Genomic DNA, 70111 nt, shown 5'->3' on the forward strand with positions numbered 1-70111 from the left:
CCCCTCGGGCGCTCCTGCACCGTCAGCCCCTACCTGCCGTGGGATGTGGGGTCCACCACCCCCCCAGCACATACCCCTTGCACCAACTCAGGAACGATCAAAGAGAGGGGAACTGTTGCTGTTAGTTTGTATTTAGCCCCAAAAGAGACATTTCCCAAGCCTCCACCTGCTCTATCCATTCAAGGTGCGGGTTTGGGGCTGAAACACTGGTTTTTCATTGTTACTGCACCTGGTGTGGGTTGAGATGGGGCTCCTGGGTGTCTCACTGGTGGGGAAGAGGACAAGAACTAATGGACAAGGGTACTGCTGAGAGCGGAGCACATGAGCTCGGTAGGCTACGGCAGAGCTGTTGTTGGGTTGTAGGTGCTAAATAAAGCAGATCCTGATTTGGCACAGCATTTGAAGCCTTTAGGATGCAAAGCAAAAGCACCGTCAGAGGCACGGTGTTGTGCTGCAGCACAGATATCTGCAGGGCCCTCACCTCCCTTGTGGGGTGTCACCACAGGCCCCCCAAACCTGCAAAACCCTGAGTGCTGAGCAGGCTGGAGCCAGGGAGGCTCATACCCCATTGCCTTCTCCGTGGAGGACACCCCGTCACGGGGTCTGGTGGGGTTTTGCATGTTGCAGAGGAAGGATTCCCCTCCCAGGTCCCTCCCTGTGAAACCACTTTGATGTCAGGAGGATAAAAGTATTTTTGTGTACCCGTCTAGCCAGGCGCAGAGGTGCTACGCTGCAGATAATGACTGGGAAGGTAGAAGTCATTTCAGTTGGTGCATTTTGAGGCCCCAAGTCACCCTTCTGAAACAGGTTGTGGGACCTATCTTTGATGGTACATCATTTTTCCATGCTCAAAAAAAAAATAAAAATCTCTTCCTTTCCCTTAAGCAGCCATTTAAATTGAACAACATACCATCTTCCCTCATGCCATAAATCAGCGTCTGCCATCTGCAAAACAGCCATTTGCTCGTCCTAAGCTCAGCCACACTGTTGGCTTCAGCAGTTCCCACTTTCCTGGGAAAAGGCCAGCGTGGAGCTTGGTGTGCAGTGGCGTGATGCTGGCTCCCGGTGGACTAATTCCCAGTGGCTCAGCTGCAGAAACCCAACTTCTGAGGACATGTCCTCACCTGGGGGCTGGTTCCTCCTACCATCAATATGCATAGCACTATGTCCTCATGCGAGGGCTGGTTCCTCCTACCATCCCTATCCATAGCACTACATCGTCCAGAAGGTCCGGGAAGTTCAGTACGGTGTCTGAAGCAGCTGTGGGAGGGTGGATGGCACCTAATCAGCCTTGTGTTGCTGCTGATGCTGTTGCACATGGTCAAGCGGTGTCATGACCTCAACGGGAACTCTCATCTCCTTACCTTTGTGCTGCAGATGTCCCAGCCTGGCTGAAGAGCCTCCGGCTGCACAAGTACGCCGCCCTTTTCTCGCAGATGACGTACGAGGAGATGATGGCCCTCACCGAATGCCAACTCGAGGCACAAGTATGTCCCACATCGGTCGTGAAGGGATCAGCCGTGGTCCCAACTCTTGTGCAGTCAGTAGACGAGACGCCTCCAACGCGTCTTTTTGTGTCTTCATGTGGAAGGCGTTTTGGTCGCAGGTGGTTGGGAAGCAAGCAGAGAAAGGAAAATGGGGTCTTGGGGAGTGAAAAAAAAACACATTATACCTGAAAAAGGCCTTGTCATGGGTTTCTTACTGGAGTCCCAGCATGAAAGTCTCATCACTGGGAGCTCCGCTTGGGTTTTTTTCCAGTTGGGATTACGTTCAGGAGTTTCAGGGGCACAGACCACAGTACCCAACTCCTTTAAAGTCAGTGGGACTTTGGTGGCCGATTGCCTTGTTAACCTTTGAAAATGTCCCCGCTTTCACCTTTACCTCTGTGTTATCCTGGGGATGAAGAGGGACGGTCCACACTTTGCTGGACTGGCTGGAAATCTCTATCTGCAGCAAGTCTCTAAGTGATTTTCTATGTATGTCCCCCACTAGTTCCTGCACTCAGAAACTGGATTAATTTATAGCAGCCCATTTTGTTAGGGGGAGGAAGGATTTGGGCTGACCAGGCTGTCCTGTAGAAATGTTAACACCAGGTTTTTGTGCTGTTTTTTTGCAGAACGTTACCAAAGGCGCAAGACACAAAATAGTCATCAGTATCCAAAAGCTAAAAGAAAGACAAAACCTGCTCAAATCTTTAGAAAGGGTAAGTAATCACAACCACTTGTGTATTTCCTCCTTTTCAAGAAGCCAGGAATTAATTCTGGGGTGAAGCACTCTTTGGCTGCACATTCTGTTTTGGGATCTTTTGCAGAGAAATCTGTTGCTGGCTTTGCCGCATCTGAGTGGTGTCTCGAACACTTCTGTACCAGATGCAGATTTTATCCGCGGCTATATTTTGGGTCCTAACCCGTTGCCAGCACTCTGGCAGCTGGGGTGGAAAAGCCCTGCCCAGCTCCGGGCTGCTTGGAAACACCTGAGCTCCAGGGGATGGAGGGTATCATCGCAGCGACATTGATGGGGAGGTGGTCACCCATCCGCTGAACCAGGGTGCAGGACCAGCTCTAGCAGCACCAGCTGCCATGGTCCTCTCCCGCTGGAGAACCAGATGGGCCTTTAACCCCTAATTATCCCTTGGCGACTCGTTTAACTGTCCCAGCTCAATGTCACTGTCCTTCTCAAGAGACCCCTCCATGCGCAGCAGTCCTCACGGGGACCCCCGAGCCCTGCCCCTACCTCTCCATCCCCAAAACCAGATGTGATTTCTCAGTGTCCATCAGGTCAAGGACCACCGCGCTTTTCTGGAGCATCATATGGGCAATCTGTCCCCAGATAGAAAGCCAGACACCCACCTCAGTGCCTGAACAACAGCTTGAATTTCCAAGGAGAACAACTAGAAACTTCTTTGTCCCTTCAACAAAAGCTTAAACTCTGCAAAAATGGCTGTTAGGGAAGCACCAGCGCCACAGACTGGCTGGGAGCAGCTCACCCAGCCTCTCACTATTTATTATCGCAATATTATATTATATTTAATTGCACCGTCTTCCAGCAGTAGCTTGCAGAGCCTCCCGCTAGGGGCTTTTAAATACTTATGTGGTGTGTTGCTATTTATTGGTGTTTTCGTTAGCTCACTGCTTCACTATTTATTTATAATATGGGATTGTACTCAGAGTATGGCAGGAGCTAATAAAGCCGTATTTACCTCCGTATATTAATAATAACTGTTAAATCCAAGAGACAGCCCGCTGGATGGAGCTGGCTTCGGCGATATGTTTTCCAGGTGATTGCCCAGCCTCTTCCCCGGCTTCTCTGCCTGGGTTTTGAAATATGGTATTGACTGAGGGTGGCGGTGCAGGAGGGTGAGCCGGGTTCAGCTGAGACAAGCAGCCCCGCGTGCTCTAAAACAGGGGGAGAGAAGTGGCGGGGGCTGGTTTGGAGCCCTCCCGGGGCAGGGGTTGGGCTGTGGGGCTGCAACCACCTCATGCTTTGCCGGGACTCTGAGCTGCCTGTGAGCTGCTCCACTTGGGAGGGGATGTCTCTGGTTTTCCAAGCTTCCCATCCAATTTTATATATATTTTTTTAACTAAACAAGAGCGTGTTGTGTGGGACTTGATTTATGTGTTTTTTTTTTTTTTTGTGGGGCAGTATCTCGCTGCTAAAGATTGCTGCTTTCTTGGAAAGAGCAGCTCCACCCCTCTCTGCCAGGTAGCAGAGCAGGATTCCGCCCCCCCCCCCCGAAAATACCGTCCAGCAGAGTGACACCAGGTCTTCGAGAAAAGTGGAGCTAAGACAACCCAAGAGTGAGCTGGGGGTGCAGCAGGAATGAGGGTGAACAACCGTTTCGGGGCTTTGGCTGGCTGGCTGGCAGCCTGGGCGCCCACTTTGTGTCTCTTCCCTAGGGCTCACCCCAAAAGTTGCATCTTTCCAAGCGCCGTCCCACCGGCCAGACCCTGCAGGAGCCTGCGATGAGCTGCTCTGGTCCAGGCTACATTAAAACCAAAATGCAATTATTTCCCATCAGTGGGAGGTGGATATGACCGTGGAAAGGGAGTTCTTGATACACGCTATAACCGAGAGCAAGGCTGGGGGTGTACCCAAATCCTCTCCCTCCCAGGTGGACCTCCCCTAGGATCTCCAAGCTGAATATTTTCGCTATAGGGATATAAATTCACCCGCAGCCTCGTGGTCTCCCCTTCTGCGTCTGACCGCAGCCCACCCTGATCCCCTTGAAACCTTCCCTTCTCCTCTCCATCTGCTCCCCCAGCCCATCCCAGTGTGGATGGGGATGTCCCAGCTTCGCTCCTGCAGGATGGGCTCCTGCATCCCAGCATGGTCCTGGGCTCTGCCGTGGTCCCAGGGCATAAGGATGCTCTGGCAAGCTCTTTGGGGCAGCGCGGTTAATGGGGAGCCAGGCTGGAAGGCCGTGCTGGAAACCAGAGACAAGCCCACGTTAAAAAATATAATTCCAATTAAGAAGGGCTGAAGTGTCGCAATTGTGGGATTGCTGGGGAAGGAGCAAGATGCCCGCTGGTCTGGGCATTGAAATCTCACAGGATGAGTCACTCTCACGGGATTTGCATCTTCCTGGTGGAAATTTAGAAAGGCTGAAGCTGGGTTGTTGCTGGTTTTGGGTCCCAGCGGTTGACGGGGCACGTTTATCTCTGGGGATTCGGGTCTGAGCACATCCGTGGATGCAGTGCAGTCCCTGCAGCAGCTCCACACTCCCCTGCTCTGAGCAAAGACCTCCTGGAGCAGGAGGGAGGCTGTCGGCTTTGCTGGGGATTTTCTGTGGGGGTGACAGCAGGGGTCTGGTTCGTAGCCAATGTCCTGTTGTCCTAGCAGAGACAAACCCTCTTCTCTCCACTTGAATCTGCAGGACATCCTGGAAGGTGGCAACTTGCGTGTCCCGCTGCAGGAACTACACCAAATGATCCTCACCCCCATCAAAGCCTACTCTTCCCAAAACTCCAGCACGGAGGAGCACAGCCGGGATGCAGACTCGCATCACCCCTCCTCGCTGCTCGGCTCGGACAGCCAAGGCTCTGACTGCAAGGACTCTGCAGCGGGGGGGATGCAGCAGCACCATTTGCCAGGATGCGAGGGCGAGTCGGGGGGGGCCCCTTTGCCCGAAGGTGACCTTCCCGGACAGTTCACCAGAGTGATGGGCAAAGGTGAGCGGCTGTCACTTGTTCTTGGCGTCCTCGCTAGGGAGACACCTCGCTTGGTGTCCTGCTCCGGGACAGGGTGCGTGCGGTGGCGGGCCTGGCAGCAGCCTTTCCCCACGTCCCTGCAAGCCACTGTCCTAAGGGTGATGATTTTTTGAGGCCCCGTCATGCCGTGGTAAGAGGTAAGAGTGTGAGCAGGGCGGTGGGCAGTGATTTTTGGGAGGGGCAGCAATGGGACAGGCTGCCTGCCCCAGCTCAGGGACGGATAGCATCCTCGCCCTGCCGCAGGTCAGGGACGGATAGCAGGATAGCGTCCTCTCCCTACCCCAGGTCGCGGAGGGATAGCATCCTCTCCCTGCCCCAGGTCCGGGGTGGATAGCATCCTTTCCTTGCCCCAGGTTGGTGATGGATAGCATCCTCTCCCTGCCCCAGGTTGGGGACAGATAGCATCCTTTCCCTTCCCATTCTGAGCCCTGGGAGCATGCCACTGGTCCAGAGGTGTTTTCAGCAGTATCCCTTGGACCTACTCTTCTTGTGTGTGGGTAGCGCTGGTACATGGGCTTAGTGTGGGCTGTCCTGGGTGCATATCAGCTGGGCCCAAGCCTCCCTTTAAGCCCCAATTTAGCTTCAGGACATCCAAAGTATCTTGGATGGACCACTTGGGTGCCGTCCCATGGCTGGTGCGGGGTATGGGGCTTTGCAGCAGGATAAACACACTGGGAGATGCACAGGAGCGATGCAAGGTATGAACCGACCTCCGATGCCACAGACAAGACCCCCTGAGCGAATTTCTGTGAGCTTGGACATGTCCTGACTCCCCTTGGTGGGATCTGAGGTGTCGGAGCTGGCTGCGTGGAGGGAGATCTCGTCCACAGGGTCACACGGGAGACCAGGAACAGAAAGAAACTCATTGGGATCCCACGAGGAAATACCAGCCCTGTCCCTATCCCTATTTCAGACTTTTTTTTTGCAAAAAATAGATAATGTTTTCTATACAAAAACTTGGGGCAAAAATTTCTCCCCAGCTAATTGGCTGTAGGCACAGACAGAGGTGGGGTTTATCCCTGGAGGTGTTCAAGACCAGGCTGGACGGGGCTTGGAGCAACCTGGGCTGGTGGGAGGTGTCCCTCCCCAGGGCAGGGGGGTGGAACCAGATGATCTTTAAGGTCCCTTTTCAACCCAAACCATTCCATGATTCTGGCCCCATTTTAAACCCACTGATGAATTCAGCCCGTGACGAATGCCTCCGTCACGCATGAAGCTGTCTGTATGGCACAAGCCTTGCCAGGACGAGGTGTCCTGGACCGCAGGGCATCCCTGCCCAGGGGCTACAACAGCAGAGACTCATTTCTTTGTGAACTCTTTTCCACTTGCTTTTACAGCATTCATTCCAAAAGAGGTTAAAATCCATCGGGAAAGGTGGGAATCCGTTTGCAGCAGGCGGTAGATTTTGGGCGTGGGAGCAGGAGCTCAAGCCAGTGGTGCCTTTGGTGTATTGTAATTAGGAAAAGGGAATAATCCTGCACACCTGGTTTGCTCCGGTCTAATTGTGGTGACTCCAGTGGTGTTCTCTGGATCTACACCAGCGTAAGGGAGAACAGAATCCGGCCTTAAATATAGGACAGCGCGGCAGGAATTGGGGAAGGGTGTTTTTTCTCGCTGATGAGAAGACTCACCGGAGGGACACGGGAAACGGGACACCCATGGCATTCGTCGGATGCCTCAGGCCCCAGCTTGGTGTCCCCATGCCCATTTCTCTTCTCTTCTCTTTTTTTTTTTTTCCAGTATGCACGCAACTTTTAGTTTCCCGACCCGACGAAGAGAATATAAGTTCCTATTTACAGCTCATAGACAAATGTCTGATCCACGAGGTGAGTCGTGACGGATCATCTAGAACTGTTGTTCTCATCACTTAGAAACTGTTTCCAAAGTATCTGTTTATGTAGACCTTTTGGTTTCTAACACAAATATTTTTCGTGGGTATTAATAGTAATTCTGACAGAACAGGGCTGGAGTGGGCGGTAGCTCCAACGTGCTGCATGGAAACGTTGCTCCCCCCGCCACGCTCCCTTAATTGCCAAGACCTGGAGCTGGGAAATTCATCCGGCTTGTGATGGTCTGATCAGCAGCTGGATGCAAGAAAAAATCCCGGCATGAGTGCGCGGGTGGTTTCTATGAGACAGTCCCAGCAATCCCTTGGCGTTGCCGCCTCCCCTTTGGCAGCCCGTGGCCTTGGATTTTTGCAACGGGGGCATTTGTTTCTGTTCCCAGCGGATCAGCTTTTACCAGGTGACGGCTCGGGATCACCCAGGCTGTGCTCTGTGGGATGGATAGGATGACCATGCTTCTGCTCGCTGGCAGAGAGGGATGGCCGGCATTCCCGGCATCCTGCGGCATTTCGTACCCCTGGCAAAACAAGCTGCTTCCCAGCGCCTGCCCATATGGCTGGGATTGGGAGGAGACCGCGCGCCCTCTGTAACGTAACAGAGCTTTAAACATTTCTCAGTTATTTGTTTATAAAAAACCCCCGCTGTCAAAGCACAGAAGGATCTCCTGTGGAGGGGGCTGGTGGCTGCAAACCCCAAAATGTGCTGCATGCCGCAGGGAAGACGAGAGAGGTGGCTGGTAGCCCCTTGCCTCGCAGCGGTGTCCGGTGGCCGAGCCGCTCTTGCACCAAGGTTTGATCCACGCCTCTCTGCAGGGCCAAGCACAGGGGATCCCCAATGGGGGTGAAATAGCTGAACACCGGGCAAAAATGCAAGTGCTTCGTCCTATTTTTTGAGCTCCTGGATGCCTCTGTTGGTCACGGGGTGGGGGGGAGGTCGGTGCATTCTGCTGACAGCGCCTGCGGTGTCAGCCAACATTCGGCCCCCAAAATACAGGGTGGTGGCACCCACTGTTTGGATTTGCTGCAAGACGGGTTTAGAGCCGTGGATATGGTCTGCTGGGTGGTTTCCACAGGCACGGGCAGCAGAAAATAGCTGTGGGAGGGGGGAGAACGTTGTGCTCCCGCTTGCTCCCCTCTCGGAGAGCGTCGGAGCCTGGAAACGGTGCCTGGACTTTCTGGACGCGGCCAAGCAGGGCATCGCTGGGAGAGCAGAGGTGTCAAGAAAAGGACGAGGATGGTGGGAGCAGATTCCCAGGGCTGGAAAGCAAAGCCAGGAGGACATGGAGCTGCAGAGGAGCTCATTTTCCAGGAGCGCCCGGGGCAGATGTGGTGACGCAGTGTCACCCCACTGGTGCCAGCCTGTGTCCCAGGGTCACCCTCTGCGTCGGCGCCGGCGTAATCAGTGCCCAGGAGAGAGCTTCTCCTCCAGAGGGTGGTTCGGAGCAATCAAGTCAGGCGCTAATTAGCCTCTAAATTGTCCTCCGGAGACCTCTGCTCCTCTCCATCACCATCAGTGAGACGTTGGATGCCTAAAGTTAGCAGTGGCGGGCCCGCGGGTGTCCCCATAACCCACACGCCTGCCACACCGCGCCTGCAGGGTGTTTCGGGAGCAGATCTGTCCCCTGCCTGGGGGACGTGTCCCCTGCCCGGGTCGGGGACGGGGCTCACCCCAGGTGACCTCCGGTGGATGCTGTCAGGGCCAGGAAGAGAGCCGAGCTCTGCCTGGCCCCGGGAAGGAGGATAGGATGCGGGATGCTGCGGAGCAGCTCTGCTTTCCGAATCCCAGCGTTTTCCAGCCCCAGCGGTGTTTTCTAGAGCCATGTCCAGGTGATAAGTGTCACCACCCCTTGGGGACCGGCCATCAAATCCCACGAGGAGCTGGAGCGGGGGGTCCGGGGGCGAGGAGGGGTGGCGGGGAAGCTTTGGGGGAGCCCTGCTGTGTCCGGAGGGGTTGGCAGCCTCGGGGACAGAGCCAGGCCATTGCTCTGGGGCGCACGGGACGCTGCCAGAGCATTTTCTCCACCTTGATATGAGTAAATCCTTGAGAGAGACCAGGGTTTCCCTCTGGACTTGCCGATGGGGCTCAGCTCACACCACCGCCTGCTCCAGCTGATTTTCTTCATGCGCACACCCACATGCGCATCCCTGCTCGCTTTGTCCAGAAAAATATTCATATGTTTCCTGTTATTTTCTTTTTTTTTTTTTTTGGGGGGGGGGGCAGGCGTTTACAGAGATTCAGAAGAAGCGGCTGCTGTCATGGAAACAGCAGGTGCAGAAACTCTTTCGGTCCTTCCCTCGGAAATCCCTCCTGGAGCTGTCAGGCTACCGTCAGCAGAGGAGGTACGCGGGATTTCGGGAGGGGAGGGATGGATGCGGCAGCCGGGGGTTCAGCAAGAGCATCTCGAGAGGCACTGGTCTCCCAGTCGGGAGGGATGGATCCTGCCGGGTTCAGAGCCACATTTCGGGAGGGAGGAGGGTTGGAAAAGCTTCGGCAATAACACCCCAGGCGTTGGCTGGGAAAGGAAAGCAGCAGGAAGCTGGCTTGTGTCTGTGATCGGTGCCTGCCCCACTGATTCCTGCCGCATCTCCCTAGCTCCGAACCACGGTGATGCTGGATTTTGGGTGATCCTAGAAAGAGTCGGGGTTATGGCAAGAACAGGTGGTTTTAGATCAGTTTTAACAACAGCGTCAGCCTTTTATTTCATTCTCCAAAGTCTATTTTATTGCCATCTTGTGCAAGTTCTTTTTGTTTTTCTGAGAAAGAAAGGAGATAACTGGGAGCGCTAGGACAGGCAGGATGTGAGTTTGAAAGGAACGAGCGCAGAACCGGAGTGTTCCCCAGGGGAATTAAAATGAAATATTTTGGAGTGGAAAAACGAGGGATTTCAGCGTCTGTGGCAGGATCGGAAGCCGAATAGACAAGAGCAGAGGTTTCCGATGGGCCCGTTTGCTCTGGGTCATCACTGGTGCAGAAGTTTAGCTGCACATCCAGGCTGACCCCAAACACGAGGTAGAGCTTGAAATGTTCCCAGTCCCATTCCCGGGGCCGCCCAGGATGCTCTGGTGTCCTTGCTGCTTTGGGGTGGTTTGCATTTTGCGTTTCTTCTGCTACCGGGAAGCTGCGGGCAAGGAAGGAGCACGTGGCCGGTCCTGCTTTTCTTGTGGGGATTTAATGGCAAGAGCGTTTTTTGGACGAGGTTTAAAGAAACCCCGTCGTACTTCTGCGTAGTAAATTTATCCAGTTTTGGGATCCCAGCATGCTTGTGTCCTCTGAAGTACGTTTGCAGCCGCCCGCAGAAATGGGAGGGATGAGGGCTGGGGGGAAGGTGAGCCGAAACATCTGCGAGGGTGATTAAGTGCTGGAGAAGGGCAGGGGGGACGGGGAGCGTAAGAGGAACCCTGGCTGTGGGTTTGCAGGGAGATCCTGTCCTTGGCTGTGCTTAAACCTGATAACGCCACTGCCGTCCTGCTGCCCAGATAATCGGGCAGAGGCACCAAGCTGATGTCGCACGGCGAGGAGACTTGGCGCTGTGTGTGTTTCTGAGGATTAGCTGATTATTTTTGTGTCGTTCCTCTGGTTTTATGTGGAAAAACCCACATGGGGAGGGATGCCAGCATGTCTGACCCTCTCCGAGGAGGAGGAAAGATGGTTTCGTGTCCTGAGATTGATGTCTCAGGACTGTGTGGTCTTGGGTCCAGCTGGTTTTGCTCTGACCACGGGGAGCTGGAGGAGGGTTTGTGGTGCAGAGACGGGAGTGGGTGCAGAGCCTGTCCCCCATCTGCCTTTCACTCAGCCCTCCCTGGGAAATCTTGGACTTGTTAGGTCACCTTAACCAAGTTTTACAGAACTTGAGACGTCTCAGAGAGGACCGTTTGTAAAAATGAACCTCCTGGAAGGGGAGAAGGTCCAGCCTTTCAAGCATTCCGAGTAAAGAAAAGCCTACAGCATAAGATAAACCTTTATCAGACACTAGAGAATCCACACAAGAGAGATCTCTTTTGGACACCTCAAAGGCATGGAGAGTTTAAGTCAAAACCCAAGAAATTGAGTGCCACTAGCTCCAGTGCCTGGCTAGAGCACTGCATTATTTTAGCTTGCATTTAAGAACAGGCCCATTTTGGAGTAAAAATAAACTTAAAAAAAAATAAAATAATGTGACTGTGAGAACTGCAGAAGGGAGGGAAGGTGACTGGCAGATGGGAAGAATGGCCGGGAGGATGCCATGGGATGCCCAAACCCCCTCCTTCCCGCTGCACGTGCAGGATGGAGGCCGTCCTCGGCAGGACGGGAGGGTTGAGGCGGGAGCAGAGCTCGCGGTGAACCCGTGGCCGTGGGACAGGCGTGGGGTGGTGAGCGTCGGGCCGGGGCACGGGGTGGCGAGCATCGGTTTGATGCTTTGCAACGACGCAGGGGCACCTTGGGGACATTTGGCTGTTGGTCTGAACGCACCAACCCAGCCGCTCGCCCCCGCAGCATCGTCCCCTTTCAAGCACCGATTTCTCACCCCTTGCCCATTTCTCTCTCTGCAGCCGAGGCTTTGGCCAGTCGAACTCCTTACCGACAGCCGGATCTGCAGGGGCGGGACTGGGCCGGCGAAACCCCCGCCAGTTCCAGATCCCCTCCCGCAACCTCCCCACCGCCCGGCTGGGGCTGCTGGGCCCCAGTGGGCTGCTGGGCACCCCGCAGCGCAGCCCCGCCGCCAGCCCCGCCATCCTCAAGCAAGGCAGACAGGTTGGTCGTCGTTTGCAGCATCTCCAGCTTTTTCCATCCCTTCCCCGCAAGCTTCCTTTGCTTTTTCTCCTCTAACTTGTCCCAATGTCCCTTTTTTTCCTCCCTTTTTCAAGCAAACAAGAGCAGTTTGGGTTGCGCGCAGCTCCGGGCGGTGGGATGCAGAAGGGGGACCGGTGGGAGGGGGGCAAACTGAGAAGCGGAGCGGGGAGAGACGAACCCAAGGGTGTTCTGAATGCATGGCACAGAGGCCTCCGTTTTACATCCCGCCACCCCTTTTTTCTTTGCTTCCCGCAGAACCTCTGGTTTGCCAACCCCGGGGGCAGCAACAGCATGCCCAGCCGGAGCCACAGCTCGGTGCAGAGGACACGCTCGCTGCCCGTCCACACCTCCCCGCAGACCATGCTGATGTTTCAGCAGCCAGGTAGGAAGCCGAGATTCACTTTTTCGCTTATCCACAGCCCGGCGAGACAAGGGGAGGCTGCGTGAGAGGAGCATCACCCGTGCCGGCACGGCGCGCTCCTACATGCTTGCAGCCATGCTCGCAGCGCCGGCTGTCGCAGCCCGAGCCGGGTATCTTTCACACCAGTTGGATTTACTGGGTTGATTGAAGCAGAGACATCACTGGAAAGATTTTGACCCGATAAATAACATCTTGACCCTATATATAAAGGGTGGTGTCTTACCCAGCTTCCTTCTGAGGGGCTTCGTGTCAGGCGGGGATGGCGGTCGCTCTTCCATCACGCATGGACACAGAGACACGGTGTGGAGGAACAGCCTTCGTGCACTCGAGGGACATGTTTTCACAACACCTGTGAAGGGAAATGGTGCTGCGTCGGTGCATCCTTCCCAAACACCGCCAAAATGCTCCCCTATATAGGAGCATCCTCTGATTTCAGGGAGGTTCCTGCTGAACCTGGACCCTGAACCTGGAGCATCCTTCCCATGAGGACATTCATCCCTTTTTCTCTTAAAGCATGCCTTTTCTTACCAACACACCATAATGATTTATACCACAGGATGGGGAGCTGCATCCCCCCACCCCCCACCCCGCCCCGCCCCGGTAAACTAAACCAAATCCATAAGCTTCTGCCATGGTTTCAGCTTGGCAGCTCCCTTCACATCACCTGCCTGCTGTGTTTTAACTGTGTAATTTAGGCAGCAAGTGTCGTGTACAGGAAAAACAGCGTCTGTTCTCGGGTATTGATTAAACACCAGGACAAGGGCACATTTCTGCAGGCGCTGAAGGAGAATAAATAGGTTTCTCTTTGCGTGTTAGCCTGCGGTGAATGAGGGCATAGGAGGATTAGAGAGCAAAAGATGCAGACCGAGTTGCAAGGAAAATAAGCAATAATGCAGGGCTGGGCTCCTGAAATACTTTTCGTCGGGCTGCGGGGACCTCAACCCTCCTGGACTTCGTCCCATGTTCCTGCAAGCCGGTGGCAAGCAGGAGATGCTGGCCATGGGCAAGCAAAGCTGTAATTGCAAAGCTTTCTGCTGCGCCGAGGAGGGCATTTTGGTGCCGTATGGCTCAGGCAGGGGCATTGCAGCACACCAAACTATCATCCCCCCCTTTTTTTTGTGCTCCCCCCAGCCCCGGGGACGTGGCAGTGGGGCTGTGGGTGTCTGAGCAGCGGCCATGGAAAAGGCTGATGGCAGCTCTGCCGGTCTGTGCTGCCATCCTACGTCTGAGCGCGAACCCTGCCTGCACGCTGCCTGCGCGGGCAGCTTGGAGGTTTTGCCCCATATCCAGGATTTTTGCAGGGCCCGAGCAAGGGGGGGAGCCCAGGGCTGCCTCCCCTCGGGGCGGGGGGTCCCGCTCTCACCCCAGCTCCCCCCCAGCATCTCTAACCAGCACCCAAACCCCTCATTTCCATCCACCCTCTTCCGCAATGCCGCTGAGTCCCCCTGGACTTACCCCTTATCGATAAAAAAACGACTATTTTTGCAAACTCCTCTTGCTGGAGGTGATTGCACCAGGAAGCAAAGCGCTGCCGGAGTCCGGCCATGCGGCCAGACCCTCCTGGGGAACTTGCGGGTGGTTTCCTACCCCAGGTGCACCCACTCCGGCGGCAGCAGAGCAGGCAGGGGGTGTGTGGCAGGCAGGGTCCCTGCCAGGTCCCCTGACCAAGGTCTCCTGTCCTTTCTCCCTGCAGAGTTCCAGGTGCCGGTGACTGAACCTGACATCAACAACAGGCTGGAGTCCCTGTGCCTGAGCATGACGGAGCACGCGCTCAGCGGTGAGCACTCCCTCCTCCTCGGGCTCTTCCAGCACGTCCACACCGCCTCCACCGAGCCCCCCGGCACCTGCCCCTGCCCTGTGCCCCCAAAAAGCTGGGACAGGCTGTGGCTGTGAGCAGGAGGGATGGCGGCGGGGCTGGATGCGGGGATGCTCCCGAGGATGCTCCCAGGGATGCTCCCAGGGATACTTCTGGCGATGCTCCTGGGGATGCTCCCAGAGATGCTCCTGGGGATGCTCCCAGGGGAGGTCGGATGGGGACATTGGCTTCTCTCGGCGAGGTAGCCGGGGCAGAGGGGTAAAACCGAACGCAGGGATCGCACCCAGCGCTAGTGGAGTCCATGCTTATTAGCCACTAGTTAGCTCGCTAATAATATTTAGTATTGGCTCGCTAGTCTGTTATTAGTTCTCGATAAAGCCCTTGCCACCGGAGTGCACGAATGGTTCACAGGCTTTGGAGTATTTTACCCTTCTGCCACCGGTGTCCCTCGTTTGGCTGAGGGATGCGGGATGTGAAAACCCTGCCGCGGGCTGCTGGGCGCTGTGCCAGGCGCTGTGCTGGCAGCGTTGGTTGTCAGCCGGTGGTTATGCCGGTGGTTATCAGCCCGGGCAGGTGATAATGGGCATGGGGAGGGAGGAGGACCAGGCGGAAAAAACAGGCAGGAAAAATGGAAAAGGCAGCGGCAGCGTGATGGAGAGCCCGGCGCAGCAAAAAGCACCAGCACCAGAAGCGCACAGAGCCCCTCGCCGATGTGCCGGACCCCCAGGCACGAAGGATGACCCCCCAGCGATGGGACGAGCACGGCCGCTGGCATCACCCAGACCGTCCCAAATGACCAGCTCGGGTCTCGCCCGCGGCAATCCCTGGACTGCATCGGACCGTTGAGGACAGGAGCCTTCGGGGAGGGTGAATGCCACCGGGCTCCCTGTGGCGACGCGACAGGCCATCCTGGGGAGAGGGACACGAGAGCAAGGACTGTAAGAGGCAGCAGGGCCCTGGCAGTGCCACGGCAGCATCCCCGGACGGGAAAACAAGGACACTTCTGTCACCCGAAGCCTTTCTCCGGCGTGTGCCCAGGCGAGGCTTAGCTGTCTTGTTCCTCTGCAGGGTACTGTTCCTCCGAGTTACTTTTTCCAGGTCGCATACCCCGAGCCTCTCGAAACCGGTCATGCTATAAATAGCTCTTAAAAAAAAAAATAAACCTTCGGGGGAGAAAAAAAAAAATAATATGGCGTAACAAACCTGTTTGTTTTTAGTCTTAAGGAGGGAGGCGGCTGTGATGCCCCGGGTAGCGTAACGGGGAGCGCTCTGTTCGGGGGCTGCCCCAGGAGCTGCGCCCCCCCCCCAGCCCCGCTGCTCTCCATCCCGGGGATGGGGGTTTAGGATGGGGGACGGGGACGGGGTGGTTGGGGACGGAGGATTGGAAATGCTGTTGGGTGTTGATTTCTGGCCCCATAAGAGCTGCTGGCGCCTGGGAGGGGTAGAGGAGAGGGGGCTGCTGGCGGTGGGGTCATTTGTGTGGCTTTGGGCTGGGTCATGGACCACCCCCCCCGGCTTTGGGGCTGGGGCTGGATGCGTCCCCGCCATCATGGGACGCTGGGGACCAGGGCTCTGGGGAGACAGAAATGCCCCTGGGGTGCTTTTTCCTGATATGGTCCTCAGATGGAGGAAAATTTTGCATCCTCTGCAGTGTGGGCGCTGCAGGGCTGGGTCAGCTTGGGGCGGGGGCAAGGCAACCCCCCCGCCAGCTCCATCCCCGTCCCCCTGCTCCTGGGCAGTGGGTCACGAACTGTAGGGGGGTCCCGGCCTTGCACCCACCTCGTGGTGAGTCCCAGCTGCCCAGAAACCCTGGGAAAGGTGCCGTGGGGACATGGCAGAGGGTCCGGACCAGTGTTGGGACAGCAGCTTGGGGGGGCTGCCATGGCATGACGGGGCGGGGGGGGTGGACGTTGAACGGGGGCACCGGCAGAGTGCTGACACCCCAAAACCCTTCTGCACCCCCTTGGGGAGATGGGGAGGGTGGGGATGGCCCCGTGGTGCCACCTCGCCGCAGGGGCAGTGGGATGGGGATGCTCTGGGGGTCCATCCCCACCTGGCTGGGGGGGAGGGGGGGGCACATTCTGGGGGGGGGGGTACCGGTGCAAGGTGAGCTGCTGCTGGCCGGGGCTGCTCCTAACTTCTCCCTTCCCGCTTGCAGATGGCGTCGACCGAACCTCCACGATCTAGAAGGCGTCGCGACGGGGATGCTGGCCGGGAGAACAACTGCTGCGGGTCCAGCGGCGAGGTCGGGGCTTGCAGGGAGCCCCAGCGATAGCTTGCATCCTTTCTCCTCCCTCTCCTCCTCTCCTCTCCTCTTTCTCTCTCTCTCTCTCTCCTGTTTTAATTTTGTGAATGTGTAGATTGTCCTTGTGAACATATCATTAGACTTGGAATTTGTGTTGTCATTTATTACATCCATGCTAGGGGGTGGGGGCGGGGGTGGGGGAAACGAACAACAAAAACGGCAAAAAAAAACCTCAATGGCGATGATGAAAAAGCATGGGGAGGGTAAGGGGGGGAAACGCGGCAGGAGAGTGCTGACAACGGAGGGTTCACCACGGGCAAACCCTGTTTCTGGACGAGGATACGAATGAATATCGAATATCACGCAGGGGTGTGTGACCAAAAACCCTTTTGGGGAGGATTTGCCTGTTGTGCCGGGGGCTTCGGGGCCAGTGGTCCCGTCCTTTGAGTTTCTCTGCATTCAGGCACGGACTGGCCCGGAGAGCCCAGATTTTTTTTAAAAAAAAACAAAACAAAACAAAGAAACAACATAAAATAACCCCAAAATTTCCTTTTCAGTTTAGCCCAGAGCATCCGCAGTTTCGAGGCAGCATTGTGCACAGGGCGGCAGAGGCGGAGGGTTGGTGGGTGTGCCCCCCCACACTCCATCCCTGTCCCCGTGCCCCCGGTGTGGGTCGGGGTGCGGGGACATGGCGGGGGGAGCATCTCGCCCGGCGGAGGGTTCTGGGGGATGTTGTTGAAGGGGGGAGATGCTGGGTGAGTGTCCGTGTCTCTTGCCTGCGCGGGTACCGGGGAGATGCTGCATCCTGGCTTTACACATCTCCCCCACTTGCCAGCACCCAGCGATGAGGGGCTTTTCCGGCCCCCGGGGCAGGGGGGGCAACGAGGGATGAAGGAGGCCTGGGAGCACGCGTACGGTTTAATTTAGCCAAACAAAACCCAAAGGACACCAAAATGCAGATCCACAATCCCATTTTTCTTGGCATTAATAGTGTGCTGGGGAGAGGACGTGGAGGGTGGTGGCTCGGCTGCCCCCTCGCCCGATGTTGTGCTGCTTTTTTTTATTATTACGGGGAGATAAATTTGGTCCGAGGGCATTAAAGAGGTAAATCCGACCCGGCGCTGCTCAAGCCTGGGCTCAAAGTAAGAGAGGGCCCAGGAAAGCCATTGGCGCCCGTAGTGATGCTCGGTGTAGCGATGGCTTCGTTGCTCCGAGTCCTCTCTGGTGGATGTGGTGAAGGACTAATAATAATAAATTTAAATTATTCCCCAAATGGGCTCGGCCATGAGCACCCATGGGCAGCAGCAGCACGTGCTGGGACCGGCCAGAGCGGGGCTGGGGATAAGGGGGGAACTGGAACATCGGCTTCGGAGGGGGGAGATGTGTGAATCCATTTGCCATGCAGCATTTTAAAGTTGTGGTTTTCTTTTTTAAAAAAACCACAAATGGCAAAGTTTTTATGTTTGCTGTTCCTTGGTGTTCTGCTCCCTGGCAGGCATGAGACGGGGGGTGTGCGGGGCTTGGGGTGGGAGGGGGTGGGGGGTGGGGTGGGGGAGCACAGAAGGGAGGACCCGAAAGCGAGGGAGGTCAGGAGGTGGTGCGAGGACGAGGAGGTGAAGGCGAAGCAGGGGCCAGGGAGGGGGTGCTGAGGACCTGGGTCATTCCCCGCACCCCCAGGTTGTACAAAACCGAGGTGGGAACGCAACCGCTGGAGCAGGGGCCTTCCCCAGGGGAGGCTCAAATGTATTTAGGGAGCTGAAATTCTATTTATTCCTTCGCAGACTATAGAAACAGAGGTTATGTGAGCATTAAGAGAGATTATTTTGGATATATTACCTATTAACTTGCTATGGCTGGTAACCATGATAGTGTCTGTTATTAACAACCACCAAATAATTCAATTGTTTTTTTTTTCCTTTTGTTAAAAAAAAAGGCAAAAAAAAAAAAGCTTATTTTCCATTGACAGTGTATAGGTTAATAACGCCTTAGTTGTGTTTGCTGTTTCTTGGGGGTTCTTTTATTTTTTTTTTATTTTTAAGTAAAAAAAAAAACAAAACCAAACACACCAAGTGGCTTCAGTCGCGTTCGGGAAGTCCTGCCTGGCTCTGGGCTGCCTGTGCTGAGTGCAGGCAGTGGAGCTCCAGTGAAAAGAAGTATAAAAAATAAATAAAATAATGATGATAATAATAATAATAATAATAAAGCTCGAATCCTAAAAGAAAATAAAAAAAAATTATAAAAAGAAAAAAAAAGAAAAAAAAAGAAAATAAAACACCAAAACAACCCAGCAGTTGCACGAGTGAGGCTGTGAAGTCAAATCTTTAGTAATAAAGCGGCAGTGCCTTTCTTTTTTTTTTGTATTCGTCCATTCACCCCCACCTGCAACTGTTCTGGACCGGGCGAGGGAGGCGTCTCGGCCGCGGGGGGCTCTGGGCCTGGGGTGGGCAAATCCCCCCCTGCCCTCCTGCAGGCAGCCCCCGTATCCCCCCCACAGCACCCGCCGGGGACCTTTTTACTGGTGCTGTTCCCCTGAGCCGTCCCCAGCTGCAGCTCAGCGCCCAAGTGTCCTTGGGGCCGAGGGATGCTCCCCACGGCTGCAACACCCCGGGAATAAAAATTAAAAAAAAACACAAACACAACAAAAAAACCAAAACTAAAACCAAAACAAAACTTTTTTTCGGGGTGTCCTTTTCCCACCTCCCCCTCTGGGGACAAGCCCTGAGCTCGACCGGACTTAAGCTGGGCTTTGCCTTGGTTTGCTCAGCTCATCGAAAAGTTTTTGGGAGGTGTGTATGTGGGGAGGTGGGGAGCAGGGGGTGTGTGGGATGTTAAAGCCCGGCCAGCATCCAGCAGGAAAAATCCAAAACTGTGATTTACGCCCGCCGGCAGTGCGGAGCGAAGCTCGAGTGTGGTCAGCACCGAAGGGAAACTCTTTTCTGTTGTCACCTTTCTCCATGTCGGGGTGCGGCCGTGCCCCAGGGTTGGCTTTCTGAATGTGCCTGATGGAAAACTGGGGGGGGGGGATCGGGGGGGTGGGGTGGGGGAGGGAAAGGGGGGAAGGGTCCTGCAGACGTCTATAATTTGCACACGGCGGCGATAACACTAAAGTTGATTTTATACGAGTCATCAGAGTTTGCAAAGTGAGTTTTATTTTTTGTATTCCTTTATCTTTACTTAAAGGTGAATGTGTATTCCTCTGGGAGGAACAGGAAGAAAAAACAAAACACACACAAAAAAAAAAAAAAAAAGGAATGTTAATAATGTTAAACAGAATACTTCCTCCCTTATTAATATATATATATATATAACCCTTATGTATTTATGCATATTGTAAGCTTACTTTAAAAAGCTTTGAACTCTCTTCTGTTGCATGCCGTTCCCGGGCAACCTTTTATTGTACATGCATGCCTTCAGTCCTGTTTTTTCTGTACAAAGTTAGTGCACAAAAAGAACTATTTTTGCCTAGTTAATGTTGCCGAGCAATGCATATTTTTAAAAATTATTATTCTTTTTTTTTTTTTTTTTGGTCATATATGGAAACAGCATGTTTGTTACATGTAAAAGCTTCCCGATATAAAGAAATACTAATGTTTGGAGATGCCGGTCTTTGCAAGTGTACAGTTTTCAAATGTTGTTCCCAGTGAAACACCCTCGTGATTTCCACTTGCTCCAATGTATTTATTACTCATTTCCTCCTATGTAACTAGGAATCATGGCTATATTTCATATCAACGTTATATTGAAAGTGAAGGGAGATGATTAATACAAGGTTTTGTAACACTGGGGTGTGGCGCCTCCTTATTTATGCTCTTCTTGGCAGATGGCCTGGGATTTAAAATAAAAATAAAACAAATGGCCGGCCCCGTGGGGGGTAAGAGAGGGGAGGAGGAGTTGCGTAGTTGTACAGGGGGCATTTATTATCTTTATATAAAGCCCACGGCAGGAGTTTGGTGCTTAGAAATCCCCGGTGTCCCCCACACGGCCACTTCTCCCTCCCTTTGGGACGCCCACGCCCTGGGGAGCTGTTTAGATACGGGATTTTTTTTTTTTTTTTCATTTGAAACGGGCAGGAATTGGGGCTGGAGCAGCTGGGAGGCTGGGGCTGAGGCACACGGAGGAGCTGGCCTGGCCAAGAGCCTCAGCCTGTGCCTGGAGATATTTGGGTCAGGTTTTTTGAGGCCGAGCTGATTCTGGGCTAAAAACCTGCGGTTTTCAGACCCGCCTTGGGCCGGAGCGGGCACGAAAGGGTGCTCTGAGCTGGCACTGCCACTTGCCGCAGCCACAGGAGATGCAGAGGGCAGGACCGTGACTTTTGGCCCAGGTTTTTCCGTATTTTCTCAGCCTTGGGCTCCGCAGGGGCTGGTGCTATTTGCAGCGTCACCACTGTGCTGAGGGTGGCGGGGACCCCCCTCCAAGATCACCCCATCCCACCCCCCGAGAGCAGGATGCTCGGGGAGGGGGTTGGTTACCTACAGGGGAGGTGGCTGCACTTCTCCGGGTGGCCTGGTGCAGGGTTGCACCATGCTTATGGTTTAAAAAAAGGCTTTTTCTGACATTTAAATGGAATTTCCTGTCTTTCAGCTTGTGGCTGTTGCCTCTTGTAACTCTTTTTTATCCTGCCCCCCCATCAGACACATCACATTCCCCCCTTCCACTGCTCCAGGCTGACCAAACCCAGCTCCTGTGGGCTCTTCTCAAAGCCCACCAAGCTCTAAATCATCCGCTTGGCCATCCGCTGTGCTCCTGTGTCCCTGTCCCTCCTGTCCTGGGGAGCCCAGCATGGACCAGCACACCAGCTGTGTCTCACCAGCGGTGAGCAGAGGGGCAGGGGCACCCCCCCACCTCAACCTCCTGGAGATGGTCTTCTTCACGCAGCCCAGGATGCTGGCGGCCACCTTTGCTGTGAGGGTGGATTACTGGCTCATGGGCAGCTTGGTGTCCACCACGACTCCCAGGAACTTCTCTGCAAAGCTGCTTTCCACCCAGTCGGCCCCCAAGGTGCACTGGTGCATGGGGTTATCCCTCCCCAGCTGCAGGACTTGGCCCCTTGCTGAACTTCGTGAGGTTTCTCTCAGCCTGTTTCTCCAGCCTGTCCCTCTGAACAGTGGCATGACCTCTGGTGCATGGCCCACTCTTCCCAGGTTTCTATCAGCTGTAGATGTGCTGACAGCATCCCAGTGTCCAGGTCATTAATGACGAGGTTAAAGAGTAGTTGGCTCCATTATTGACCCTTGGGTACACCACTAATGGCCAGTCTCCAGCTGGACTTTGTGCCAGTGAACCCTCTGAGCCCGGCCGCTCAGCCAGTTTTCAGCCCACATCAATGTCATCTTGTCCAGCCCATGCTTCATCAGCTTGTCCATGAAGGTGTTGTGGGAGGCAGTGCCAAAAGCCTCACTGAAGTCAAGATAAAGCACCCGCTGCTGTGCCCTCGTCCCCTGGGCCAGTCACCGCACAACAGAAGGCTGGATGGGCACACGTTCCCTTTGTGAAGCCACGCTGGCTGCTCCCTATCACCTTCTTGTCCTTCAGGTGCCTGGAAATGGTGTCCAGGCTTAGTTGCTCCACTGCCTTCACAGGGGTGGAGAAGCTGGCTGGCCTCTGAAGGAAGAAGTGACTTTTGCTCTCTTCCAGTCCTCAGAAACGTTCTTGATCACCATGACCTTCCCAAGATCACTAACAGTGATTTTGTAGTGGCTCCCACAGCACCCATGGGTGCAGCCCATCAAGCCCCATGGACTTGTGCATGCCCACATCTCTCACCAGATCCAACTCCAGGTGAGCTTTAGCTTCCCAAGCCCCATCCCTGGATGCCCATGCAGTGTCCCTGTGCTTCTCCTGGGGCCCTCGCCCCTGTTTCCATCTGTTGTATGCTTCCTTTTATTGTCTGAGTTGTGTCAGTTGCATCCAACACTGCTCCCAACCTGCATGTCCCCCACCAGTCCTTCCTGGGTTGCAAGCATGAGGTGAAGCAGAACATCTCCCTTCGCTTGCCTCTGTTAGGACGACGTCATGGGTGCCCTCCAGAGACCTCCTTGGTGGCCTGGGCCCTGCTGGAGGGAGGCACTGGTGTGGCTAACGTCCCCCATGATAAGCAGAAACTGCAAATGTGGGGCTTCTTCAGGTTGCGTGAAAGCCTCATCCACTGCTTCTCCTTGGAAGAGGCTCCTAGCAAGCTCCCCAAATACTGATGAGGCCAAGCAGCCCGAAAAGTGTCCTCAAGCTCCTTCTATTTAAAGATGCTCCTGAGTATCGCGGGCAGGGCCACCCCAGGAGGGAATGATTCATCATGGCGTTCAGTCCCAGCAGAATTACCCTGCCCTGGAGAGCACCCGCATCCACAGCCCATGGGACAATGGCTCCTGCACCCACCAGGCATCAGCCCTCCCAAGGTGGCTAGTAAAGCATTACCTAAACCCCAGCGAAACACCGTTTCCTTCCGTAAACAGTTTGCCTTCCTGCGTAGGTGTGCCTGCCGTCTGGGTCTCACAGCACGGGTTTGTTGCACTAATACAGAATGAAAAGGGAAAGGAAAAAGTAAAAAGCCTGGGGATGGAAAATCGGAGCTGAAAAGGCTCCAAGGAAAGTCCATGGCAGCCAGGCGGTTAGGGAGAGTCTGCGCATCCCATCCATGAGTGAGTTGGAAAAGGGCTTAAAAAAGGAAAAGTAAAAGCAAAAAAAACCCCATTTCCGTGCTGCCAGGAGCCGTTGGGTGAGTCAGTACCAGTGACTAAGGGCTTTACCAACCTGCGCTCCCGGATTACACCACGCCTGAGCCCCGTCCAGCCCGGAGATGCTGAGCTCCCGTTCTCCTGCTCTGCGGAGTCTCCAGCCCACGTCCAGCCCAGCTCCCTGGGGGCAAAGACAGGAGCTGGTGGCCACTGTTTTAGCAGCTGCTGGGCTGTCTTGGCTTCCACAGCATCCCTGACAGGCGCGGGATAATTCTGGGTTGCCTTGTTAACAGGGTCTTTTCTACACCTACCCCAAAAGGTGATGGAGAAGGAGCCCCGGCCCTGGGAGCCGGCACAGCCACCTGGGTGCTCCCTCCCAGGGGATGCTCCTGTCCCTTTGTCCCTCACCCCAGGCTCGCGCTGCGGCTACAAATGCCTTGTATTTAACAGCGAGGCGAAGAGCCAGGGGAACAATTTATCAGCGGCGGTAGGCAGGGATTTCCCATGACAAGAAAGTTTTTAATCAAGATGGAGAGGGCTGAACCAGAAGAGCTCCTTGAGTTGAAGGAATAATTAATTCCCCAAGTCTGTTGGCTGATGCTGCGTGGGAGAGGCTGGATGATGGCGGTGGGCTCCCTGCCAGCCAGGGACCCGCTCCTGGAGTATACCAAATCCCCACTACCGTGCTGCTCTGCGCACCTGGCCCACGCCAGCGGCACGGCGCTCGTCACCAGCAGTGTGGCTGTTCCGCTCAGCATGGCCTCTGTCACCCCCTCGTGAGCAGCAAGCGATGCCACCCAGCCCCCACCCTGGGGAGGAAAATATTCCTAGAACCGGTGCATCCCAACCTGGGGCTGCGAGGGGCCAGGTGTTCCTGTATGTGGCCTGACCCTGTTCAGAGACAGATGTTTGACAGCACTTTTAGAGACCAAACTCACCGCGGGGCTCAGTAGTGTCACTGAGTGCTCCAGCTATTTTTCAATTAAAAATTAAAAATATCTCGGCAACACACGCCTGCCCATGGGCACCTTGGGGCCATGGCATCGCTCGCTCGGGGCGGAGGAGGCAGTGGGGCTGAGTGGTCCCTGCATCCATCCTGCAGGTCACGGCTCCTGGCATGGCATGAGAACGGATACCCTATATCTATATCGCTATATATGTCCACATGAGCCAAGTTTGCAGCCTTAGGAAGCTGAGGCCACCTCTCTGCATCTCCCAACACAGTGCCAGGTGATAGATGCTTAAATTGGTCTAGCAACAGCATCCGTCCCTCTGCAATCTGGGGGGAGAGGGTCCTGGAGCTGCGCTGGCTGCCGTGGAGCCGTCAGCACCAGCAAAGGGAGCAACTGGAGGATGGATGGACCGCGGCTTCACCCAAAGCCCAGAGCTGGGGCCGGCAGCGGAGCAGTGCTTACAGCCTGGTGGTGCCTGGAAGAGGAGAGCAGCTTTTCCCCTCTTTTCTTTAAGAAAACACCCCACTGACCAAGTCTGGCCAGAGGAGAAATTGCCCAGCTCAGCCAGAATTCCCACTTTTCCACAGAAAATAGATTTTTGGCCAGTTTTAAATAATAATGATTTAAAAAAATAAGTCATCCTGGCTCTTTAGCCCCTGCTTTTTGACAAACCATCTCCATCTTCATTCCTGTGACGAGGTGGCGCAGGCAGGTATTTGCTCCCCAGGGCAGCATCACCCGGCAGCGGGATGCAGTGGAGGGGCTGGGTGCCCCTCTCCCACCCCCACACCCCCAGCCTGGCATCGGGGTGACCCCCAGGCCTCCCCAAAAACCATTTCCAGTCCCCATGAAAGCCCTCGCTCGTCTCCCGCGGTGAGCAGAGCTCAGGGCCGGGCTCAGCAGAGGGAGCCACAGACTGTGCGTCCCCGGGCAGGCAGCTGTGGAGGCCAGCACACAGCCCGGCCTCTGTCCCTTCTCCCCGCATCACCCACCTTAAGCATTACCCAGCTGGAGCCAGGACCTTTGCAAACCCCCTGCCAGTTATCCCTCCCGCTGCTGCTTCCCTACAAAATCCTTTCCCATCCTTCTCTTTCTCTCCTCCAGCTGTCATATGGCCCCTTGCAATAATATTCTTTTCCCTCCTATTTTATCCCCCCAGGTGATGAGGATATGGACATGTTGGAAGGACATGGACCTGTTGGAGTGGGTCCAGAGGAGGCCACGAAGATGAGCAGAGGAGCCCCTCTGCTGTGAGGACAGGCTGAGAGAGCTGGGGGGGTTCAGCCTGGAGAAGAGAAGGCTCCGCGGAGACCTTCCAGCCCCTTCCAGTCCCTAAAGGGGCTCCAGGAAAGCTGGGGAGGGACTCTGGATCAGGGAGGGGAGCCATGGGACGAGGGGGAACAGTTTTAAACTGGAAGAGGGGAGATTAGATGGGATCTGAGGAAGAAATTCTTGGCTGTGAGGGTGGTGAGCCCCTGGCCCAGGTTGCCCAGAGAAGCTGTGGCTGCCCCATCCCTGGAGGGGTTCAAGGCCAGGCTGGACGGGGCTTGGAGCAACCTGGTCTGGTGGGAGGTGTCCCTGGCCAGGGCAGGGGGTGGCACTGGATGCTATTTAAGGTCCCTTCCAACCCAAACAATTCTATGATTCTATGAGCAATGGAGAAGAGACTGGAGAAGGTGGGTCCAGGCCAGAAGAGCATGGACCTGAGGTGCAGCCTGCCCATGGCCCCGGGCTGGCATTCCCATGGCTGCACGGATTCAGGGCCCCTTAGGAAGAATTTACACAGTGCAAAGGGCTATCACTCTACGCCCCCTTAAAAACAAACGGAGATCCAAAATTTACCCCACAGCTACGTTATGAAGGTGATGCAACGGGTCAGTTGTGTAAGGCCAAGTTTTTGTTTTCCAATAATTAACATATCCATGGGCCACACGACTTGGATATTTCTAGCTAGAGCAGAACACGTACGCAAAGGACAATCCCTTCCTCCCTGAAGTAGGTAAAAATAATAGGTAAAAACAGTTACCATTTGTTTTACCATAAAGATACGCCAGCACCACCAGTCATTTGTTGGTTAATCTGCTTGTGATAATGCCACTAATGCTGGATGCTGATAATGTTATTTATACAGGAAACAGAAATTTTGCCTTTTTCCTACGCGTCCATGCACTGCAGCATGGCCCAGCTGAAGCCATGGAAGTCACCTCCTCCACCCGCTCCCGCAGCTCTCCAGCAGGGCGTTGCAGGACAAAAGACCTAAAGAAATGCCAGTTGTATGGTGAGATACGGCTTCTGGAGGGACTGGTGGGATACTGAGAGGGTGTATGGCACCAATGACCAGGGAAGGACGGAGCCGAGGCACGAACCCCCTCTCATACCACCTGGTAAAATGTTCCCCAGGTGAGACATGAAGGTTGGGTGGTGGGCACCCACACAAGAATCGCTCTCTTGGTGGCATTAATACATCCCAGGCAAAAAAAGCACCGTTGTGGTTTGCCTTAGCACTTTTAGAATAGCTTACAGGCCTGCGTGGCTCAGTCAGCCGCTCTTAGGGTGGATTTTTAACCTTTGCTTTACTGTTGCAATCTTGGTACAGAGCTGCAGAACAAATAGAGAGGTAACACGGTACAGTTCACTCTGCCAGCACTCCCCCTGCAAAGCCCCAACACCAAAAACACAATGCAAAGTTCTTAAAAAAACATATAAATACCTCGTGACTATATTCTTTGGGTATTTTATCAAAATTTCTTTGAATACTGCCATTTTTTTGCTGTCCCTCTTAACAGCCCAGCCCAAGACTTATTGAAAAAAAGCCTTAATGTTTTATAGACTCTCAACTACTAAATCATGACTGCAACTTTAAACACAACTGGAAGGCAAAGCTTTTCGTCCAGGTTATTCCTAGGAGTTGGGCAGAAGGGCTCAGCCAAACCTCAAAGGGTACAAAGGGCTGGTTGGGGGCTCTTTCCCAATGCCAATGCTTCACTGCAGAGAGCAGGGGCAAAACCCAGAGACCAGGTAATGAGCAATTTGAGCTCATTAAGCAACTAGGAGCTGCTGGAAGGTTGTGATGGCTGTGTGAAGCCTCCAGGATGATCAGAGCCCTCGACTGCAGCCACCCAATCACTCAGAAGGCAGATTTTTGTCTAGAAAGAGCCTATTTTGGAATCTCTTGAGCTCTTCTGATGCTCCCCTACAACTGCTGTTGGGTACTCAGCCCAGGTGAGACATGGACAACAGCTACCTGCTCAGGAACCCACACTGCCCCAAAGGACACATCAGTCCTACTCTAGCTTGCAGCTCCCCGCTGCTGAACATGCCAAGCTGCAGGTTAGCCATCTGCCAGGGGTTTCCCAGTTAGCAGGTACAGCCCAGCTTCCTCATTCCTCCCTCTCAAAGCCCTAACCACAAAGCTGGCCACTCTTCCATGAGCTCCCCTGGAGACAGGTTGGGTTGGGCTGGCAGCTCTCATTTCTTTGGGCAGCAGCAGCCATTATTCACCACCTACCTGACCAACCTTGATGACCACCAGCAGGATCTTGTACACAAGAGGGTGCTTCGAGGAAGAAGTTTTAGGACTTGTGCCTTTTAGCAGAGAAGAAAAAGTATCTACCATGGTCTTGGGAGCATGAAGATGACGTGAGGTCTGGCCACAAGCAGTGCAGCTGGGCAGGAGATCTCTGTCCAGGCTTTCCAGGAGAGGCATCCCCATCTCCAGCAAGCTCCCACATCAGGGACAGCTGGGATATGCTGGCAGAGCAAGTGACCCACCAGTCAGGTCTCTGTTGGGAATTCTTTGTTGGGAATTCACACCACAGCACAAGGGAACCAAGGCCACTTCTTCACATCATGAGATGAGCAGGACTTGTCACCTCTCGAGGCTCCTACCTGTGAAAAGTTGCCTGAACTGAAGTATAAACCTGTACCTGGAAGTGGAACACAAGGGGAGAGGACCAAAGAGCCTGTGCCAAGAACCTGGATGGGGGCAGCATGGGGACTCACTGACCAATCACTCCACAGCATGTGTGGAGGAGATGATGGGAGACACCCAAACGTAAAACCACAGTGACAGAAAAAAAACACAAAAAGGCTGCTTATATGGGGGACTCTTGAGAAAACCAAAACACTGAGAAGCACCATGTACCACTGGAGGGTATCAGGAAATGAATAGAGCATGTGCTAAAGCAAGCGGGACCTGGGGAGATGTGGTAAGTGAGCGATGGGGGGATGTCACCTCAATAACAGCTTTTGGTTCTTGTACAGATTTGATTCACCCTTCTGGGTTTTTGAGCTGAAAACACATTCAAGCCAAATATTTTTTCACTCCAATGAAAACAGATTTTTCCCATGATCACGAAACCAGGGGGGCTCCCTCCCAATCCCACACCTAAAAAAACAAAAAAGGCAGGGAATAGCAAATTTCTTGCAGAAGAGCCTGTTTTGACAAACAGGCCACTTCCCACCACAATCACCAGCTTTAATATACAACCGTGGGAAACACAGAAGTAACTCTACTTCACGACAAAGACAATTCTTGACAACGCTTCTAGGGCTTCCCAGGAGGCATATTTCCAAACAGGACAGACCATTTGGGAAAAAAAACAAACATGGAGTGCTGGAGGGGGATGTCATTCATTATTCCTTCTCCATTTCTGACTGCCGCAGCATTTGCCCACAAAGTCATGCTGATTCCCCCTCCCTGCCTGCAGCCTAAGAACTTCTCCAGTTGCCTTTTCCCCACCCTGGCCTGGTTTATCTTGTGTGTCGGCACAGAGGGGTAGGTAAGACTCCTCAGGAGTCTGGGATCTGTAAATTTATCTTTCCCCCCCGCCCCAAATTTCAGAAATATCTGCATCCTAAGAGGACAGCAGGACTGTCCCCAAGACAGCCTCCCCACCCTGAAGGCAGAGGCTGAGCTCATTGCTATGCATGGGCCATGGTGGGGTGACCCAACCAAGACTTCAGCTTCACAGTCCCTTGTCACACCTGGCCAGGTGTCAGCTATTTCCTCAATAAAGGGCAATGAGGCATGCAGAATGGCTTACGAAGCGCATTAGAAGACTATTAGCCCCCATGAACCTCAAGGCATGCAATAGCCACTCCAGAGCAGCTTCCCACCTTCCCTGTCCCCATGGACTTGCTGCTGATTCCCCTAGCACTGAGGAGCAGCAAGATGGAGGTGACACCAAATCTTGGGGGGGTTTTTTGCTCCTCAGTCAACAAATGGGTGACTACTGTCCCAGAAGAGCAACCCAACACCTACTGCACCTACTAGCACAGAAACAACTCCCACACAAGGAAATGGAGCTTGTGCCACTTCCTTGGGCAATGCCATCACCTCCAAGTCACCAAGGATGCTACCACTCCAAAGGATAATACTGTGCTTTAATGTTTTAGAGACAATGGACTTTGATGTGGTACAAGAGCAGGCTGTACGTACTATACATATATATACACCGGTTGTAGTTAAAGCTTGTGTATTTGAACAATACTAACGTTCCAAAATGCACCAAGTCTTACAATAACAAAAATGTGAACAAAATCCAAGGCCACAGATATAGAGAGGTACGTTTTAAGGACTATAGGTCACACGGAAATAAAAAACAGAGGTGGTGCAATGTGAACTTTATCCTGAATAGAGATAAGTGGTTAAAACGCAACTTTTCATTACCGCAGGAGCAAGACTGTTTTACAGAGATTTAATTTCCAAACTAAAGCAAGCAAAGAGAAACAGATGTCTTAGTGGGTGCCCCTTTGGTCCTCAAATTCTCCTTCCAGTTGCTGAGCTAAAAAGAGAAAGAGTTTTACTCGGAACTTCAGGCAAGAAAGATTTAAGGCTTTTCAGCTGGATACACAGACTGAACTGAGAAGTGGCAATATCCGCTCTCAATCATTTAAGGAAAACAAATGCCATAGAGTTAGTGCCTTTTATACATGTGCAACACACAGTTGTTTGGGCTAGCAGACAGCCACTTCTATAGCACATAGCTCTACAGAATCTGGGATAGAGGATATTTTTCCAATAACACTGCAAAGGTCGTCAAGGTAAAATTAGTGTAATTAAACACATGAGGTTGTTGTTCTTGAAAGTTCTTTAGGCCCAATGGAAATTTGACTGGACATGATTTTAATTTTGATTCCAACACAGAGACAGGAATGTCAGTAAGATGGAGCTTGCTAGGCCAGGAACTGCCTTTTAGGTTAGCGTACGGAACATCTTGGATTTGTATTCCGCAAAGTCAATATGGCCATGGGAACCTGCATTGTGGTCATCTGACACCCTGGCTGACATTTCATTTTTTAATTTTTGCCTCCTGTGCCCAGTTGGAGAAGGGTGGTTTTCATTTGCGCCTCATGTTGTCCCAATTAAGAGTTACAAAACACCCATTAAAATTGTAACAAAGTATAAGAAGTTCAGCCAAGTCCAGCTGATTGAAACTTTTTGTACCAAGACTGCCACATACAGCAGTTGCCACATACACAGAAAAATGCGGTTTAATTCATTTTGATGGCCCTGGAAATGCTTTTCTCAATTACTCTTACGAAATAAGTTGTTGTCATTTCAGGTTACTTTGCCCTAAAATGACCTGCCATGAGGCAGGAGAGGTACAATGTGCTGCATTCAGGATTTCAGTGCTCACCTTTGGTCCAACATTTATGACATGTAAATCTTGAAATACTTGAAGCGAAATCTTCATTTTCAGATTATCAGACTAGATTTAGCTTCTCATTCTAACCCATGGAAACCCAAGAAGGAAAGCTCAAGATATAAATATCATTAAAAACCTCTTTGGATATCATAGCACTTTGCAAGACAGACTCTGGTGTTTTTTTCCTCCCCTCCCCACTGTTAAAGTTTGCTTAAAAATAGTAAGAAACTGACAATTAAAGTGGTCAGACATTCTGAGGCACAGAGCAAAAGGTGCATAAAACCCTTTATATTGAGATAAGATTGTGCCCCAAATAATTTAGAAGTTAATTCCCTGCATGTTAAGAGGCTAGGAAAAATGTGTTTTAAATTTCTCAAACAAACAAACAAGACACCACACAAAAAAAGGAGGGTTAATACTAGCAAGGATATAAAACACCACCAGAGGTAACATCCCAAAGGGGTAAAACATACATATCCAGATATTGAAACAGCCACTGCAGGACTTGTAACAAAATATAGTCAGAGATAATTCAGGACCATCCTTTTCATCAGAGGTACACAGTATTTGCAGCGTAAGTGGTCCTAGGAGGATCCACAGCCTTTCAATTGTTTCCTGTGCTGCTCCACATTTATTCTAATAAACATAACTATTTCATAAATAGCCATTTCACTCCCAAGCCCCGCTTTTCTCCTAACAGCAGTATATTCTGCATTGTAGAAACATTTCCAAACCCCTATTCATAGCTTGTAATTCCAGGACATGAACATTATTGGGAGTCCAGGAGAAGCCTACCTCATCGTGACTTTTTTCATTTGCCATCAGAAGTCTTTTACTGCACAAAAACTATGACAATAATTCACAACAATTTAGTTTAAAAGTGAGACGTAGGAACAAGTAAGAACAGACAGTGACATTGGACAGAACAATCTCCAGAGTGCATTTAGAGAATAAACACAGTTTCAGCTCCTGATGAGTGTCAAGAATTCTTCACGGGTCTTTGGATCTTCCCGGAATACCCCCAACATTGTGCTGGTTACTGTTTTACTGTTCATTTTCTGTACCCCACGCATTACCATACACATATGCCTAGAAGAAATGAGAGGGGAGTCAGTAAATCAGCCATACTCAAAAGAAGTAATCCCCTGAAGAGAGATGTTTCTTACACAGTCAAGTTAAATTCTGGGCAAGCGACAAAACCCCCGTGTCCAGAACGGACAGTTGTCAGTAGTACCTCAGCTGTCCTCTACAGAAAAGAAAGTCAAACTCCCAGCCCCTGAGCACTGCCTTCTCTCCTCAGATCCCAGGAAAATCCCACCTTTCCAAGGTGCACTCCAATCCCAGGGACATGCCTGTTGCTAGACCCAAGCTTTGCTCTACTCGAGGAAGTAGAAGGGGCACTGAGGCAGAGCACAGACCCAGTGCAGCTGGGAGAGCTGACCACACTGCCAGTTGCCACATCCCTGCAGTGGATAAGGGAGGTCCCTACTTTACATGGCTCCAACCCATCCAGCCATTTTGCTGAACAGGCAAGGATCATGCCTGCCAGTCCTCTGCCCCATAAACAAGCATGGCCACAGCTACCGCAGGCAAAGAGACCACACAAAACAGCTCTGCAGTGCACAGCAGGAGTTACACACAGCTGGAATCACACACAGCCCATACACCACCACAGAACAGCTCAAAGTAACTCACGTAGCCTCAATAACCACTCCAACTCCAGCAGGCTGTAAGGCTTCTGTGATGGCTATTGCAATTTGTTTGGTAAGGCGTTCCTGGACTGAAAGAACAACAAGGAGTTCAGAGGCAGTGTTAAATCCAACCAGCACTAACGTGCTGCCGCTATCTGCATGCCACACACATGTAACACCACATCCTCACCTCCAAGCGTGCCTGTTCCCCACCGCCAGCACCAAAACTCTGCACAAACACACAAACTCTGCTCTTCCTAAATAAGTTTTATTAGTACCAAATCCTACCTTATGTTATGTATCCTGGAACAGGTCTTTTATTTGCTTGTTTATACTGGGAGTCATTTTGCACTACACCTTTGCAGGAATTGCATTATCGTGATTTATTATAATAGCTCTTGCATTTCCTATTATGCAGTTAGATTTTCTCCCTTCTCTATTTTCTTTCGGTTTTTATATATTTGTTATCTGGCTTTACTGCTGCACTTCTCATTCCCTACATACAATTTCTCTTTTTAAGGAACGGAAACAGAGATAAAAAATGAGGAAATTCAGAGAGCCTATTGTCCTGCAAAGCTTTACTTCCTGCAGCTCTAACCATTAGGTGTCAGACTGGTCACTAAGACTTCTGTTGCCAAGAACAGGCCAAATTTAACTGCAGGAGGACGAGAGCGGCTGAGCCCAACCCAAGGCCTCAGATCCTGCAGCTTCCTGCCCTTCTTGGGGGCAGCAGGCAGGCAGTCCATAATATGGCAGCTCTCCCTTCATCTCTTCAGACAAGAATTCTTGAACGCCTCTCTTCAATGATCTGTAGGAGAGTCCATCTCCAGCAGCATCCAACTAGTTTAGTTATTTCTGGCAGCAGTATCTTGTAGCACATTTATCCTCTCAGTTAGTTACTGCTTACATCTGTTTCCACAGGCATGTTTTGCCCCTCACTGGAAACACAGGGGCTAAGATGACAGATGAGAAACTCCTGTTCAAGAACATAGTGGTTTTCTTCACACTAAAATTTGTACAGCTATAGTCCACCTACAATTACCAGTACCCTGAGCTGGCTAGCAAAGGAGTGCACACGACAAAAGAAATAATCAAATAATCAGCTGTTTACCTTGTAATCTTCTACTGTATATTTCCACAATCCTAAAGGAGAAAGGAAAAAGACAATGTTACACTTATTCCTATCTGACCATTGTCTGATCTTCATAATTAACTTGACACTGTCAAACAAGACAACTGTACTGATCCATGCCCTTCCTGGCCATCCATGCAACATCACGCTGGTGCTCAGCCCCCAGCTGGCATTGCTCAAGGACTTCCGTCAGCACATCACCGTGTTTAGTGACAGGTTCCCCCCTACTTGCCACTCGAGAGACTATTTTGGGGTAAACCTGCCACTTCTCCTCAGAGCTTCTTCAGTTGTCTGTTACTTTTGAATTACTTGTACCACCACCCACCTGCATCACACAGTTGCAAGGGAATCCACGCCAAAAGGCTCCCCGAGAGCTCATCCTTGAACTGAGGTCAGATTACCTCCTTTTGCTTCAACATAAACCAAATGCTGTTTTAAGGACAATTCAGATATTGGGATTCCCAGAAGGTTATTGAAATTAAGCAAGAGATGGTTTGGATTCTTGCATTTAACCACAAATTTAACTAAGAACAATGAGACAGAATTGTTTTTATTTAAAACAGATACTCTCCACCCATGTATCATACCATCCTTCACATTTTGGTGCAGGGATCACCTTAGTGCTCCTCTCAAACATGACTTCAAATTTAAGCCATTTGTAGGGCAATGAAAGTGATACTACCATCATTTATAACCACAGTACTAAAACTCTCACATTTAAGAGAAGTCTTATAACTGCTCTGAAACTCAATTGGTTATTCATGCCAACCTCAAATGCTTAATTACACGTCAAGTGGCCATGTAAAGAAGTTGCTTTAGAAAGCTTCAGTACTCATCTGGTCAGACTAGACAAAAACCAGACGCTGGCTGGCAGCCTGAGGCATTAGTTACAAGAAACATTTTGACAATGAGACTTGCCTGCTGTTTTGGAGAGTGAATTATATGCAGAAACTCCCCTCCAGAAATGAAATGGCTGTGTTATAGCTATTCCAAAGAAAGCCATGTAATATTTGGATCAAATATATGGACAAGGAACAAGCTGATGCTCAGATATTTTCACACTGGTATTGCATATAAGAAGTCCTATAAGCATGTTTATGTAAAAATAGTTATTTGCATTAGCACTTTCAAGCCTGAGCTTAAAGTCCAAAGAAAGATGTTTGTTTACTGAATACAGGTCATCCACAACAACAGAAACTCACCACATTAGACTAATCCTATTATGAAAGATTAGGCCCAGAGTACCAACAGCCTCACAAATCTTTGTTTGAACACTGGTTGCATTATATAGGGCACGAAAGGGAAGCACTATTTGGCCCACCGATCTCTTCATGGTAAGCACTCAAAAGCAAGTGAGGACTGAGAACGTTTTGTTATACAAGAATCTAATCTTTTGATTATTGCAGTATATGGGAGTTTTACCCTAACTTGAAAAAGAGGCAAGATTTAACCTTTCAAGCCCAGCACTGGAAGCCTTGTGGTTATTCATGCATGTTTCTATACTGAGAATAAATAGTAGGAAAATTGTACCCTTCTAGCACTATGTTGCCACTTGTATTAAAAAAAATAAAAATCACCAGACACAGTTTTAAGCTCCTTTTTTACATCTGCAATTCAGAGGTAACTGGAGAACAGAGCAAGCACAAACTAACAGAGGCACGTTTCAAATGTGATCCTTAATCCTGCATTCGAGCCCTGCAGAAATGAAACCAAGTGCTAAAGACGGTCTCTTCAGGAAGGATGTTCGCCTTCAGAAATCCAACTCAAAAAAACCCAACACCTCACCACTTAAAAAGATCCAGCCACAGGAGTACCAGCCAACACACAACGCAAGCCATGAACTGCCACACACACAAGCATAAGCAACTATAGAAGGCAAAGTCTTTCGCCCAGCAACTACGGTGCCATCAGCTCAGAACCTCATCCTACAATTGCACTGGTTAGGTACGGCCACAGAAAACACGTAGGAAAAAATTTAAATGTTGAACTGCCTGTTTCAGCCATTTAATCAGAACGAAGTCTACTCCTATAAGCACTGTTGGGAGACATGAAGATGCTCTCCCTGTAATATGAGGTTACGTTAACAAAGATGTGACCTCCAAGGGCCTTCCCATTCCAAACCAAATTCACTGTTGTGCAAGCAGAGCACAGAAAAGAGCCAACTGACTTTAAAGCATTTCAGTGTCATATCCTACGCATTTCCTACCCGCTAAGAAAACCAAGCGGGCATACAGATTTACAAGGCTAATTCTCATTAGTCTTATTGGAACTACAGCAAGAATAACAGACATATCAGGGAAAGCATAAGCAAAACCTATGTGGTCTTTCTGCACTACAGCCAATTTTTCAGTTTAATTTCTCAAAGGAGACCCTTCTGCTCCAGCCCCCAATAATCTGCTTATTGAAGGGATCTACCATCCCCTTCCTCACCAGAACTAGAAAGTGTCACTTTATAACAAGATTCAGTGCAACAACTAATCCAAGGGCACTTGCTGAGGAAAAGGCTATTTTACATAAACAAATGGATTCCTCAAGTGTATCATAATTGCTTTGTTTCTTAGGCTGAACCTTATCTATAAAATCCACCCCACGGCGCTCTCAGCAGGTCTCAAGTGAAAGAAAGAAATGTCAAAGTCATCTGAAGAGTCAGCTAACAGATAAAATCTTTAGATTCAATTTCTATCTAGAAAACATGTTCATTTACAGTTTGGAAGTTTGGGATTTTTGTTCTTATCAGTCATTATACACACAAGTAGCAAATAGCTAGAGAACCCCACTGGTTTTGGTAGCCTGCCTTAGCACATGACCAAATTCTCTATTGTTCTTGCTCTGTGCTCCCTGCAGACACCAATGCTTTGGATGAACGTACAAAAGTGTTAGGGTTTACTACAGTCGGCTGTGATGTGAATTAACATGGAGCTCTAAGACTTATCTGTCCTCTCCATGAAAAACGTAATGCTGCGGATTGGTCTAAATCCAAATCCAGGACACAAAGTGGGCTGAGCTTTAGAGGGGGACCAGATTAGAAAGATTAGCACAGTTAGCACAGCTTGGAATCCCTTTTACAAATTAGCATCACTTTCATTACATTAACACTTACCTAGCAAGCTTGCTGAGGCCAAGTACTTGCTTGTTAGGAAGGTAGCCAATATGTACCTAGACAGAGGAGAATAAATCATTAACAGAATCAAACACACCTTCCAAATGCATGTGAAACTCATGCATAGAGAATGAGATGTGCATTTGCCCCAGAACTAACTCTGGAACAGTCCAGAAGTCTTAGCATGTGGGAGGAACATGCCACCATGCAAGCCTGAAAAATTGTGGAGCTAACGGAGACTGTAAATGCCTGATGAGGTCAGTGTCCTAGTGAAGAATAAGTAAGTTTTCTGAGGGGGAGAAAAATCACAGCTCCTCTAGAGTCAAGGCTTATGTTCCAAGTCTCAGGAATGCTACAGAGTTCTACTACATTTGGGTATAAAAAGCAGTCTTGCTTAGTACAGCACTGTTCCTCTAAAATAAACATGCTTTTCTTTCAAGACTTAAAATGGATTTAGGGAGAGAGAGGGACTGTACTTTACTTCCAGGTAAAGTTCTGATGGCAAGAATTACTTAGCCACCAAAATCAGGCTGCACTTACTGATATTTCTTCCTGTTTTGGTAGTACCATAGATCACTCTGTGATTAAGTCAACTTCCATGCTGCTTGAGTATGGATTTGCTGAACATTCATACTGAACATGTAGTTGCACTAAGGTGGAATAAGTTCTTGAGAAGAAAAATGCTCAGATACAAAGGCAGGGGAAAGCTATTTAGCTTCCTGTTTTTTAGAATGCAACATAGGCTACTGAATTCAAGTGGGTTTACAGTTATAACTGATCATAAATCAGCACGTGTGTCACCATACCAGAGACTTGAAAAATTAGCCAGGATACAGTAGGGGAGTGTCAGTGTAGGATTCTGTCTTAGCGCTTTGCCTAGAGGCCCCATCTCAGAATCCTGTATTGCTGTACCTGCAGTTAGAGGTACCACAGAGCACCTAATTACCTGGCTAACTTGCTCATTCCTATCACTTCTGTTGGGTAATCAACCCACTGACACCTGAAAAGACATGAGACATTTCAGACAAAGTAAGAGACATAACTTACAAATAAGCGTTGAATCCTGTTCCCCACAGACTATTTTTGCAAATGTCTTAATTTCGTTTAAGATAGAACTGCAAATACAAGACCCACTGGTCAGTATTTGCAGCCTGTTTGATGTACCCAACAGGAGAATGGTTAGTCTGAGAATATTTAGAGGCATACCAAGTCATTTAGTAGACCCTTATACGAGCAGGACCAATTCGGTGTTTGCGAGGAGATTGCTCCAAACCACACAGGCTAAACAGCTAGACGTAAAAAGAATGCATATATTGCCACAGGAGTAACGAAGAGAATATACACAGTAAGTGCAACCAAGAATAACAGGTGAAATAGAAAGCTTGCACAGAAAAAGAAGTTACCTTGTTTTCCAGTATAAAATACTAACAGTAAGAAAATAAAGCAGATGAAATTGAGTTGACCCAACCAAATAAACAGCCGGTTTCTGTTTGGGTATTTTATCTTGGGGAGATAGTGTACTTGGAATATATGTGGTACTGATTGAGTTTTACAGAACACAAAAGCACTTGCTACTCTCAGGTTTGTGAATACTTTATGGTAAACCAGATGGATCAGAATAAGCTCCATCCTTCTGCACTGACAGGGGAGCAAAGGGGCTGAGATGCACAGAAGGCACTACCTGCTCCGAACTCTTCATCATGTTTACAGCAGTCAACTTGAGAATTTTGATTTTCTTTTTAAAGTTGCTGGTATCACAATTTCAACACCCTCTGAAACACCAGCCCCTTTCATGGATGTCCCAACCTAAGGAGCCTCCTGCTAGTCAATTTTGACCACCCCCTCCCTGACTGGGCTTGCTTATTTAAGACAGGGCCGCTAATTAGAAGTTTGTTTCACTCACAGGGGGGTTCCTGAGATGAATGTGCATTAGATAGCTCTAAGCCAGAAGCTAAATCCATGACAGAGCCAGCATGCCGGGTGAGCTGGTTTATCAAGATGTCTGCCCTCAAGGCTTGCTGCTGCTTCATGAAGAGCTTTGATATGAAATGTCAGAAACCATTAGATTATTTAGACTAGGAAAGGGTGAGCATTGTATTTTAGGAGCTTAGATCCAAATAAAACTCACATTAAGGAGGTCTTCCTTATTTGTATTCTGAAGATTAACTTCTAGAATCATAGCCATAAGCAGTAAATACTTATAGCTTTATAAGCTTTGTAGTTACAGCTACAGAGTCTTTTACATGTACTTTAGGTCTTTTATCATGTATTCCCACATTTGTTTTGTGAGGAACAGTTACCTTTCCAACAAATGGAACGAGGTGATGCTCACACAATGAGAACATGTCTATGTCCTTCACAATTACCATCTCATCATGATCTTCATCAAAGATGGCGTCATTCAGAACATCTGAAATTAAACATTTGTATTAAAAAAAATAAATGCACAAGCATGGAAGGTTCTTCCAGCCAGTATCTGAGAAAGCTTGTAGCAAGAATATAGCTCTCAATTACAGATTTTTAGAGTTAAGATGTGGGAGGCAAGTAAGGAGTAACATCACAAATACACTTTGGTTTGCATATGATTACACAACAGCCACAGTGCTAGCTATGTCAGTCTACCTACATGCTACACCAGATGTTAGTCTATAGTGTTTTATTCAAATAACAGTTTCAGCCCAGGTTAGAACAAGTCCAGTCTTTGCAGAATTACTGGCATCTTAAGAGCAATTAAGATTACAGCTGATAAAGCCAGTGCTGGGCAGGAAAGCAAATCTCAAAGTGGGCTTCTATTAGCGCTTCCACACACCACAAGCAAAGCTGAGCCTGAGGTTTGAGAGAAGCTAAGCTGTCACAGTGGTTTCTTCAAACACTTCAACACCAGCATTGCTATCTTTAGGGAGGCTTTGCACCCACATAAGATACTCTTTCATTTCATCCTGAAGCACACCAGCAGCTTAGGCATACAGAAAAGTCAAAAAGACAGATCGGTACCCTCAGATTGAGGGGAGATTTGCTGCCCTGAACTGAAAGCAGGCATGCATATGCATACTCTGTCCTAATTCTGCACCTCAGAGTTAACCGAGAATTAAGGTGGAGAAAACCATAAAGATAAGAGGTAGAAGAGATAGCTCAGTAAGAAAAGGAACATACAACATGACACTTTGCTAGTCTCAGAGCTCAGCAGAACAGATCCCCAGTTGATTTTCCAGATTTAGCAGTCCCCTGACAAGTCCCCAGGCAATCCTGACACAGGTTACAGCAGATCACAGAGATTGCAAGCAGCTGGACCATGCTTGGCGAAGTTAAAAGCAGACCACTCTCAAGTTAAGAGACTGAGCCCTTTGAAAGACAAGAGAGAAAAGCTGTATAGAAGAGAGAGGCAGAACAGCAAGGGAGAACTAGCTGTACAGAAGGACTGATAATCAGAACGAGGAACTCTGCAAACGAGTCAGCTTGAAGCCATGCTGACTACTCAGAATTACTTCCAGGAACCAGAGCACATACACCATGGCCAGAGGGGGAAACTGGGTGCTCAGGGACTACCCTGCTTCATCCACAGTGGAGCTTAGCACCTGAGGTGGTGATTACACAAATCTAATAGTTGTGTCTGCTCTACTTGCCTTTATGCCTTCCCCTGACATGCACGTACACCTAATGGCCACCATCTGTTGTCGATAACGTATCATCATCATGGAGCATTTTAATTTCCTGCTAGCTATCAGCACTACACAGGTAACCCTGGAAACTGTGCACAAGATGTTCTGCCTGCGACGCACGGTCTTTCCTGAGAAGGGCTGGCAACCTGCAAGAGAGCGACGCTGAACCCCTGAAGGCTTTTGATCAGGTCAGAGAGCAGGAGTAGGGGGCACAAAAGGGGCCAGGAAAAGACTCTGTAAAGGTACATAATTTTGTTCTTCAAATTTCAGAGTCTAGTTTACTCCAAACACTGCTGGAGAGGATTTTGATTACATGGGGAGCCCCATGCAGTTGTATAACTATGAATTCATCCGGGAATAGCCAGAATCCGAAATGGAGCAGGCTCAGAGGAGGGGGAAGGAGAGACAGAGCAACCACCTGGGTTCTTAGCTCCCTCCCGCAGCACTCTGCAGACATGCCATTTCTACAGCAGAAAGGCAAACAGTGGTTTCACAAAACCTGCTACTATGCCCAGCATTATTAAAACAAAATCCAAACAGATCCACAAAGCATCTCCAGAGTGACTGCTGCTGTTATTACACCACCAGCTTGGCTCATACCAGCCTTGCCAGGAGCGTATCAGAGACCGATGTTAGATATGGATTTACGTCAGCGCACTTGCAAAGCAGACCGTTCAGAACAACCAAAAATGGCCACATTCTCATTAAGCCATGGTAGTGTGTGACGCAGCATAAGGCCAAAGCCTCAACAGAAGGTACTTCAACTGTGAAGTCTCATATATGTGTATGTATATGCATATACACATGTATTCATGTATAAAACATATATTAATAGATCCTTCCAAACTTCATCTAAGGAACATAAGTCTATTACTGGAATGCTGAAGAGCTGCGTTGTATCACAGAGACAGCTGTTAGCCCTATTATAAAGCTGGAGGGGGAAGAAGGTTAAGTAGCTTGTGAAGTACTATACAGGCAACTTGGGGAACAAAATACATCCCTCCCATGGCTAAAGCAATCAAACAGCAACACAAAGGTCATCCAGCCTTCTTTCATATTCCCTCTTAGGCTACAGCCCAGAGCAACAGCAGTTTTGGTAATGCCCCCTCTCAGCCAAGGGAGTTTGAGGTGTGTAAGCAAACAGAATGGTGCATCAAGAACACAACCACAGAGCTGTGGGATGCTTCATGCTTCTCGTTTATACAGGTCTTGCCAATTTTGCATCTCAGATTTATTTAATATTAGCAGCAAGTTGCAGCCAGGTCACAGATGATACCTGCTCAGCAGCATAACCTCTGCAGCACGGAGTGCTGATTTTAAGTCAGCATCAGATACTCCTTGAGGAGGGCCAGAGAACATAAAGGAAAAAAACAGCTTAGCATTAGCCCCTCCAATAACCCCTTCCCGACTGACAGATGATACAGGGACATAGGGTAAAACAAAAACGTGAGACTGAAGGCCACTACCCGAGTAAATGGACATGGTGTTCAAAGAGCACACCAGTCACCTCTATCCTGCTCCAGTCCCTCCTGCCCACACTTGACAAGTCTGTTCTCCTGAAAACAAGCATAGCTTGAACCCTGCCTATCCCTGTACCTCTTCAAAATCCAAGCCTTGTGTTCACAAGGGTTAGGTAAGAGTCACTGCAACAAGATGATGTGCTACATCCCACTGCAGCACTTGTTTTCCATAATTACACAGGAGAGACTCATTTGGCAGAGACTCCAACACTTTGTGCAGGGAAGCGATACCATTTTATCTAAATTCTAAGTTTCTCTGCCTTTTTTTTTTTTTTTTTTTTTTTTTTAAAGTCATTCAATTTGCTACAGCATCAAACAGGTCCCCAACAAGCTCAGCCTGCAGCACGTGTTCTGGAGAACTTATCAGAGCTGAAAGGACAGAAGGGGAAACAGGGCCTCAGATTAAAAAAAATTAATTATTATTAATTATATTAAATACATTACTTAAATTATTTAAAATAAATTATTTTTAAAAATCATATTTTTGTCCCAGAAGCAAAGCTGCGGAAAAATTCATTCCTCTTTTCCTGTGCTTTCATTCTACCTACTAGGACATGCTGTCTGCTTCACTAGCTTGATTTTGGTTTCCTCATTTGGAGGCCCCAACACATTTACTCTTGCTACCCAGGGCAAGATCTAGAAGTCATGTTGTCCCTCCCCAGACCTGTCCCAGATCGTACAGAGCAATGTGGCTGTGACATTGGCTGCATCTCTCAGCTCTAAAATACCCACCCGCCCTTCCAGTGCAACTGCATCTTTTCCATCCCTTCCCTCCTTCAGCACCAGGATCTTCAAAACAAAAGCAGAGAAGTCAACAGGGCTTTCAGAGGGAAGGAGGGCTAGAAGTAAATATTGCCATCTTGGTTTCCTGAGAAAGCAAAGCACCTGCAGCTCAGATGGGCCCCTTCTCAACAGGTTACTTTTCCTCAATACAAAAAGGAAATTCTTCCTCTCAAATAAATCAACTTTTATTCCCTCCAAGTACCACCTACGTAACCATCCACATCAGAAGCACAAGACTAGCATCTCCTCTGCTAGCAAGAAGACAGGCATGTTCATACATCCTCCCTTGGTCTCCCAGAATCATACCTCCCCTCACTCTGCTTTTCTCAGTAACAGCTGTGCTCAAGTGCTGCCACCAAGGTCTGTCTATATGCCAAAGGAGACTGCAAGTAACATCTTTTCATTCTCCACCACCCCAGAAAAGCTAAGGGAATTTACTGCTCGAGTCTTTAAGCCTAGACAAATCATGTTAATGAAAAAGCTAAGATTCAAATTAAGATATACAGGGAATAGGAACAAACATTTTATCTACAGTTGGGGCACTCTATAGATTATTCCAACTGATTCTTCCTTCAGCTGAGAGTTCAAGTCCTGTTGTAGAAACTTCAGCAGACTTAAAACTGAGCAGTCACCTCTGGTGCAAGTTAACTCCTGGAACAGAGCAGAATTAAATTTCCCCTTTATATTCAAAAAGAGTTGATAAAAGCAAAAAATCAGAATTGGATGAAGACAGAATGAGAAAGACCTTTCAAGATTTTGCGTCAGAGCTAAGCAAAAAGACCTGTTACTATAGAAACTATTTGCATGGCTTTAATGTGACACAGGAAAGCAAAAGCATCTCTGGCAACCAAGGAAGCTAGAGCCCGCCCAGCAGCTGGCTCGGTAGGTGAAAGGAATGAAGGATGGTAGCACTCTGCAGATCAGCACTGCATCAGCTTCACAGTACTTCAGATGTCTCATTTTTACAATGCCTGTGAGACAGATGACTGAAGCAATGTAGGTTGTTCTCCCTATGAGATAAAGTACTTCCCTGTGGTGTTAAGTTGTCTCACTGCTCCGCTTTAGAGAGTCAGACAGGATTGTTCAGTATCAACAGGATGAAGGCAGCCTCAGAGATTCCCAGATACTGTTCCCTGAGCTCATCTGTCATGGCAGAGACATGAGGCACATGGTTCCCATGATATCCATTACACAGCTCCAGACTGTCCTCACTGACAGCCCCAGTGCTCTCCATGGTGACCCACGGGTCCCACAAGTCGCAGCCAGCAGCTGATGCCATTGTAAGAATAGATTCAGGCTAAGGGAGGCAAGTGTCCTGTGATTGTGGTGGGACAAGTCACACCGTATCAATGTCCATTAGCTTGGACAAACTAAAATCCAGGCTGAGGTCAGGTACCTTCTGCTCTCCCAGGAACACAGACTGAGTTAGACCCAGACCAAGACCAAGACCAAGGGCAGAGGACCTTTGCATGAACTAAGAACAGGTCACTGTTTGGAGGATACTCCAGAATAGCAGTGCCGTGACACAGAGACCGAAGGCTAACCATTCATTAAGACCTTTGACTGCCTTTCTCAGGAAAAAGTTCCTCCTTATCTTAGGACAGATGTAATTGACAGAGCAGAAGCCATGAGCTAACAACTGAATGTGTGGTAGGGAAGCCAATTGACTAGAGGGTCAGAATTAAATCTGGAAGGAAATTGCTTTAAAAACCTTTCAGTTGCTGCTGGGTAAGCAGTAAGATGTAGAGTCAAAACTGAAATTTTATATTTATTCATGTAATGACACTACAGGTTAACTGTACTTAGAGAAAATATTCCAGACAAGAAACAAGAAAATTATTGCAGCCTTTCAGTATTAAAAAGGTACCAGGAATTTATTATGCATTCAGAAAAGAGAATCAGGCTACAAAAAACACTCATTCATATAAAAAGAGTTTGTACTGCTGCAGAAACTTAGTGACTTCAGATTGCTAAGAAAGGGGGGGTGTGTCTGTGTATGCCACTTGCTTCAAGAAGTCTTGAAGAACTATAGAAAGAGACACAGTCTAAGATGCCACATTACTATCTAAAAAGGCAATAGAGCCCAAAAGCTGCAGAGAAAATTAAATGAGCACTCTGTGGTTTCCTTGCCTAACAGGAACCAAGAGAAACCTCAGACACAAAGGAATTTACAAGTTTATGACTAATATTTCAGATTTCAACACCAAAGGACTAGAAACAGACATTCAACTTCAGAAAGGAACATTTGCTTCAGAAGCAAAGCTTAATTCCTTAGCTACCAGAAGAGAGGTGAACAAGATGTGTAATTTAAGGCCCATTTCATAGAAGCAAAGACGAAGGAAAAGCATTATTGCTATTCAACTACTTCTGGCCATCATTTGTACAGATTTGTTTGTTTTCCTATGCGACACTTTCCACATTGCAGAGAGAGACTAAAGTCTATTCATAAGAGATCAGTTATTGCAGGCTCTCAGATGAAGCTAAGATTAGGTTCCAGAAGTTGTCCTCTGCCAGGAGGTTTATTAATATGAAGGAAAGCAGGGTGATGGAGATGCTCATTAAAATGTATCAGGATTTCAATAACCATTTCAATGTCTCATGTCATAGAGGGTGCTGAAAGTCCTCCCCCCATCCACACTTTTTTCTGAAATTGAAACAAAAGAAAGTCAGAGGAGATGAAACGCCACTTTGGAAAAGCAACATGAAGAGATCAAAAGCCTTTAATAGTTAAGATCCAAGAGGTTAAAGACATTTAATAAATTCCTAACAAAACCCCAAACAAGCTTAGCAAATCTGGTAGTACTTGAGCATTAACGGTCAGGGGAGATCATCCTGGGAAGTCCTCCAGTCCTACTTTCACTGCATTGAGTACCTGTTTCAGCAGGTTCACTGATTGGGTTGGGAGGAGGGTTGAGGAAAGAAATCCCCAAGAACCTTACTCTGAACAGCCCTGTCTCTCCAACCCTCTGGTTCACAAGAAACAAACCATGGCCATGCCACAATAATGCTTATTTTTAAGTTATTAACATCTATGAGTTATTGCATCTGTGAGAAGCAAGAGAACTAGCAGTACCTTGTTTCCAGGAAAGGATGAAGTAACTCACCAGCCCTTAGCAAAGGGCAGCGCTGCTGATCAAACAGCCTTGTTTGTTTAAGGCACTGCCTGTCTATTTTTACGTAGTGATGCTTAGCACCTCTCATCCACAGCAAACTGAGTAGGCTTGGAAAAATCTATGGGCTTACACCATTGTTGTCATCTGTCAAAATACCAAATTCACACAGACAAGATGATGAAGAAAAAGAGTATTAAGGTTGCGTTTTTTCACCCTTCACCATAGGAAAAGCACATAAACTAATGAGAGTGGAAAAGCAACATACACACAGTTCAGCAGGTGTTAATCCACTGTATGAGACAGAACTAATTGTTATTTGCTTTAAAATAAAAACTGCACAGTAGAGTCACTTAGTTTCCAGGCAAATAAAGCATACATGCAGCCTTTCAAACCACAGAGGTTCAGAAAGCAAAGTTATCCTCTCCCAGGATTTCTGATTTTCATTTCCCTATTAAACATGCTAAAAGGACAGCTGAACCTGCCAACATGCTTGAAAGCTAACATACCTACCAGAAAAGTCTTCCAGCTTTTATTCGTGTAACAACTTATCACCATTACTAGCAACAACACTGGTTAATGAACATGCCATTTTGCTTATGAGTGCTTACAGATGATGAAGGCAAGTTAACTTCCTACAGCAGATGCAGACAGCTTGCTCAGCCCTGTGCCTAATGTTTCCTACGGGATTACACAATCAGAAACAACTCTTACGATTTGTCTTTTGAAATTAACATCATTGACACTCGCCATTTCTGTAACTTACCAGTTAGCTTTTCTCAGCAAGATCAATTCTTAAGCCCTCAGCTTGAGTTACAAGTTAGTACTGTCTGCAGTCTTGTATTTTGCATGTATTCACTCATTTACCGCATTTGCACACACTTGTGCTTCACAGTATTTATATAGTCTCACAGCCAACACCTCGAGTGTGACATTACGCCTTTACTAGAGGAAGGGCAGATCTCTCAAGATTTAGTCTTTTTGTGTGGCAGCCAGTCACCTGAACCAACTATAAGAAAACTAAAGGCCAACTGCTATCAACAGTCCAGTTCACCTTTATTAACCAAGAGAACAGGTTACTATTTTGTAATATAATTTACTCTCAGAAGTATGAAGATCTGACCGTGGAAAAGAAAACATGTTCTTGTATGCTCGTGCAGAAGCACTGCATGAAATTGAGGAGTAAAACTTTGGGTATCCTGTCTGCTCTGCCACCCTTACCAATACATTAAGAGGTTTCTGTTGTAATGGCTCTTAGTCTTCACAGATGCCCAAGTTTTTAATCTGGTCCCCAAATGGATTTTATTTTAAATCACTGGAGGCACTCCTGCTCCTCCAGTGAAAGTCTAATGACTAGTACTATAGAAGTGAGATCACCACATTTGACTATGTTTTGTCAAAGAAAGAGTGAGGTCTTTACTAAAGCCAGGATTAATAGGAAAAAAGACATAATCTAGAAAGAACAGCAAGAGCCAGATTTAGACATGTAGCAAGTAAACTCTACTAATGGCTCTGACATACAATAGTGACCAGCTGCAGAACACAGATAGCAAAGACGAATAAAAGGTAAAGCAGGAACACTGTTTCTCTACACTGTTGAAAATGAGCTATGAAATACACACCCAGTGGAAGCTGGAAAGCAGAATCTGCTTCTCTGTTACTCACATAAATCTAAATAAAGAGAAGGGACAGAATTTAGATGTAATCTTCCTTACAACACTATAAATTTAAGCTATGGGAAGTACAAAAATACAAATACAATCAGGTGTCATGGAAGCAAAGTGACAACACCCAGAAAGGAGATCAGATGTCCAGCATATTTAATTATGTGCTAAATGTGTATGTTCTCTGATACATAGTAACTAAAAAGATCAAGAAAACAGTTTGTTCTTAAGGGTGAATTATCAATCAGGGTTCAAAAAGAAAAAACAATACCTAACTGCTGACTGTTGAAACTGCAGTTTCCAAAAGCGTTCCTTAAAACCAAAGGAATCGGGGTTCCTTAAACCAAACTCATGCCACTTAGCTGCCTTCTCCTCCAATGCCACCACAGAGGACAGACTGCTGAAGGGCAGGCGAGGCCATCATCCCTCACCATACCAAAAAAATCTTCCAGCAACCTGACTGCACTCAAAAACGTGCAGTGACAATTAAGAGCAAGGCACCACTCTAATCACCAACCTCTGAGAGGGGTGGGCAGCACTCAAGGCAGCTTAGTTTCGTGACCAACCACATAACCCCCATGTTCTCACTTACAGCAAGTCAGGATTGAGTCAAGCACTTTAAACACTGAAGATCTCCTGCAGTGTACTTTGCAACTTTACACTCTCCAGCCTTCACTATATTTCATAACTTGTGAATATATCCATTACATAATATTTTGTGTTCCTGTATGGAAAATTAAAATGCCATCATAATGAATTGCTTTTTCTCCTGCCTACCCAAGGCAGGTACTCAAGCAGACAAACTCATAAGGCTGATTTTAAAGCCTGTAGCTGTACTAACATTTACTACCTTGGTTTGTCTTTGTCACTCTTCTGGATGCACAGCCTGGCAACATTTCCACATACTGGCAAGGGTTGTGAGCTCAGCTGGGGCCAGCTAAAGACAGGTGCCTGTTGCAACACACCTTGTTTCCACCCCCGTGTTTGTACAACCACCACTACAGAGCTTTCTACTTGAGAAACCTATTATGAGAAGATGGGACTTACAGTTATTATAACGGTCTCTTATCTTCTGCCTGTTGGGAGGTAAACTTGAACACACATCCCACAAATCGCTGCTTTAACCTCTGCCTATCCAGATAGTTCTACATAAGGAGATGAATAAGCTGCAAAATAAACCTCAGAAAACAAGTCAGGGCTGCTTTTTGTTTGGATTTGGGTTTTTTTGGTTTTTTTTTTTTGATTTTACAAGCCAGTTCCTGGACTTGTTCATAGTCTGACTATTGTATTAGTAGAACCAAGTGAACAGCCCATCAGGATGCTGCAGCAGAGGCAAACAGCAGGAGCTGCAGTCCCACAGCCAGCCTTGTTCCCAAAGATTTTAGTTATTGTCTCTAGGTTTCATGATGCATTTAAAACTCTCCTGAGTGGAAGTTACTTCCATATCAACTCTCCCAACCAACTGCGCATCCACTAGTTGTTTTGCTAGCTGCTGTGGACTTAGCCTTTATCTACAGCTCTTCCTTCTCTTTGGCTAGTAAGAGTGGGAAGACTGAAAGCTATGTATAGCTTAAGATGAGATGAGTAGCTGGAAAGTAAAAGGATCCCCCACCTGACAGAGGAAGGGATGTTAAGACCACATCTTCATTTTATTTGCTAGAAAGTAAAGAAAAAAGCAGTCCAAGAATACAGCACCCAGCAGTGACACTTTCTGCTCTTGGATAAAATACAGCTCTCCCCCAGGTATGGGTATTCAGGGGAGAGGACTATCCAGAACTACTCTACTTAATGAAATGTACGTGAGAGGTTGGGACAGACTATTTGGGTCCCAGAGAATCCATGCTGGAGGAGGAAAAAAGCTATTAAAAAACCTTAAGGGAATGTGTGGCTCTGCCCACAAAGCTGACAGCAAGATAAGAGAGGACTTAAGATGAGCAGCCACCTCATCCAGGTTCAGCACAGAAATTCATGCTCAGAAACTATCACTAAAAAATCCTTCTGCTAGAGAGTGGCAGGATGAGAGACCTCCCATGTTTTACAGTAGTAAATACAATCCCCAAATGAGGAAAGTTATCCCCAGCAGACAAAAGATTATTCTGCAAGACCCTATGAAACCTCATCTCAAAACACACCATGCAGCTGGACTAAAGGAAGAGGGGAAAGAGGATGGCCACTGCAGCCCAGAGCCTATTTCCAGATGTGAACCTAAAAACCTGGTTTGTTCAGAAAGGCAAAACAAAGATCAAGGCAGAAATGCTGTTCCTGGGGGAAACGCAGATATGACATTGGCACGTGAGTATAAGCTGGCCATGAATAAGTTAATGCTGAAAGTTATGTGCAATCTGATTTCAGAAAAGCCAACAGTTGAGAAGCAAAAAAGAAACTAAGCACAAAAGCCAGCCTTTAAGTTGAAGCACAGTGCACTTACGAAAAGGACTCTGACGTGTTAGCAGAAGCTCCCCAATGCCGGCCATCAGCACAGTTCAGATGTTTCATTCAGCTGCCAACACCCTGATGCAGTTCTGGGGCACTCAGTACACCAGTGCTGCACTCCAGAGAGCATAACCCCATCAGCTCCTTCCTGATTCCCATTCAAAGGTCCTTGCTGACAGTGTTTGCATAGCTATGCGCTAACAGGAACTTGCCTTTTACCGTAAGAGGTAGCAGAAGGGGGAATTCCCAAGCCCTTTTTTAGTGTTTGTACACAGTACAGTCCTTAGTGGAAAAGCTGAGGAGATGAAAATTGATGTAAAAACTAAGTTTTCAAGCAGGATTTACCCTGCACTGGAACCAAGAGACAACTTTGGAGCTGCTGGTGATAAGGAGAACAAATCCCACCCAGCTCCTCTCCTCCTGCCCTCAGGGAGGGCCTGCAGCCAGCAAGCAGATAAGACACTCACCTGGGGCAAGGATGCAAACCCAGGGTACTTCTGTACACCCATGTTTGCAGGGATAGGAACCCGGGGTACCTCCCTACACCCATGTTTGCCGCTGGGACCCTGAGACAGGGCAGGGATCTCCCTGACCTCCTCCTTTCTCTTTACCTCACTTCCTCAAGTTTCATTCCCACCTTTGAAAAACCTCACCTGATAAACCCATCATCAGAATGGGACCTTTACCCAGGAAATTCAAGCCACCTCTGTCTGCTAATAGAAGTAAACGTTCCCACCCCTTCTGAACACAGCCAAGCTCGGCTGGGGACGGAGGAAGGTATGATCAACAAGTTTCTATGGCAGAGCTTTAAAAGTTTACACCAGAAGAGGGAAAGCAAAAGCACTTGCTCTGTCCACAGAAGTTTATGACAGAACATGAACTTTAACAGTACGGAGTTTTAAATAAATAAACTGGGGGAAGGAGGGAAGAGAGAGATCCCAAGGTACAGGTGTTTTTGGCACATACTGCTGATGACTTACTGCCAAGGGGCATCAAAGGGAAGGTACGGTGGCAGGGCAGTAGCAAAGGCCATTTTAAGAAATAAAATCGGAACCAGGGCTGGTGCCAAAGGCTCCAGCCCCGCCACCCCCGGCCCGGCGCCCTCCCCGGGGTGACAGCCGCCCTCCCGCCCCGGGGCAGCCGCTCCCTACCCGAGATGGTTTCCTGGTAGCCTTTGGTGAAGAACTGCATGGCGGTGGCCGCCCTCCAGGGTGTCTTCAGCAGCCCCTGCCGCTCGGGATCCTCGCCCAGAGAGCGCAGGATGGTGGTGTAGGCGGCCGCCAGGCTGGGCAGGCTCAGCTCGTTGTCCTCCTCGCTGCGGGGCCGCTCGCCCCGCCAGCCCTCCCCGCTACCACCGCCGCCGCCGGGGGGGACGCGCGGCTTCTCGGCGCCCACCGACGGGGAGGCGGAGGGCGGCGGTGGCCTCTCCTGCCGCGCGTACCCGTTACAGCTCCGAGCCGCCTCCATGGGCCCCGGTAGGGCCCGGCCGGCCCGACGCCGAGCGGGCAGCGCGCTGTGGCGGAGCCCGCCGCCGCCCGTCGCCCTCAGCGCCGCTGCCGGAGCCGCGCGCAGCCGGAGCCCGCCGCCGCCTCAGCACTGCCGCTTCAGCTCGCCGCCGCCTCAGCCGCCCGCTTTATACCGCCCGCGCCGCCGCCATTGGCCGTCGCCGCCGCTACGTCACCCGCGGTGTGGCGAGCCAGCCGGTCTCAGCCGCCGCGGCGATGGCGGGTCCCCTCCGTCCCCGTCTGCCCCTCGTCCGCTCGGGCCGCCGGAGCTCGACCTGTTCCCGGCGGGGTGAGGCCGGGGCATCCCGCTCGGGAGCTCCCCGGTGCTGCTGGAACGCTGCCATAACCGTGCCGGGGCCCTTCGGGTTACCGGCAGCAGGACGGAAAGATCCCACGCGTGGATTTATCCTCCTCCACGACGATCCCAGATGCTTCATAGAGTCACGGATGGTTTGGGTTGGAAGGGACCTTAAAGATCATCCACTTCCAACCCCTTGCCCTGGGCAGAGACACCTCCCACCAGCCCAGGTTGCTCCAAACCCCGTCCAGCCTGGCCTTGAACACCTGGGGCAGCCACAGCTTCTCTGGGCAACCTGGGCCAGGGGCTCACCACCCTCACAGCAAAGAATTTCTTCCTTGTATTTAATCTAAATCTCCCCTCTTTCACTTTAAAACCGCTACTCCTCATCCTGTCACTTCACAGAGTCACAGAATCCCAGACTGGCAGGGGCTGGAAGGGACCTCTGGAGATCATCTCGTCCAACCCCCTGTCAGAGCAGGGCCACCCAGAGCAGGTGGGACAGGAACTGTCCAGGCGGGTTTGGAACGTCTCCAGAGCAGGAGACTCCACAGCCTCTCTGGGCAGCCTCTTCTAGTGCTCTGGCATCCTCAAAGGAAAGAAGTTTTTCCTCATGTTGAGATGGAATTTCCCGTGTTCCAGTCTGTGCCCGTTGCCCCTTGTCCTGTCGCTGGGCACCAAGAAGAGTCTGGCCCCATCCTCTTGCCACCCGCCCTTTAGATATTGATAAGCATCAATGAGATCGATTGGACCAGAACTGCACCAAAAACCTTGGTCCCTTCAAACCTACGAGCTCTGCAGACACCTTCCTGCTGGTGGGCTCATGTGCCCCGATGTTTTCATTCCCAGCTGTGGCTCTGGAAATGCGCCCAAGACTAAATATTTTGGGGGTTCTGCAGGGACCTGGCTAGGATGTTGCCCCTGCCACTGGTCTCAGCATCCTCCAAACACGCACTTTTGGGGCAAATGTGGGAGTCAGACCGCAGCTCATTTTTGCCAACAGCCCTTTCTGCCCCAGCCCCGCGTAGGGTTCAGATGCTGGTGAACAAATAAATGTCGGAGTGGATGGTTTAGAAGAGAGGTCCCCTCCGTCCGAAGCTATTCTGGGATTTTATGAGTTAGAAACTGAGTCTCAAGGTTCAGCTGAGCCTAGGGTGTACGCTCCATCACCCACCACCCCAACCATGAGCATGGTAACAAATATTTTCTGGATTGCCACCGAAATGAATGGCCCAGATGCTAAGGGATGCAGCAAAGCCCTCTCTTGTCACACCCAATCTGTCTGTAAGGCAGCAGGGACAAATTGTCCCCCCTCGAGCCGAGGAAATGGTAAATTGCCAGGGGGAGATAAGGAGAGGAAGGAGCTGTGGGAGGGATGGGGCGCGGAGCATGACTCACTGGCTTTCCTCCCTCTCCTCCTGGCACAAGAACTGCATTTAACCAAGACAAGACAGTTAAAAAAAAAAAAGGGTGGGGGAAAAGAAATAAAAATCAAGCCGGCAGCAGTAACACGCTGCACATCCATCATTCGGTTTCCGATCACAGGTTTTACTAGAAAGGACCCAGGATGACTCAGGTGAAATCAAGGGGCCGGCGCTGGCCTCCAGCCAGGCTTTACTGCGGTTTTATTGCCCCAGGCTCCAACTTGGAACACAAACTGCTGCACGAGAGGATTTGAAGCCCTGAACTCCATCCCCGCTCCTCCCCAGCTGGGTACCTCACACCATTTCCCCACCCTCTGAGGATGCCCAAATCCTCCGTATAAGCTAGGTGGGTTCCCTTACTAGAAACGTGCAAAAATTGTTTGTGAAACTCGGCAGAATGACTGCCGCTTTCACTTGGATCCAGACCAAGCTGACACGGTTCAAAGGGTTGGGTAGCATTTCTGAGGAGCTATGAACCACTGAGACATAATAATCCGTATGAAAATGGGGTTAGTAAAGGGCATTGAAGTATCTTGGCACTCCCTGGTCTTTCCTACCTTTATTTTATCAGAAAAGAAGAAGATAAGTTCCCCCTGGGTGTGGCAGCAATCTCCGTATGTTTGTTATTTTTAAGGCCGGCCCTGGCGCAAGTGAGAAAAGGTGGTTTTGAGGCTCAAGGCGCCAGGAAAGCCCAGAGACCCAAGCTCTGTGGGGTGATTAAAGTGGTTCCCAGAGAGCTTTAGAACAAGACACAGTTTCCCCTCCTGGCTCCTGGGGTGTGGGAGCAATCTCTGGACATATAGGAATTTTGGAGGCCAGCCCTGGGGCAAGTGAGAAAGGGTGGTTTTGAGGCTGAAGGCGCCTGGAAAGCCTGGAGCCCCAAGGTGTTTGGGGCCATGCAAGCGGTTCCCAGAGAGCTTTAGAACAAGCCATATTTTTCCCTCCTGGCTCTTTGGTTGTGGGAGCAATCTCTGGACATATGGAAATTTTTAGGCCGGCCATGGGGTGAATGAGAAAAAGTTTTTTTTAGGCTGAAGACACCAGGAAAGCCCGCAGCCCCAAGTTCTGTGAGGCGATGCAGGTGGTTCCCAGAGAGCTTTAGAAAGAGCCAGTTTTTCCTCCTGTCTCCTTGGGTGTGGGAGCAATCTCCAGACATTTGCTAATTTTGGTGCAGAGATGAGCTTCAGGGCAGGTAAGTCTGCTCCGGGGAAGCGATCTGAAGCCAAAAGGGACGGCAAAAAGCTCTGTCTGGGGCTTCTTATAAGCCGGGAAAAGCCATGTGCCTGCGCTGGGGGCTGACAGCTGACAGCTTGTAGGGGGGGGCCTACTGAGCTCGTGTGGGCAGACCCATCACCACCCACCGTCTATCAGACTATAAGAAGCCTCCGTGAGGGCAGCAACTTGCTGCCCACAGAGCAAGCCAACCTATTGCAGGTGCCCCATGTGGGGTGCCGCAGCTGTTTGCAGCTCGTTGGGCTGTTTCAGCTGCTGTTTGCAGCTCCTTGGGCAGGACACCAGGTGCTGCACCTCACTCAAGGAGTGATTGTTGCTACTCGGAGGAGAAAGACTCTGTTCCCAGCACCCACCTTAATGGATATTGGTATCCAGGCCAGAGGCTGTGAGCAATGCCACAGCCTTTCACCGGCAGCAGGTGGCAATGCTGACCACGGCTGCGTGCGGTGTGAGCAGTTTGATGACCTTCTCAGCCGGGTGGCACAGCTCCAAGGTGAAGTGATGGAGCTCAGAGAAGAGGTGAGTAGGTTGAGGAACATCAGAGAGAGTGAGAGGGAAATTGACCATTTCTACAAACTGCTCTCTACAAAAACGGAATGGCAGGTAACTCTTAGTGGACCAGAGGATTCTGTATCCTTTCACCAGCAAGCCCCCCAGCCGTCCCATAGTAACCAGCATGAGCTGGGTCAATGGGAGCAGGCATCTGTCCAATGGAACAAAAGAAAGAAACAGAGCAAGCAGGTTCCTTTAAGAAGTGCACCACCTATAGTGCCCTTGCAGAACAGGAATGGGGCTCTGCAGGAGGAACTGGTTGCAAGCAAGGAATAGGGCTCTCGAAGGCCAGAAGAGCCACCAAGGCCAACTCGTCTCAGGCTGGCCATCAAAACTGACCCTGAAAAGAAAAATCGAAGGGTCATTGTTGCAGGTGACTCCCTGCTGAGGGGAGCAGAGGGCCCGATATGCAGACCGAACCCGCTTCATAGAGGGGTCTGCTGTCTCCCTGGTGCCTGGGTAAAGGACACCATAGGTAAAGCCCCCACCCTTGTGAGCCCTTCAGATTATTACCCACTTCTGGTCTTTCAGGTGGGAAGTGATGAGGTAGCAATGAGAGGCTCACAATCATTTGAAAAAGATTTCAGGGCCTTAGGGCAACTGGTAAAGGGATGAGGAGCTCAGGTTGTGTTCTCCTCCATCCCTCTGACATCAGCGATGGATGAGGGAATATATAGGAGGAGTCAACAGGTCAATTCATGGCTCCGGGACTGGTGTTGTAGACAGGGCTTTGGGTTTTATGATCATGGCTTGGTATATGAGGCACCAGAGCTGTCAGTAGCTAATGGGATGCACTTATCCCAGAGGGGGAAAAGGATTCTGGGACAGGAGTTGGTAGGCCTCATTGATAGGGCTTTAAACTAGATTTGAAGGGGAAAGGGGTCAATTTCATGCTTGCCTATGACAAACAGTGGGGCAGCACATCGGGGGCAGAGGGATGGAGTCCTAGTAAGGGCTCTCAACTTGTTGCCCTAAGGCAAGCTGGAGACGATGCACCGGGACACCCCAAGGGAATCAAGGGGGATCCACGCAAGAGGGTGACATGGCCAGCCCAGCTGAAGTGCCTCTATGCAAATGCACGCAGCTTGGGCAATAACCAGGATGAATTAAGGGCCACTGTGCTGCTGGAAAGCCATGACATAGTGGCCATTACTGAAACTTGGTGGGATCATTCCCATGACTGGAATGTAGGGATAGATGGGTACAAGCTCTTTAGGAAGGACAGGCAGAGTAGGAGTGGAGGAGGTGTTGCCCTCTACGTCAGTGACCAGCTAGAATCGACGGAGCTCCACGTGGGGAAGGATGAGGAGCTGGTTGATAGTGTATGGGTTAAGATTAAAGGGAAGACAGGGGAAGGTGATGTTACAGTAGGGGTCTGCTACAGGCCACCTGACCAGCAGAGCCAAGCAGATGAAGCCCTCCATAGGCAGATAGAAGTGGCTTCGCGTTCACAGGCCCTGGTTCTCGTGGGGGATTTCGACCACCCTGACATCTGCTGGAGGGACAACACAGCAAGGCACCAGCAATCCAGGATGTTCCTGGAATGCATCGATGACAACTTTCTCCTCCAAATGGTAGAGGAACCAACAGGAAACGGTGCAATGCTGGACCTTGTTCTCACCAATAGGGAAGGGCTGGTGACCATCGTGAGGCTCAGGGATAACCTTGTCTGCAGTGGCTACGAAGCGATAGAATTTAAGATCCTCAGGGCAACTAGGAGGATATATTCCAAGCTTATGACCCTGGATTTTAGGCAGGCAGACTTTGATCACTTCAGGGATCTGCTGGCCAAAGTGCTGTGGGACAAAGCTCTAGAGGGAAGGGGGGCCCAGGACAGCTGGTCAGTATTCAAGGATCACCTTCTCCGTGTCCAGGAGCAAACTACACCAACAAAGAGGAAGGCAGGAAAGAATGCTGGGAGACCTGCCTGGATGAACAGGGAGCTCCTGGACACACTGTCACACAAAAAGAAACTTTATAAGGAGTGGAAGAAAGGACAGCTAGAATGGGGGGCATATAAGGAACCTGTCTGAACAGCAAGAGACCTGGTGAGAAAAGCTAAAGCTCAGTTAGAATTAAATCTAGCCAAGGAGATCAAGGGAAACAGCAAAAATTTCTATAGGTACGTTAATGGTAAGAAGACGACTAGGGAAGGTGTGGGCCCCCTCAGAAAGGAAACGGGGGAGCTGGTGAGAAGTGATATGGAGAAGGCCAAGGTTTTCACGGAATCACGGAATCTTCAGAGTTGGAAGGGACCTCTAGAGATCATCTAGTCCAACTCCCCTGCTAGAGCAGGATTGCCTAAAGCACATCCCTCAGGGCTGCATCTAGGCGGGTCTTGAAAATCTCCAGAGAAGGGGACTCCACAACCTCCCTGGGCAGCCTGTTCCAGTGCTCTGTCACCCTCACTGTAAAGAAGTTTTTCCGTGTATTTGAACGGAACTTCCTATGTTCTAGCTTGTGCCCATTGCCCCTTGTCCTGTCACTGGGAACCATTGAAAAGAGCCTGGCTCCGTCCTCCTTAAACCCACCCTTTAGATACTTGTAAACATTAATCAGGTCCCCCCTCAACCTTCTCTTCTCCAGGCTAAAGAGTCCCAGCTCTTTCAGCCTTTCCTCATAAGGGAGGTGCTCCAGTCCCATAATCATCTTGGTTGCCCTTCGCTGGACTCGCTCCAGTAGTTCCCTGTCCCTCTTGAACTGGGGAGCCCAAAACTGGACACAGTACTCCAGTTGTGGCCTCACCAGTGCAGAGTAGAGGGGGAGAATGACCTCCCTCGACCTACTGGCCACAGTCTTCCCTATGCAGCCCAGGATGCCATTGGCCTTCTTGGCGACAAGGGCACACCGCTGGCTCATGGATAATTTGCTGTCTACCAGGATCCCCAGGTCCTTCTCCTCAGAGCTGCTTCCCAGCCTGTCTGCCCCTAGCCTATACTGGTGTTTGGCATTCTTCCTTCCCAGGTGCAGGACCCTACACTTGCTTTGGTTGAACCTCATTAGGTTCTTCTCTGCCCAGCTCTCCAGCCTGTCCAGGTCACGCTGGATGGCAGCGCGGCCCTCTGGAGTGTCGGCCACCCCTCCCAGCTTGGTATCATCAGCAAACTTGCTGAGGATACACTCTGTCCCCTCATCTAGGTCATTAATGAGTATATTGAACAAAATTGGTCCAAGTATTGACCCCTGAGGGACACCACTGGTTACAGGCCTCCAACTGGACTCTGTGCCGCTGATCACAACCCTCTGAGTTCTATCACTCAGCCAGCTCTCGATCCACCTCACTGTCACCTCGTCTAGCCCATACTTCCTCAGCTTCCTAATGAGGATGTTATGGGAGACAGTGTCAAAAGCCTTGCTAAGGTCAAGGTAGATGACATCTACGGCTCTCCCCTCATCCAGCCAACCCGTTATAACATCATAGAAAGCTATCAGATTGGTCAGGCATGATTTGCCCTTGGTAAATCCATGCTGACCACTTCCAATAACTTCCTGTTCCTCTACATGTTTGGAGACGACATCCAGAATGAGTCGCTCCATTACCTTCCCAGGGACAGAGGTGAGACTAACCGGCCTGTAGTTCCCTGGGTCCTCCTTCTTGCCTTTTTTGAAGATTGGAGTGATATCAGCCTTCCTCCAGTCCTCAGGCACCTCTCCTGTTCCCCATGACCTTGCAAAGACAATGGAGAGCGGTCTAGCGATAACATCTGCCAGCTCTCTCAGCACTCGCGGGTGCATCCCGTCAGGGCCCATGGATTTATGAATGTCCAGCTTGGCCAAGTGGTCTCTGACCCGGTCCTCCTCAACTAAGGGAAAATCTTCCTCTCTCCCGACCTTCCCCCTTGCCTCCAGGGTATGGGATTCGTGAGGGACGGCTTTATCAGTGAAGACCGAAGAAAAGAAGGCATTCAGTAACTCTGCCTTCTCTGTGTCTTCCACCACTAGGGCACCCGTCTCATTCATCAGTGGACCTATATTTTCCCTAGTCTTCCTTTTTGTGTTGATATACTGGAAAAATCTCTTCTTGTTGTCTTTAACTGCAGTGGCCAAGCTGAGTTCTGATTGAGCTTTGGCCCTTCTAATCTTCCCCCTGCATAGCTTTGTTATATCTTGATAATCCTCATAAGTTGTTAAGCCCCTTTTCCAGAGAATGTAAGCCTTCCTTTTTTTCCTGAGGTCCAGCCAGAGCTCTCTATTTAGCCAGGCTGGCCTTCTTCCCCGTCGGCTCGTCTTTCGGGACATGGGGATGGCCTTCTCCTGTGCTTCTAAGAGCACCTGCTTGAAGTATGACCAGCCTTCCTGGGCACCTTTGCTCTTCAAAACTGCCTCCCAAGGGACACTCTCAACCATTCTCCTAAACAGGTTAAGGTCTGCCCTTCGGAAATCCAAGGTGGCAGTTCTGCTGGCTCCCCGCCTCGCTTCACCAAGAATTGAAAACTCTATCATTTCATGGTCACTCTGCCCAATACGACCTCCAACCTTTACATCCCCCACAAGACCTTCTCTGTTAACAAACAGTAGGTCCAGTAGGGCACTTCCCCTAGTAGGTTCCTTCACCAGCTGTGTTAGGAAGTTGTGTTCCACACACTCCAGGAACCTCCGGGACTGTTCCCTCTCTGCTGTGTAGTATTCCCAGCGGACATCTGGGAAGTTGAAATCCCCCACAAGAACAAGGGCAGATGATCGCGAGACCTCTGCCAGCCGCTTATAGAATACTTCATCGGTTTCTACATCCTGATTAGGGGGTCTATAGAAACTCCCATCACGATATCTGCCTTGTTGGCCTTCCCCTTGATTTTTATCCATACACACTCAACACTGTCATTCACACTGTTGAGTTCTAGACATTCAAAACCGCCCCTAACATAGAGGGCCACCCCACCACTTCTCTTCCCTTGCCTATCTCTTCTGAAAAGCTGGTAGCCATCAATTACAGCACTCCACTTGTGTGTGTCTTCCCACCACGTTTCCATGATGGCAACCACATCATAGTTTCCCTGCTGCACGATGGCCTCCAGCTCGTCCTGCTTATTCCCCATGCTGCGTGCATTAGTGTAGATGCACTTCAGTTGGGTTAATTGTCCTGCCACTTTCTTGGGGGGACAGGCCCTGATTTGCACCTGATCATTCTCGGACACTACTGTAGTTACCAAATTATCACTACTCCTTGTGCCTATGCTGCCACACAATTCACTATCCCCCACCATCGCTGAGACAGGCTGCAAGACCTGTTGTTGTTGTTTTCAACAACTTCTTTTCCTCAGTCTTCACTGGCAAGGGCTCCAGCCATACTCCTGGAGTCACAGAAGACAATGGCAGGGGGTGGACAGAACTGCCCATTGCAAGTGAAGATCAGGTTCGTGACCATCTGATGAACCTGAAAGTGAACAAGTCCATGGGACCTGATGGGATACACCCACGGGTACTGAAGGAACTGGCGGAGGAGGTTGATAAACTGCTCTCTATTATATTCCAAAAGTCATGGCAGTCTGGTGAAGTCCCCACTAAGTGGAAAAGGGGAAACGTAATCCCCATTTTCAAAAAGGGAAAGAAGGAGGAACCAGGGAACTATAGGCCAGTCAGTCTCACCTCCGTGCCTGGTAAGATTATGGAGCAGATCCTCCTGGAGGCACTGCCAAGGCAGAAGAATAATGAAAAGGCAATTGGGTACAATCAACACGTCTTAACCAAGGGCAAATTGTGCCTGACAAACCTGGTGGCCTTCTATGAGAAGGTCACAACATCAATAGACAAGGGGAGAGCAACTGACGTCATTTACCTGGACCTGAGCAAAGCCTTTGACATTGTCCTGCATGACATCCTGGTCTCCAAGCTGATAAAATATAAGTTTGATGGACTGACAATTCAGTGGATAAAGAACTGGCTTGACGGCCGTGCCCAAAGAGTGGCTGTCAGTGGGTCCATGTCCAAGTGGAGGCCAATGACAAGTGGAGTCCCTCAAGGATCAGTACTGGGACCGGTCTTGTTTAACACCTTCGTCAGTGACATGGACAGTGGCATAGAGTGCACTCTCAGCAAGTTTGCTGCCGACACCAAGCTGTGTGGGGAGGCTGACATGCTGGAGGGATGGGATGCCATCGAGAGGGACCATGACAGGCCGGAGAGGTGGGCCCATGCCAACCTCATGAAGTTCAACCAGGCCAAGTGCAAGGCCCTCCATCTGGGTCAGGGCAATCCCAAGCTGGGATTGCCAGGCTGGGCAGCGACTGGCTTGAAAGCAGCACTGAAGAAAAGGACTTGGGGGTGCTGGTGGACGAGAGGCTCCACATGAGCCATCAGTGTGTACTAGCAGCCCAGAAAGCCAATCGTATCCTGGGCTGCATCAGGAGAAGCATGGCCAGCAGGTCGAGGGAGGTGATCTCCCCCTCTACTCCACTCTTGTGAGACCCCACCTGGAGTACTGCATCCAATTCTGGAGCCATTACTACAAGAGAGATATGGACGTGCTGGAACATATCCAGAGAAGGGCCACAAGGATGATCTGAGGGCTGATCTCCTATCATAGGGCATGGTCTCCTGTGAGGACAGAGTGAGAGACTTGGGGTTGTTCAGTCTGGAGAAAAGAAGGCTCCGAGGAGACCTTATAGTGGCCTACCAGTATCTTAAGGGGGCCTACAAGAAAGCTGGTGAGGGACTTTTTAGGATGTCGGGTAATGGTAGGACTAGAGGTAATGGATTAAAACTAGAGATGGGTTGATTCAGACTGGACGTTAGGAAGAAGTTCTTCACTATGAGGGTGGTGAGACACTGGAACGGGTTACCCAGAGAGGTGGTGGAAGCCCCATCCCTGGAAGTTTTTAAGGCCAGGCTGGATGGGGGTCTGAGCAAGCTGATCTAGTGGGAGATGTCCTTGCCCATGGCAGGGGTCTTGGAACTCTATGATCTCTAAGGTTCCTTCAAACCCTAACAACTCAATGATTCAATGATTCTATGATTTTTAGAGGCCGGCCCTGGGGTGAGTGGGAAAGAGTGGTTTTGAGTCTGAAGGCACCAGGAAAGCCCGCAGCCCCACGGTCTGTGGGGCCATGCAAGCGGTTCCCAAAGAACTTTAGAACAAGCCACAGTTTTCCCTCCTGGCTCTTTGGGCGTGGGAGCAATCTCTTGACATACGGAAATTTTGGAGGATTCTGCTGCGCCAAGTGAGAAATGGTGGTTTTGAGGCTGAAGGCGCGTGGAAAGCCCTCAGCCCCAAGGTGTGTGGGGCCATGCAAGCGGTTCCCAGAGAGCTGTAGAATAACCCACAGTTTTCCCTGCTGGCTCTTTGGGCGTGGGAGCAATCTCTGGACATCTGGAATTTTTTGAGGCGAAACACGGGGAAGTGAGAAAGGGTGGTTTTGAGGCTGAAGGTGCATGGAAAGGCTGGAGCCCCAAGGTCTGTGGGGCCATGAAAGCGGTTCCCAGAGAGCTTTAGAACAAGCCACAGTTTTGCCTCCTGGCTCTTTGGGCGTGGGAGCAATCTCTAGACTTACAGAAACTTTTGAGGCCAACCCAGGTCGTCGTGAGGAAGGGTGGTTTACAGTCTGAAGGTGCCAGGAAAGCCTGGAGCCCGAAGGTGTGTGGGGCCATGCAAGCAGTTCCCAGAGAGCTCTAGAACAAGCCACAGATTTCCCTCCTGACTCTTTGGGTGTGGGAGCAATCTCTGCACATATAGAAATTTCTGAAGCTGGGGAAGCGCCAAATGAGAAAGGGTGGTTTTGAGGGTAAAGGCGCCAGGCAATCCTGGAGCCCCAAGGTGTGTGGGGCCATGCAAGCGGTTCCCAGAGAGCTCTAGAACAAGTTTCAGTTTTCCCTCCTGGCGCTTAGGGCATGGCAGCAGTCTTCGGACAAATGGAAATTTTGGAGGATTGTGCTCCGCCTGGTGAGAAAAGGTTCTTTTGAGGCTAAAGGTGCCAGGAAACCCACAGCCCAAAGGTGTGTGGGGCCATGCAAGCGGTTCCCAGAGAGCTCTAGAACGAGCCTCCGTTTTCCCTGCTGGCTCTTTGAGTGTGGGAGGAATCTCTGCACATATGGAAATTTTTGACGCCGAGCCTGGGGGAAGTGAGAAAGAATGGTTTCGAGTGGGAAGGCGCCAGGAAAGGCTGGAACCCCAAGGTGTCTGGGGCCATGCAAGCAGTTCCCAGAGAGCTGTAGAATACGATACAGTTTTCCCTCCTGGCTCTATGGGTGTGGAGGAATCTCTGGACATATAGAAATTTTTGAGGCTGGGGCTGCACCAAATGAGAAAGGGAGGTTTTGATTCTGAAGGCGCCAGGAAAGCCCGCAGCCCCAAGGTCTGTGGGGCCATGCAAGAGGTTCCCAGAGAGCTGTAGATCAAGCCACAGTTTTCCCTCTTGGCTCCTTAGATGTGGGAGCAATCTCCGGACATATAGAAATTTTGGAGGATTGTGCTGCGTCAAGTGAGAAAAGGTGATTTTGAAGGCAGAAGGCGCCAGGCAATCCTGGAGCCCCAAGGTGTGGGGGGCCATGCAAGCAGTTCCCAGAGAGCTGTAGAACAAGCTATAGTTTTCCCTCCTGGCTCTATGGGCATTGGAGCAATCTCCAGATATATGGAAATTCTTAAGGCTGGATATGGGGCTAGTAAGGATTGTTTAGAGGCTGAAGGTGCCAGGAAAGCCTGGAGCCCCAAGGTATGTGGGGCCATGCAAGTGGTTCCCAGAGAGCTTTAAAACAAGCCACAGTTTTCCCTCCTGGCTCTTTGGTTGTGAAAAGGGTTAATTTTTCCTGGTATTCCATGCCATGTGAGCCATGCCCACCCCGAGATTCCGGGGGAGGGGGCAGGAAGTCATCCTTCGAGAGCGGGCTGGGGCGTCCTGGGTCTGGTCGGGGAGCGGCGGGGAGCGGCGGTTCCGTAATCATGTTTGTATATGCCTCTATCCGTGTTATTGTTGTTGTTTGCTTGTTCCCTTTGCTGTTCTGTTAAACTGCCTTTGTCTCAACCCAAGAGTCTTGCCTTTTTCTTCTGATTCTTCCTGTATCGGGAAGGGCCAAGCGAGCGGCACGTGGTTCTTTGTTGCCGTCTGAGGCTAGACCACGACAGTGTGGCAGCAATCTCTGGACGTATAGAAATTTTTGAGGCTGGGGCTGCGCCACATGAGCAAGGGCGGTTTGGATTCTGAAGGCACCAGTAAAGCCTGGAGCCCCAAGGTGTGTGGGGCCACGCAAGCAGTTCCCGGAGAGCTTTAGAACAAGCCACAGTTTTGCCTGCTGGATCATTTGACGTGGGAGCAATCTCCAGACATATGGAAATTTGGGAGGACTGTGCTGCACCAAGTGAGAAAAGGTGGTTTTGAGTCTGAAGGCTCCAGGAAAGGCTGGAGCCCCAAGGTGTGTGGCGCCGTGCAAGCAGTTCCCAGAGACCTTTGGAACAAGCCACAGTTTTCCTTGTCGGCTCTTTGGGCGTGGGAGCAAACTCCAGACCTATGGAAGTTTTGGAGTCTGGCGCTATGCCTAGTGGGAAACGTTGGTTTTGAGGCTGAAGGTGCCAGGAAAGCCAGGAGTTCCAAGGTCTGTGTGGCCATGCAAGCTCTTCCCAGAGAGCTTTAGAACAAGCCACAGTTTTCCCTGCTCGCTCTTTGGGCGTGGGAGCAATCTCTGGACATATAGAAATTTTTGAGGCTGGGGCTGCGCCAAATGTGAAAGAGCGGTTTTGATTCTGAAGGCGCCAGGAAAGCCTGGAGCCCAAGGTGTGTGGGGCCATGGAAGCAGTTCCCAGAGAGCTCTAGAACAAGCCACAGTTTTCCCTCTTGGCTCCTTAGGTGTGGGAGCAATCTCCAGACATATGGAATTTTTGGAGTCTGGCGCTGCATCTAGTGGGAAACGTTGGATCTTGAGGCTGAAGGTGCCAGGAAAGCCGGGAGTTCAAAGGTTTGTGTGGCCATGGAAGCAGTTCCCAGAGAGCTTTAGAACAAGCCACAGTTTTCCCTGCTCGCTCTTTGGGTGTGGGAGCAATCTCTGCACATATAGAAATTTCTGAAGCTGGGGAAGCGCCAAATGAGAAAGGGTGGTTTTGAGGGTAAAGGCGCCAGGCAATCCTGGAGCCCCAAGGTGTGTGGGGCCATGCAAGCGGTTCCCTGAGAGGTCTAGAACAAGCCACAGTTTTCCCTGCCAGCTCTTTGGGCGTGGGAGCAATCTCCAGACATATGTAAATTTTGTAGTCCGGTACTGCGCCAATTGGGAATGGATGGTTTTGAGACTGAAGGCGCCAGAAAAGGCTGGATCCCCAAGGTGTGTGGGGCCATGCAAGCGGTTCCCAGAGAGCTGTAGAACACGATACAGTTTTCCCTCCTGGCTCTATGGGTGTGGAGGAATCTCTGGACAATAGAAATTTTTGAGGCTGGGGCTGCATCAAATAAGAAAGGGAGGTTTTGATTCTGAAGGCGCCAGGAAAGCCTGGAGCCCCAAGGTGTGCGGGCCCATGCAAGCGGTTCCCAGAGAGCTGTAGAACAAGCCACAGTTTTCCCTCTTGGCTCCTTAGGTGTGGGAGGAATCTCTGGACACATGGAAATTTGGGAGGATTGCGCTGCGCCAAGTGAGAAAAAGTGATTTTGAAGGCTGAAGGAGCCAGGAAATCCTGGAGCCCCAAGATGTGGGGGGCCATGCAAGCAGTTCCCAGAGAGCTGTAGAACAAGGTACAGTTTTCCCTCCTGGCTCTATGGGCATTGGAGCAATCTCCGGATATATGGAAATTCTTAAGGCTGGATATGGGGCTAGTGAGTAAGGATTGTTTAGAGGCTGAAGGTGCCAGGAAAGCCTGGAGCCCCAAGGTATGTGGGGCCATGAAAGCGGTTCCAGAAGAGCTTTAGAACAAGTCACAGTTTGTCCTCCTGGCTCTTTGGGCGTGGGAGCAATCTCCAGACATATGGAAATTTTGGAGTCTGGGGATGTTCCAGCTGGGATATGTTGGTTTGAAGGCTGAAGGTGGAAGGAAAACATGGAGTCCCAAGGTGTGTGGAGCCATGCAAGCGCTTCCCAGAGAACTCTTGAAGGAGCCACAGTTTTCCCTCCTGGCTCTTTGGGCATGGGAGCAATCTCCGGACATATGGAATATTTTGAGGCCGGGGCTGCGACAAGTGGTAAAGGGTGATTTAGAGGTGAATGCACCAGGAAAGCCAGCAGCCCCAAGGTCTGTGGGGCCATGCAAGCGCTTCCCAGAGAACTCTTTAAGGAGCTACAGTTTTCCCTCCTGGCTCTTTGGGTGTGGGAGCAATCTCTAGACATATGGAAATTTTTGAGGATTGTCCAGCGTCATGTGAGAAAGGGTTTTTTTGAGGCTGAAGATGCCAGGAAAGCCTGGAGCCCGAAGGTCTGTGGAGCGATGCAAGCAGTTCCCAGAGAGCTTTAGAACAAGCCACAATTTTCCCTCCTGGCTCTTTGGGTGTTGGAGCAATCTCCAGACATATGGAAATTTTTGAGGCTGGGGCTGCACCAAGGAGAAAAGGTGGTTTTGAGGGTGAAGGTGCCAGGAAAGCCTGCAGCCGCAAGGTCTGTGGGGCCATGAAAGCGGTTCCCTGAGAGGTCTAGAACAAGCCACAGTTTTCCCTGCCAGCTCTTTGGGTGTGGGAGCAATCTCCAGACATATGTAAATTTTGTAGTCCGGTACTGCGCCAATTGGGAAAGGATGGTTTTGAGACTGAAGGCACCAGAAAAGGCTGGATCCCCAAGGTGTGTGGGGCCATGCAAGCAGTTCCCAGAGAGCTTTAGAACAAGTCAAAGTTTGTCCTCCTGGCTCTTTGGGCGTGGGAGCAATCTCCGGACATATGGAAATTTTCTAGTCTGGGGATGTTCCAGCTGGGATACGTTGGTTTGAAGGCTGAAGGTGGAAGGAAAGCCTGGAGCCCCAAGGTGTGTGGAGCCATGCAAGCGCTTCCCAGAGAACTCTTGAAGGAGCCACAGTTTTCCTTCCTAGCTCTTTGGGTGTGGGAGCAATCTCCAGACATATGTAAATTTTGTAGTCCGGTACTGCGCCTAGTGGGAAAGGATGGTTTTGATTCTGAAGGCGCCAGGAAAGGCCACAGCCGCAAGGTCTGTGGGGCAGTGCAAGCGGTTCCCAGAGAGCTCTAGAACAAGCCACAGTTTTCCCTCCTGGCTCTTTGGGCGTGCAAGTAATCTCCAGACATATGGAAATTTTAGAGACTGGCGCTGCGCGAAGTGGGAAAAGGTGGTTTTGAGGCTGAAGGCGCCAGGAAAGTCTGGAGCCCTAAGTTTTGTGGGGCCATGCAAGCGGTTCCCAAAGAGCTTTAGAACTAAACACAGTTTTCTCTCCTGGCTCTTTTTGTGTGGCAGCAATCTACAGAGATATGGAAATTTTGGATTGTGGTGATGCACCAGATGGGAAGCGTTGTTTTTGAGGCTGAAGGTTCCAGGAAAGCCTGGAGTCCCAAGGTATGTGGAGCCATGGAAGCGATTCCCAGAGACCTCTAGAACAAGCCACAGTTTTCCCTCCTGGCTCTTTGGGCATGGGAGCAACCTCTGGTATATCGAAATTTTTGAGACTGAGGCTGCAGCATCTGAGAAAGCCTGGTTTTGAGGCTAAAGGCGCCAGGAAAGCCTGGAGTTCCATCGCCTCTGGGACCATGCAAGCGGTTCCCAACGAGCTTTAGAACAAGTGACAGTTTTCCTTCCTGGCTCCTTGGGTGTAGGAGCATTTTCCAGACATTTGGAAAATTTTGAGGCCGGCCCTGGGGGATGTGAGAAAGGGTGTTTTTGAGGCTGAAGGTGCCTGGAAAGCCTGCAGCCCCAAAGTGTTTGGGGCCATGCAAGTGGTTCCCAGAGAGATTTAGAACAAGCCACAGTTTTCCCTGCTGGCTGTTTGGGCGTGGGAGCAATCTCCGGAGACATGGAAATTTTGGAGGAATATCCACTGGAAGATGGCAAAGGAAATGAATGTAAAAAACACCAGAAGAGAAGAAAAGGAGACGAGAATAAAGGATTTCCCAATGCTGAGTTTGGGACAAAACTCAAACAGAAGATGATAAAAATCGAAGAAGAGCAATGAGAAGGATGACTAAAAAGTGAAATCTGTCACTCCATGGAATGACAGATAATGAAAGAATGACTGAATTCTTAAGTCATCTGTATCAAATTTTCTTAAAATATAAATGAATTCAGGAATTGCAAGTAACGGCATGAAGGCGACTGTGCTGCCCTTGAAATATTGCAGCTGGATCTTTACATTGGAGCTTTATAGAAGTGAATATTTTGTTCAGAATTGTGAGTTGTGACAATGCAACGTGAAAGGTTTTGCTGGGGCATCTTAGTTTTAACCACCGTTCATTACTTTGGGTGGAGTTTCAGGTACTGTGAACCTCTTCATGGTTGAGTATGTTTTTTAATTGCCTGCCAGAAGCAGCTGTTACAACCGATTATGAAATATCAGCAGAATGATTTGCAGAATACGCAGAGCCCTGATACGTCACTTTTTGATTACAATAAAATGTTTTCAGTAAACCGTCCAACGTGGTGAGATTTCCAGTGAGAGTGGGAGATTAGCCGAGAAAAGACTAGCGACAGAAAAACGCCAGCAGTAAAAGCTTGCTGGTAGCTTACATGTGTGCAAAATAACACAGCAACGCATTTGGTTTTGAAAAGACTGGTAGGACTTTAAATCTTTTGAACTGGCGCAACGTGGGGAGGTATTGCTGAGAGGTGCACGTTTTTCACGTGCCAAGTGGACTTGGTTTTATATTGTAAAAGGTAGCATATGGCCCCAAACGTACAGCCAGTATTAACAGCTGGGACTATTTTAAAATAACGTTATGTATGGAGCTGTCACATTTCAACATTGTTCTAGTTTGTTTAGAAAGCTGTTGTCATTTGCCAGCAAACATTTACACACATGCTTTAAGATGCCCTGTAATCTGTATTTCCTCTCATAACTCTGCTGATCCCCAGGATGCTTGTGTTTTTGAAACAGAACCTTCAGTAGTAGCATTTTCACATGGTGGTGCCATGACACAGACCTAACCCTTCCATTAATAGTGGGGTTCAGCAGATGAGTTTGGCAGAAGAAGAAAGCCCACTAGAAAGTCAGGCTTCTGCTTTAAACTGCTTTGAACAGTGACAATCTAGAAGGCATAAATTTAATTAGCGGGATCTTTTTAAGACAGACGTAATTTAAAAAAAAAAAAAAAAAAAAAAAAGAAGTGGCAGTGGTGGGTGTTGCTCCACTGCCAGAAAGCCAGCACGGTAGGAAATACTTCTCGTTGTGCATTAAGGGCATAACATCACGGTAACGGTTGAATTCAGTAGGGAAAGCCCTTGACTGTTTGGCTGTTGGGATTTGCCCCAAAGGAGTTCTGTTTGGAAGTACGATAAATTAAAGCAGCATTTTAGGGCTTCCCATTCGCAGAGACTATTTTGTTCAAAAAGTGTCATAGTTTATAGGTACTGTTACTGGGGTATTTAGGACTATACAGGAATAGTGAATAGTAAATAGTACTAGGGATAATCCATCTTGCTTTGCAGTGGGGGTGACTATCACATTTTAAATATTGGGTTAGAGACTGGGCATCCTCTACTTCTCAGGGTTAAAACAAGAACAAACCAGAATTAGTCCTGGATTTCAGTTCCTGTAGTTTGTGCCTTCTCGTGTCAGGGCGTTCCTGGTGGATTTCAGGTGTTTTCTGCACAAGGCAAAGCAGGCTTTCCAGTTCAGCGACTCAAATTTTGACTTCCCAGAATCAAAAAGCACCGGTCCATCCTAGTCGTTCAGCGTGCTCACCCGGCATTTCCTATGTGTGCTCCAGGGAACTCGTATCACCAAAGCCAACTCCAGATGTGTGAGAATTTCAGGCAGCTCCGACTCTCCCTTTGCATGGTCTGTGCTCGTGATGATGAGGCCACTGAAAACCAAAGACTTCTTTCTCACCAGTCCCTGTGAACATACTTTGGCCTAATGAGAGACTGAAAATTTAGGACTTAAAAAAAAATTTAGGACTGAAAATTTTAGCTTATATCTATTGCCTAACGAGAGAGAAGAAATAACGGTTGGAACAGTAGCGGCAAATACATTTTTCCTTAGTCTTCACCAGAAAAGGTTGATTGTAACCAGCTTCAGGGAAATTTAGGTCAGTAAAATACCAGGATCATGGGCCAGAGAAAAGAGTATGTTAAACAATGTTTCGGATAAAACAACTGCTTGGGTAGTCAGGGTACGAGCCAAAGGGCCTTTTACAAGCCGAGGGATGGCGTTACACCTCTGCCGACTGAAGAGTAAACCTTGTACCTACCTTCAAAGGGGAAAAGAGCTGGATTGTGTTTACATATTTGTTGTAATATCACTCCAAATTTGGCCGATTATTTTATAGTGTATAAACACACAGGAGATAAGAGGAGGAGGAACAGTCATGCTCAAACTGAAGAACAAGAGTCAGACCTGGGCCTGTCTCTACAAACTCTGGCTGTGAGAGCACGG

The 70111-nt window shown here is 49.8% G+C and overlaps 2 protein-coding genes across 5 annotated transcripts in view; one reads left to right on the forward strand and one right to left on the reverse strand.

Annotated features, from left to right (window-relative positions):
• Positions 1–16451, forward strand: part of SAMD4A (sterile alpha motif domain containing 4A) — a 102100-nt gene extending 85649 nt beyond the window's left edge. For 2 of the 4 annotated variants that reach the window (XM_054197804.1, XM_054197806.1), the window contains 9 exons: positions 1378–1487; positions 2117–2203; positions 4874–5168; positions 6948–7033; positions 9272–9390; positions 11581–11782; positions 12077–12203; positions 13936–14019; positions 16217–16451. In XM_054197804.1, coding sequence (XP_054053779.1) covers positions 1378–1487; positions 2117–2203; positions 4874–5168; positions 6948–7033; positions 9272–9390; positions 11581–11782; positions 12077–12203; positions 13936–14019; positions 16217–16245 — 1139 coding nt within the window. In that variant the 3' untranslated portion in view covers positions 16246–16451. Of the gene's footprint in view, positions 1–1377; positions 1488–2116; positions 2204–4873; positions 5169–6947; positions 7034–9271; positions 9391–11580; positions 11783–12076; positions 12204–13935; positions 15247–16216 lie in introns of those variants that run through there. The other 2 variants (XM_054197803.1, XM_054197805.1) reach the window with 1 other exon arrangement.
• A 12840-nt stretch (positions 16452–29291) lies between these two features.
• GCH1 (GTP cyclohydrolase 1) lies at positions 29292–51264 on the reverse strand. Its single transcript, XM_054197807.1, has 6 exons — positions 50821–51264; positions 38801–38910; positions 36501–36556; positions 33380–33411; positions 32273–32357; positions 29292–31666 (listed from the first exon to the last, which is right to left on the reverse strand). Exons 1-6 carry the CDS (start codon positions 51134–51136, stop codon positions 31540–31542), a joined length of 726 nt encoding a protein of 241 aa, XP_054053782.1. The 5' UTR covers positions 51137–51264; the 3' UTR covers positions 29292–31539.
• Positions 51265–70111: the final 18847 nt, after the last annotated feature.

The sequence above is a fragment of the Rissa tridactyla genome, chromosome 4 (assembly GCF_028500815.1).
Source record: "Rissa tridactyla isolate bRisTri1 chromosome 4, bRisTri1.patW.cur.20221130, whole genome shotgun sequence".
Lineage (NCBI taxonomy): Eukaryota > Metazoa > Chordata > Aves > Charadriiformes > Laridae > Rissa > Rissa tridactyla.

Excerpts from the sequence above, each read along its gene's own strand:
- GCH1 (XM_054197807.1), bottom strand. The coding sequence starts at position 51,136 with ATGGAGGCGGCTCGGAGCTGTAACGGGTACGCGCGGCAGGAGAGGCCA. Across the intron at positions 38,911-50,820 it reads CTACCAGGAAACCATCTCGG|ATGTTCTGAATGACGCCATC; the intron begins GTAGGGAGCGGC and ends GTTTAATTTCAG. Across the intron at positions 31,667-32,272 it reads GGAGTGGTTATTGAGGCTAC|GCATATGTGTATGGTAATGC; the intron begins GTGAGTTACTTT and ends CATTTCTTCTAG.